At 42.1% G+C, this 70,046-nt stretch overlaps 1 protein-coding gene across 2 annotated transcripts; it reads left to right on the top strand.

The window, feature by feature from the left end:
• Nucleotides 1-24,583: 24,583 nt before the first annotated feature.
• On the top strand, nucleotides 24,584-47,739 carry LGALS9 (galectin 9). Of its 2 annotated transcripts, XM_073664569.1 has the most exons (10): nucleotides 24,584-24,740; nucleotides 29,731-29,819; nucleotides 30,919-31,120; nucleotides 31,230-31,349; nucleotides 32,674-32,718; nucleotides 36,470-36,511; nucleotides 36,842-36,883; nucleotides 37,547-37,638; nucleotides 45,481-45,646; nucleotides 47,222-47,739. In XM_073664569.1, the coding sequence occupies exons 1-10, from the start codon at nucleotides 24,687-24,689 to the stop codon at nucleotides 47,366-47,368; spliced, it is 999 nt and encodes a 332-aa protein (XP_073520670.1). In that variant the 5' UTR covers nucleotides 24,584-24,686; the 3' UTR covers nucleotides 47,369-47,739. The 2 variants fall into 2 exon arrangements, with proteins under 2 accessions (XP_073520670.1, XP_073520671.1); XM_073664570.1 differs by lacking the exon at nucleotides 36,470-36,511.
• The last annotated feature ends 22,307 nt before the right edge of the window (nucleotides 47,740-70,046 follow it).

Here is a 70,046-nt window from a genome sequence, read left to right as displayed (position 1 = left end):
ATTCATCCACAAATACTGAGAGAATTGAGCTCAGTAATTGACAGAACGCTGTATCTCATTTTCTTAGACTCTCTTGTAACAGGGGTAGTGCCACAGGATTGGAGGATAACTGATGTGGTACCGTTATTTAACCCCTTTCTGACATTGTCAGTAATAGTACGTCCCTGTGCCCTGGGCCTTATGAACCAGGTATGTACTACTACGCACAATGTGATCGCGCCCGTACAGAAGCTGTGCAGGGCGAACGCTGCCGAGTGTCAGCTGATTCTCACAGCTGATACCCGGTGCTATGTATCAGGAGCGGTCCCGCACCGCTCCCGGCACATTAACCCCTGAAATGCTGCGATCAAAGTCGATTGAAGAATTCCAGGAGCATGGGGAGGTAAGCGCGCAACTCTTGCCTTGTTTCCGGGGTCCCGCGCTGTGTCTGCTGGATCCCGGTTGTTGCCATGGTGACCCGATGTCGTCCGACATCCGGGTCACCAGGCATCATGAAGTAACTTTGATCATGCGCAGAAAGTGAAAAAAAATTGAAAAAATATTTAAAAAAAAAGAGCAAAAACAATCCAAACAAAATAAAAATATACTGTACTCATAAATAATTATTATGACAAAAAAGCAAAGAAACCAATAAACGTATTTGGTATCGCCGCGTCCAGAATAACCTGACCTATAAAACTGTCCCACTAGTTAACCCATTTAGTGAACACGGTAAAAAAATAAAAAGCAAAGCAAAAAACTATTCTTTATCATCATACCGCCAAACTAAAAATGGAATAAAACACGATCAAAAAGAGGAATGTAAATATAAATGGTACCCCTGAAAAGTCATCTTGTCCCGCAAAAAACTAGCAGCCATACAGCTCCATCAGCCGAAAAATGAAAAAGTTATAGCTCTCAGAATAAAGCGATACAAAAAAATTTTTTTTTTCTATAAAATTGTTTTTATTGTGTAAAAGCACCAAAAACACAAAAAAAGATATGAATGTAGTATCGCTGTAAACGTACTGACCCGAAAAATAAAGCTGCCTTATCAATTTTAGCACATGCGGAATGGCAAAAACAATTCCTGAATTGTTGGTTTTTGTTTATTTTGCCTCCCCAAAATTTTAATAGAAAAAGATCAAAAAATGTAATTTGCTCAAAAATGGTACCAGTAAAAACGTCAACTCATCCCGCAGAAAACAAGCCCTGACATGACTCTGTCGGCCAAAATATGGAAAAATGATTGCAAAACTAGTCTTTGCAAAAAGAAGCATCTTTTAGTGTATGTAGTGCTGCCAAACATAAAAACCCGATATGAATCTGGTATCGATATAATGGCACCAACAGGAGAATAAAGTCGTCTAATCACTTATACCGCACTAGGAATGGCGTAAAAATAAACTCTAGGGTTGGGTTTGTGCTAGGGTTGGGGTTAAGGTTGTGTTCGAGTTGGGATTTTTTCAAAAGTAAAGAAAAAGAAAATGATGACGATATGGCGACTAGTGTTGAGCGCAAGTGCTCGCTACTTGAGTTTGCATCGGGTGCACTGAGTATTGCGGGTGCTCGAGTGACATGCTCGAGTCTCTGCCCCATATGTTTCGTGGCTGTTATACAGCAAAAAAACACTGCGGGGATTGCCTCTAATGCACGAGCGATCCCCACATTTTTTTTTGGGTGTCTAACAACCGTGAAACATGCAGGGCGGGGACTCGAGCATGTCATTCGAGCACCCGCGATACATGGTGCATACACGAGTACCCGATGCAAACTCAAGTAGCGAGCACTTGCGCTCAAAACTAATGACAATTTATTCAATATGATGACCTAATGTTATCAAATTCTGTGTCGTACCTCTGAGTTCAAAATGTTCACTATACCCCTTGATAAAATCCTTGAAGGGTGTAGTTTCCAAAATGGGGTCACTTGTGGGGGGTTTCCATTGTTTAGGCGCATCAGGGGCTCTCCAAACGCGACATGACATGGCCTCCGCTCTCGATCCCAGCCAATTTTGCGTTCAAAAAGTCACACAGTGCTCCTTCCCTTCTGAACCCAGCCCTTCATTGTATTTTCCCCACATATGGGGTATCATCGTACTCAGCAGAAATTGCACAACAGTTTTCTCCTCTTACCCTTGCGAAAATAAAAAATTTGGGGCTCGACGTTATAAACTTCTGTGAAGCACCTGGAGGTTGAGGGTGCTCCCCACACATCTAGAGAAGTTCCTTTAGGGGTCTAGTTTCCAAAATGGGGTCCGTTGTGGGCGGTTTCCACTGTTTAGGCACATCAGGGGCTCTCCAAACATGACATGCGTCCGCTAATTATTCAAGCAAATTTTAGATCCAAACAGTCAAATGGCGCTCCTTTCCCTTCCGAACCGTGTGCCCAAACAGTGGTTTTCCTCCACATATGGGATATTGGCGTGCTCAGGAGAAATTGCTCAACAAATTGTTCTTGTTGCCGTTGTGAAAATAAAAAAAATTGGGTCTAAATTAACATTTTTGTGAAAAAAGTTAAATGTTCATATTGATTTTTCTTCCATATTCCAAAAATTCCTGTGAAAAACCTGAAGGGTTAATAAAGTTCTTGAATGTGGTTTTGAGCACTTTGAGGGGTGCAGTTTTTAGCATGGGGTCCGTTTTGGGTATTTTCTGTCATAACGGCCCCTCAAAGTCGCTTCAAATGTGATGTGGTCCCTAAAAAAAATAGTTTTGTAAATTTTGTTGGAAAAATTAGAAATCGCTGGTCAACTTTTAACTATTATAACTTCCTAACAAAAAAAAATGTTGGTTCCAAAGTTGTGCTGATGTAAAGTAGACATGTGAGAAATGTTATTTATTAACTATTTTGTGTGACATATCTCTCTGATTTAAGGGCATGAAAATTAAAATTTTGAAAATTGCGACATTTTCAAAATTTTCGCCAAATTTCAGATTTTTTCACAAATAAGCGCAAGTCATATTGAAGAAATTTTACCACTATCATAAAGTACAATATGTCATGAAAAAAACAATTTCAGAATTAGTGGGATCCGTTAAAGCGTTCCAGAGTTATTACCTCATAAGGTGACAGTGGTCAGAATTGTAAAATTTGACCTGGTCATTAACGTGCAAACCACCTTCAGGGGTAAAGGGGTTAAGAAAGGTAAGAAGGTGGATCCAGGTAAGTAAGTCTGACATTGGTAGTGTGCAAAGTTTTTGAGGGTATCATAATAGATGACCTGCAAAGAATAATGTAATAAATGATAATCAGCTCAGATACATGAAAATTAGGTAGTGTCTAACCAACATGTTGGGGTTCTATGAGGAGGTAAGTGCAAATATGGATGTTGGTAATGCGGCTGATGTGATTTTTCTGGACTTTGCAAAGGCATTTGATACTGTACCACACACCAGCCTTATACTGAGGCTCCAGAAGCAAGGACTTGGGGGAACTATATGCAGTTGGGTAAGGAATTGGCTAAATGATAGGAAACAAATAGTGTTGAGCGAGCATGCTCGACACTGCTCGGTACTCGCCCGAGCATCACGCTACTCAGGATGTTCGGCGAGAACCAAGCATTTCCGGGTTACTCGGGCGGGAGCTCGGGTCTCCGCCCTGCATGTTTGGCGCTCTTTATACAGCCAATGAACATGCAGGGATTGCCAGCCAGTCACTATAATGCCGCAGCCATGTTGGTTGTGGGCATTACATTGATTGGCTGTCAGCACAGCGTCACCTCGAGTATTTAAAACCGGGCGCCGCCATCTTGGACACAGACGGCCGGGATCAGCTAGTGTAGGGAAAGTGCTGCTGAGCTAGGGAGAGATTTATAGTGCGAAATAGGTAGTGTAGGGTCTCTAAAGCCTGCAAAATCAAACAAACAGTCCTTCTCAAGACTAATATCCATCCCAGATATCAGGCAGGCAGGCTGTATAGGCGACGCAGTGGTTATACCAGCAAACGCTGCACTACAGTCCTGTGTGCTCCTGTTGCTGAAATTGCTGGACTTAGCTCCAGGTCTCGGGGGCCAGGAAAAATCCTTTTTTTTTTCATCTAAATCCTCTTTTTTTTTTTCTTTTTCCTCCTTCACACTGTACAAATACCCATCTTATTAACCTTTTGGTGTCGTCCCCCCCCCCCCAAAAAAAAAAAAAAAAGTGTGTCTGTGACAGTTCAGACACAAATATATCTGTTTAAAAGAGTCTGGTGTAGGCCAGAGAAATAGAAGTGTGGTTTTGCAGTTCCACGGTTCAAACCGTCTGGTATACACCAGTAAATTATAACTGTGGTTTTGCCGTTCCACGGTAAAAAATCTCTATTATCCTGCTTTTGGCATTTTTTCCATAAAGAAAAACAGTAATAGTGTCTCCTGATTGTTCAGACACAAATATATCTGTTTAAAAGAGTCTGGTGTAAGCCCGAGAAATAGAAGTGTGGTTTTGCAGTTCCACGGGTCAAATCTCTGTATTATCCTGCTTTTGGCATTTTTTGCCGTAAAGAAAAACAGTAATAGTGTCTCCTGATTGCTCAGACACAAATATATCTGTTTAAAAGAGTCTGGTATACACCAGTAAATTATAACTGTGGTTTTGCCGTTCCACGGTAAAAAAACTCTATTATCCTGCTTTTGGCATTTTTTGCCGTAAAGAAAAACAGTAATAGTTTCTCCCTGATTGGTCAGATTGTTTAAAAGAGTCGGGTGTAGGCCTTAGAAATAGAACTGTGGTTTTCCTCTTCCACGGTTCTAATCTCCTTTTTATTACCCGTTTTCCATTGATAGTGCGAGTGTAAGCTATTTTACTTCATTTACAATGGGCAAGGCGCGTGGCAAGGGACGTGGAACTGGACGTTCTGGTGATGGTGCGTGCAGATGACGGGGCTATGGCCAAGGTGAAAATGTGCCACAACCAACAGCCACATCTTCTCACTCCCAGTTCTTGACCGAATTACTAGGGAAGCACAGAACAACACCAGTATTGCGAACTGATCAGTGTGAACAGGTTATTAATTGGATAGCAGATAATACTTCCAGTTACCTGGGCACCACCACCTCCAGTCTGTCTTCCACACAGTCAAATCTTAGTAGCCGTGAGTTTCGACCGCATAATCCTCCTCACCCTGATGCTCCTTCCTCCCACCATGCCGAGTGTCGTCAGACAGCAACTGATCCCACACTTGGACACTCTGAAGAGCTGTTCACTGGTCCATTTCCAGATTTGTGCCCCTCGCCTGCTCTGCTTGAAGTGGTGCAAGAGGAGATCCCATGTAGCGATGCCCAAATATTTGAACAGCCACGGCCACAGGAAGTCGACGCTGGCAATTTGTCACAAGAGGTGGACGATGATGAGACACAATTGCCAGGAAGTGAGGAGGAGGATCGTGGTGCACAAGTGGAAGAGGAGGAGGTGGTGGATGATCTAGTAACTGACCCAACGTGGCAGGAGGACATGCAGAGCGAGGCCAGCAGCACACAGGGTGAGGGAGGCAGAGTACCCCAACAGGCAGGAAGAAGCAGTGTGGTGGCCGCACACAGAAGGCAAGCAACAGTTTCCCGTAACACCAACACAAGGGACGTTGCCAGTGCAACCTGTAGGTCTTCCAGAGTCTGGAATTTTTTCAAAGACTGCTGATAACCCCAAAAAGGCCATTTGTACCACCTGCCATGCCAGCATCAGCAGGGGTGACAAAACTACCAGCCTCACCACCAACAGCATGATCAGGCACATGGCAGCAAAGCACCCGACTTTATGGGGTGAACCCCGGGGTCCACGACCAGTGTCAGCGAGTGTCACCACTGCTTCTTCCGCTGTTGTGCGTGCAATACAACCCCCTGTTGTGTGTGCAAGACAATCCCCTGTCCATACTGCATGCAAAGATGCCCCCTCCTCTCAGTCTTCACTTGTTATGGCAGTTTCTCAAGAAACAGCATCAGCGTCCACGTCCCACCGCAGCGTTCAATTGTCCATATCCCAGACCTTTGAAAGAAAGTGGAAATTCGCAGCCAACGCCCCACAGGCCACTGTCCTAAATTCGCACATTTCACAACTGCTTGCGTTGGAAATGCTGCCTTTTAGGCTGGTGGAGACGGAATCCTTCTGCAACCTTATGGCGGTGGCCGTCCCTCGGTACTCGGTCCCCAGCCGACACTATTTTGCCCGGTGTGCCATCCCCCCACTACACAAGCACGTGTCCCAAAACATTGGCCGTGCCCTCACCAACGCAGTTACTGGGAGAGTCCTCCTGACAACGGACACGTGGACAAGTGCTTGTGGCCAGGGACGGTACATCTCCCTGATGGCACACTGGGTAAACATAGTGGAAGCTGGGACCCAGTCGGACCTTGGGACGGAACACATCCTCCCCCCACCGAGGATTGCGGGCCCTATGTCAGTCAGAGTTGCCCCCACAGTGTACAGCTCCTGCACATCATCCTCCTCCTCATGTTCAGCCTCCATCTCAGATATCACCACATCAGTTACAAGCTGGAAGCACTGCAGTACTGCCTCCACCAAGCGGCAACAGGCTGTGCTGAAACTCATAAACTTAGGTGATAAACCTCACACTGCTTGTGAGTTGTGGACAGCTGTGAAAGAGCAGGCAGATCTGAGGCTGAGACCGCTGAACCTACATCCAGGCATGGTCGTGTGTGACAATGGCCGTAACCTGGTGGTGGCTCTGAGGCGACGTGAGATCACACATGTACCATGCCTGGCTCATGTGCTTAACCTCATGGTTCAGCGGTTTCTTAAATCGTAACCCGAGTTGCCAGATCTGCTCGTCAAAGTACGCCACCTGTCAGCTCATTTTCACAAGTAGGCTACAGCTTCTGCCACCCTTGCTGTGTTGCAGCAGCGTTTGCAGCTTCCGTCACACCGACTGGTGTGTGATGTCCCCACACGTTGGAACTCTACCCTCCACATGTTGAAAAGAATTTGTGAGCAGAAGAGAGCAGTTGTGGAGTACCAGCTGCAACAAGGCCATCAATATTCAGGTCAGACTCCACACATAAGACCTCTGGAGTGGACCTGGATTTCTGACATATGTACCATCTTGACAAACTTTGAGGAGTCCACCAAGATGGTGAGTGGCGATGACGCCATCATTAGCGTCAGCATTCCACTTGTCTGTCTTTTGCAACGCTCTCTGCAGAGAATTAAAGAGGAGGCATTGCAGCCAGAGTATGATGAGATGGATCAAGAAGCCGTAGCGGGCGATTACACACAGCCCAGCCTCATCTCATCCCAACGTGCATTGGGGGACAATGAGGTAGAGGAGGAGGAGGAGGAAGAACAGGAGCTGGTATCATGCGCTGTAGACGGTAGTACCTGTACAACTGTCATACCGTCGGTTCAGCGTGGGTGGTCTGAGGACAGGGGGAGGAGGAGGATGAGGAGGAGAGCATGGTCAGTCGTCATCTTGGTGAGGACACGGAAGTCTTGCCCGTTACCAGTCTGGCACGCAAGGCTGACTTTATGTTACGCTGCCTTAACCGTGACCCTCGCGTTGTCAAAATGTTGAGTGACAATCATTACTGGTTGGTGACACTTTTAGACCCCCGCTACAAGGAGAACTTTCACTCTTATTCCTGAGGTGGAGAGGTCTACATAAATGGGGCAGTACCAGAAGGCCCTTGCTGCAGAACTGTTAAAAAAATTCCCATCTGAACACGCTAGCTGCAGAGGTCACAGTTCGTTGCCCAACCAAGGCGTACATGCAAGAGAGACACAACTCCAATCCTGCAGAGGCAGGGGAAGACTGTCAACGTTCTGGGACAGTTTTCTGAGACCCGCCCAGCTAACAGGCCCTGAGGCGCGGGGTACTCTCACAAGGAGTGCAAAGTTTCAAAAGATGGTGAGGGAGTACCTTGCCGACCGTACCAGCGCCCTCCGTGATTCCTCTGTGCCTTTTAATTTTTGGGTATCCAAGCTGGACACTTGGAATGAACTCGCTCTGTACGCCTTGGAGGTCCTGGCCTGCCCAGCCGCTAGCGTGTTATCAGAGCGTGTTTTTAGTGCCGCTGGGGGAATTATAACTGATAAGCGCACTCGCCTGTCAACTGACAATGCTGACAAGCTGACCCTTATCAAAATGAACGAGGGCTGGATAGGGCCAGACTTCTCATCACCACCAAATGACAGCAGAGTAACATAAAGTCAAATCCACTGTGTTATTTCGGGAGGTGTATTCACATGCACTGCTTCACACCCACACATGGGTATACGCTTCCTCATTTCGGCTGTTTTATGCTCTTCTCCTTATCCTCAGCCTCCACCACCACTATACCACCAGGGTGACCATGGTCCGTGTTGCCAGCATTGCAAGTTCCTCCGTCCTTATTTTTGGCAGCTTTTGCTTGGAAGGCATAAGCAAAGACTATGGAAGACCCACTCCCCAATAATGGGAATAATGTTTTTAAGATGCTGAACTGTATGGCTCTTGTAAGGGTCATTAAAACGGTCTTGTTAAGCTACAGTGACCTCCACCACTTTTCCAAGGGGCATTAAAACCGTCTTGTTATGCTACTGCGACCTCTACGTCTCTTCCGAGGGGCATTAAAACCGTCTTGTTAAGCTACTGTGACCTCCACCACTTTTCCAAGGGGCATTAAAACCGTCATGTTAAGCTACTGCGACCTACACCACTTTTCCAAGGGGCATTAAAACCGTCTTGTTAAGATACTGTGACCTCCACCACTTTTGCAAGCGGCATTAAAACCGTCTTGTTAAGCTACTGTGACCTCCACGTCTCTTCCAAGGGGCATTAAAACCGTCTTGTTAAGCTACTGCGACCTCCACGTCTCTTCCGAGGGGCATTAAAACCGTCTTGTTAAGCTACTGTGACCTCCACCACTTTTCCAATAGCATTAAAACCGTCTTTTTAAGCTACTGCGACCTCCACCACTTTTCCAAAGGGCATTAAAACCGTCTTGTTAAGCTACTGCGACTTCCACGTCTCTTCCAAGGGGCATTAAAACCGTCTTTTTAAGCTACTGTGACCTCCACCACTTTTCCAAGGGGCATTAAAACCATCTTGTTAAGCTACTGTGACCTCCACCACTTTTCCAAGGGGCATTAAAATCGTCTTGTTAAGCTACTGTGACCTCCACGTCTCTTCCAAGGGGCATTAAAAACCATCTTGTTAAGCTACTGTGACCTCCACCACTTTTCCAAGGGGCATTAAAACCGTCTTGTTAAGCTACTGTGACCTCCACGTCTCTTCCAAGGGGCATTAAAACCGTCTTGATAAGCTACTGCGACCTCCACGTCTCTTCCAAGGGGCAATAAAACTGTCTTGTTAAGCTACTGTGACCTCCACGTCTCTTCCAAGGGGCATTAAAACCGTCTTGTTAAGCTTCTGTGACCTCCACCACTTTTCCAAGGGGCAATAAAACCATCTTGTTAAGCTACTGTGACCTCCACCACTTTTCCATGGGGCATTAAAACCATCTTGTTAAGCTTCTGCGACCTCCACGTCTCTTCCAAGGGGCATTAAAACCATCTTGTTAAGCTACTATGACCTCCACGTCTCTTCCAAGGGGCATTAAAACAGTCTTGTTAAGCTACTGCGACCTCCACCACTTTTCCAAGGGGCATTAAAACCGTCTTGTTAAGCTATTGTGACCTCCACAACTTTTCCAAGGGGCAATAAAGCCGTCTTGTTAAGCTACTGTGACCTCCACGTCTCTTCCAAGGGGCATTAAAACCGTCTTGTTAAGCTTCTGCGACCTCCACGTCTCTTCCAAGGGGCATTAAAACCGTCTTGTTAAGCTACTGTGACCTTCACGTCTCTTCCAAGGGGCATTAAAACCGTCTTGTTAAGCTACTGTGACCTCCACCACTTTTCGAAGGGGCATTAAAACCGTCTTGTTAAGCTACTGTGACCTCCACGTCTCTTCCGAGGGGCATTAAAACCGTCTTGTTAACCTACTGCGACCTCCACGTCTCTTCCAAGGGGCATTAAAAACGTCTTGTTAAACCACTCTGAACTCCACAGCTCTTCCAAGGGGCATTGAAATGTTGTTTTTAACTAACTCTAACCTCCATGACTCTTCCAACGGGCATTGCATTTCTTCCTAATTTTTGGCAGCTTTTGCTTGGAAGGCATAAGCAAAGACTATGGGAGACCCACTCCCCAATAATGGGAATAATGTTTTTAAGATGCTGTGCTGTATGGCTATTGTAAAGGGCATTGAAACCGTCTTGTTAAGCTACTGTGACCTCCACTACTTTTCCAAGGGGCATTAAAACCATCTTGTTAAGCTACTGCGACCTCCACGTCTCTTCCAAGGGGCATTAAAACCGTCTTGTTAAGCTTCTGTGACCTCCACCACTTTTCCAAGGGGCAATAAAACCATCTTGTTAAGCTACTGTGACCTCCACCACTTTTCCATGGGGCATTAAAACCGTCTTGTTAAGCTACTGTGACCTCCACGTCTCTTCCAAGGGGCATTAAAACCATCTTGTTAAGCTACTGTGACCTCCACGTCTCTTCCAAGGGGCATTAAAACTGTCTTGTTAAGCTACAGTCACCTCCACTACTTTTCCAAGGGGCATTAAAACCATCTTGTTAAGCTACTGTGACCTCCTCGTCTCTTCCAAGGGGCATTAAAAGCGTCTTGTTAAACCAATTTGAACTCCACAGCTCTTCCAAGGGGCATTGAAATGTTGTTTTTAACTAACGCTAACCTGCACGACTCTTCCAACGGGCATTGCATTTCCTCCTAATTTTTGGTAGCTTTTGCTTGGAAGGCATAAGCAAAGACTATGGGAGACCCACTCCCCAATAATGGGAATAATGTTTGTAATATGCTGTACTGCATGGCTCTTGTAAGGGGCATTGCAAGTTCCTCCGTCCTAATTTTTGGCAGCTTTTGCTTGGAAGACATAAACAAAGACTATGGAAGACCCACTCCCCAATAATGGGAATAATGTTTTTAAGATGCTGAACTGTATGGCTCTTGTAAGGGTCATTAAAACGGTCTTGTTAAGCTACAGTGACCTCCACCACTTTTCCAAGGGGCATTAAAACCGTCTTGTTATGCTACTGTGACCTCCACGTCTCTTCCAAAGGGCATTAAAACCATCTTGTTAAGCTACTGTGACCTCCACGTCTCTTCCAAGGGGCATTAAAACCGTCTTGTTAAGCTACTGTGACCTCCACCACTTTTCCAAGGTGCATTAAAACTATCTTGTTAAGCTACTGTGACCTCCACGTCTCTTCCAAGGGGCATTAAAACCATCTTGTTAAGCTACTGCGACCTCCACGTCTCTTCCAAGGGGCATTAAAGCCGTCTTGTTAAGCTACTGTGACCTCCACGTCTCTTCCAAGGGGCATTAAAACCGTCTTGTTAAGCTACTGTGACCTCCACCACTTTTCCAAGGGGCATTAAAACCGTCTTGTTAAGCTACTGTGACCTCCACCTCTTTTCCAAGGGGCATTAAAACCATCTTGTTAAGCTACTGCGACCTCCACGTCTCTTCCAAGGGGCATTAAAACCGTCTTGTTAAGCTACAGTGACCTCCACTACTTTTCCAAGGGGCATTAATACTGTCTTGTTAAGCAACTGCGACCTCCACCACTTTTCCAAGGGGCATTAAAACCGTCTTGTTAAGCTACTGCGACTTCCACGTCTCTTCCAAGGGGCATTAAAACCGTCTTGTTAAGCTACTGTGACCTCCACCACTTTTCCAAGGGGCATTAAAACCATCTTGTTAAGCTACTGTGACATCCACCACTTTTCCAAGGGGCATTAAAACCGTCTTGTTAAGCTACTGTGACCTCCACGTCTCTTCCAACAGGCATTAAAACCGTCTTGTTAAGCTACTGCGACCTCCACGTCTCTTCCAAGGGGCATTAAAACTGTCTTGTTAAGCTACTGTGACCTCCACGTCTCTTCCAAGGGGCATTAAAACCGTCTTGTTAAGCTACTGTGACCTCCACCACTTTTCCAAGGGGCAATAAAACCATCTTGTTAAGCTACTGTGACCTCCACCACTTTTCCAAGGGGCATTAAAACCGTCTTGTTAAGCTACTGTGACCTCCACAACTTTTCCAAGGGGCATTAAAGCCGTCTTGTTAAGCTACTGTGACCTCCACGTCTCTTCCATGGGGCATTAAAACCGTCTTGTTAAGCTACTGCAACCTCCACGTCTCTTCCAAGGGGTGTTTAAACAGTCTTGTTAAGCTACTGTGACCTCCACGTCTCTTCCAAGGGGCATTAAAACCGTCTTGTTAAGCTACTGTGACCTCCACCACTTTTCGAAGGGGCATTAAAACCGTCTTGTTAAGCTACTGTGACCTCCACGTCTCTTCCGAGGGGCATTAAAACCGTCTTGTTAAGCTAGTGCGACCTCCACGTTTCTTCCGAGGGGCATTAAAACCGTCTTGATAAGCTACTGCGACCTCCACGTCTCTTCCAAGGGGCATTAAAAGCGTCTTGTTAAACCACTCTGAACTCCACAGCTCTTCCAAGGGGCATTGAAATGTTGTTTTTAACTAACTCTAACCTCCACGACTCTTCCAACGGGCATTGCATTTCCTCCTAATTTTTGGCAGCTTTTGCTTGGAAGGCATAAGCAAAGACTATGGGAGACCCACTCCCCAATAGTGGGAATAATGTTTGTAATATGCTGTACTGCATGGCTCTTGTAAGGGGCATTGCAAGTTCCTCCGTCCTAATTTTTGGCAGCTTTTGCTTGGAAGGCATAAGCAAAGACTATGGAAGACCCACTCCCCAATAATGGGAATAATGTTTGTAATATGCTGTACTGCATGGCTCTTGTAAGGGGCATTGCAAGTTCCTCCGTCCTAATTTTTGGCAGCTTTTGCTTGGAAGACATAAGCAAAGACTATGGGAGACCCACTCCCCAATAATGGGAATAATGTTTTTAAGATGCTGTACTGTATGGCTCTTGTAAGGGCATTAAAACCGTCTTGTTAAGCTACTGTGACCTCCACCACTTTTCCAAGGGGCACTAAACCATCTTGTTAAGCTACTGTGACCTCCACGTCTCTTCCAAGGGGCATTAAAACCATCTTGTTAACCTACTGCGACCTCCATGTCTCTTCCAAGGGGCATTAAAACCGTCTTGTTAAGCTACTGTGACCTCCACGTCTCTTCCAAGGGGCATTAAAACCATCTTGTTAAGCTACTGTGACCTCCACCACTTCTCCAAGGGGCATTAAAACCGTCTTGTTAAGCTACTGTGACCTCCACGTCTCTTCCAAGGGGCATTAAAACTGTCTTGTTAAGCTACTGTGACCTCCACGTCTCTTCCAAGGGGCATTAAAACCGTCTTGTTAAGCTACTGTGACCTCCACCACTTTTCCAAGGGGCAATAAAACCATCTTGTTAAGCTACTGTGACCTCCACCACTTTTCCATGGGGCATTAAAACAGTCTTGTTAAGCTTCTGCGACCTCCACGTCTCTTCCAAGGGGCATTAAAACCGTCTTGTTAAGCTACGGTGACCTCCACGTCTCTTCCAAGGGGCATTAAAACCGCCTTGTTAAGCTACTGTGACCTCCACCACTTTTCCAAGGGGCATTAAAGCCGTCTTGTTAAGCTACTGTGACCTCCATGTCTCTTGCAAAGGGCATTAAAACCGTCTTGTTAAGCTACTGCGACCTCCACGTCTCTTCCAACGCGTGTTAAAACAGTCTTGTTAAGCTACTGTGACCTCCACGTCTCTTCCAAGGGGCATTAAAACCGTCTTGTTAAGCTACTGTGACCTCCACCACTTTTCGAAGGGGCATTAAAACCGTCTTCTTAAGCTACTGTGACCTCCACGTCTCTTCCGAGGGGCATTAAAACCATCTTGTAAAGCTAGTGCGACCTCCACGTCTCTTCCGAGGGGCATTAAAACCGTCTTGATAAGCTACTGCGACCTCCACGTCTCTTCCAAGGGGCATTAAAAGCGTCTTGTAAACCACTCTGAACTCCACAGCTCTTCCAAGGGGCATTGAAATGTTGTTTTTAACTAACTCTAACCTCCACGACTCTTCCAACGGGCATTGCATTTCCTCCTAATTTTTGGCAGCTTTTGCTTGGAAGGCATAAGCAAAGACTATGGGAGACCCACTCCCCAATAATGGGAATAATGTTTGTAATATGCTGTACTGCATGGCTCTTGTAAGGGGCATTGCAAGTTCCTCCGTCCTAATTTTTGGCAGCTTTTGCTTGGAAGGCATAAGCAAAGACTATGGGAGACCCACTCCCCAATAATGGGAATAATGTTTGTAATATGCTGTACTGCATGGCTCTTGTAAGGGGCATTGCAAGTTCCTCCGTCCTAATTTTTGGCAGCTTTTGCTTGGAAGACATAAGCAAAGACTATGGGAGACCCACTCCCCAATAATGGGAATAATGTTTTTAAGATGCTGTACTGTATGGCTCTTGTAAGGGCATTAAAACCATCTTGTTAAGCTACTGTGACCTCCACTACTTTTCCAAGGGGCATTAAAACCGTCTTGTTAAGGTACTGCGACCTCCACCACTTTTCCAAGGGGTATTAAAACCGTCTTGTTAAGCTACTGTGACCTCCACCACTTTTCCAAGGGGCACTAAAACCATCTTGTTAACCTACTGCGACCTCCACGTCTCTTCCAAGGGGCATTAAAACCGTCTTGTTAAGCTACTGTGACCTCCACGTCTCTTCCAAGGGACATTAAAACCATCTTGTTAAGCTACTGTGACCTCCACCACTTCTCCAAGGGGCATTAAAACCGTCTTGTTAAGCTACTGTGACCTCCACGTCTCTTCCAAGGGGCATTTAAACTGTCTTGTTAAGCTACTGTGACCTCCACGTCTCTTCCAAGGGGCATTAAAACCGTCTTGTTAAGCTACTGTGACCTCCACCACTTTTCCAAGGGGCAATAAAACCATCTTGTTAAGCTACTGTGACTTCCACCACTTTTCTAAGGGGCATTAAAACCGTCTTGTTAAGCTACTGTGACCTCCACAACTTTTCCAAGGGGCATTAAAGCCGTCTTGTTAAGCTACTGTGACCTCCACGTTTCTTTCAAGGGGCATTAAAACCGTCTTGTTAAGCTACTGCGACCTCCACGTCTCTTCCAAGGGGTATTAAAACCGTCTTGTTAAGCTACTGTGACCTCCACGTCTCTTCCAAGGGGCATTAAAACCGTCTTGTTAAGCTACTGTGACCTCCACCACTTTTCGAAGGGGCATTAAAACCGTCTTGTTAAGCTACTGTGATCTCCACGTCTCTTCCGACGGGCATTAAAACCGTCTTGTTAAGCTAGTGCGACCTCCACGTCTCTTCCGAGGGGTATTAAAACCGTCTTGATAAGCTACTGCGACCTCCACGTCTCTTCCAAGGGGCATTAAAAGCGTCTTGTTAAACCTAAATAACCACACAGCACAACATACTCTTGATAAATACCCAAATGTGCAAATTCTAAATTTATGCATCAGTGTATCCTAAAAGGATACACACTACAATCAAGATGTTTCTACCCTATATATTCAAAACTGCAGTGTCTTAACCCCTTCAAGAAGACTGACGTACTTATATGTCATGGTCGAGAAGGCGTTCCTGCCCAATGATGTACAGCTATGTCAAGGCGATCGTACGAAGCACAGGAGCTGTGGGCCGCATGATCGCCGCTGGAAGCTCGGCTTAAGTGCTAGCCAAGCTCCGGCTGTCACCGCCAGGGGCGGTGCTCACACAGCCCGCAGCTGTTTAACTTTCTAAATGCAGCGATCAATAGGGATCCCCCACTGCGTAATCAAGGGCTGCCAATGGTAGTCATGGCCACCGGACGTCAAATGAAGACCACCAGGTTTGCCAGCTATGGTGGCCTATTGGACCATGCCAGCAGAATAGTCTAAAAGGCGTTCTGTCAGTGTAACACTGACAGGTATAATGCATTACAATGCTTGTGAATTGCAATGCATTATACCAGTGATCAAAGTAATAAAAGTTAAAGTCCCATCGGGAAAAAAAAAATAAAAGAATATTTAAAAAAAATAGCACAAAATAAAAAAACGGAAAAAACAAATACCAATAAATATGTATATTTATTAAAAGACAAAAAATCAACAAAATAAGTACACATATTTGGTATTACGGTGTCCGGAATGACCTCATCTATAAAACTCAGTTAACCTTTTCAGTAAACACCATAAAAAATAAATACAAAAATGTGGTAAAAAAGTATGGTTTTCCATTATACCACCAAAAAAAGTGTAATTAGGCTTTGTGCCCATGATGCATTTTTTTAAGCATTTCCGCAGCAGCAATTCCGCTGCAGAAACGCCTAAAAAACGCTTGGTAGAAAGTCTGCCATGTTCCCCAATGATTATCCGCATGTGCTGTGCACATGCTGTGGAAATTTCCGCTGCGGGTTATCATTGCGGAAAAATATGCAGCACTACCAATTATTTTGCGGAAGCACTGCGTTTTCGCCGCCATTGACTTGCATTGGAACGCATGGAATCCGCATCACTGCATCAGTACATGTGGAATCCATGCGTTTCAATGTGCGGATGGTACCCGGGTTTGGAGAAGAGGAGACTCTCTTCCGGACACAGGTACCATAGAACCTGTAAAAAAAAGAATAAAATAAAAAATAAACATTATACTTACCTTCTGATGGCCTCCGGTGTCTTTGTCTTGGCTTGCCGGCAGATCGTGGTGGACTCAAGGACCTGCCATGACATCATTTAGTTATGTGACGGGTCACGCGACCGCTGATGTCGGCAGGTCCTTTAGTGTACCGTGAGCTGCCGGCAAGCCAAGACGCATCAGATAAAGACACCGGGGGCCATCAGAAGGTAAGTATAATATTTATTTTTTAACGTTCTTTCGGTCACACTATATAAATCCATGCCGTTTGCATGGATTTATATACTGTAGTGTGCCCAAGTTGTCAAGCACTTTCCAAGTGATGCTAAAATCGCTTGGAAAGCGCTTGACAACCCGCATGTGGAAATGCATGTGAAGAACGCTTCACTTCCGCTTGTCCCTGGCAGGAAAAACGCATGTACAATCCGCATGCGTTTTTTCTACCACATGTGGAATTATATACTTAACAAAAAAGTGTGAAACAACTGAAAATACGTCTTATATTCTAGGTTCTTCAAAGTAGCCACCTTTTGCTTTGATGACTGCTTTGCACACTCTTGGCATTCTCTTGATGAGCTTCAAGAGGTAGTCAAGAGGTAGTCACCAGAAATGGTCTTCCAACAATCTTGAAGGAGTTCCTAGAGATGCTTAGCACTTTTTGGCCCTTTTGCCTTCACTCTGCGGTCCAGCTCACCCCAAACCATCTCTATTGGGTTCAGGTCTGGTGACTGTGGAGGCCAGGTCATCTGGCATAGCACCCCATCACTCTCCTTCTTGGTCAAATAGCCCTTACACAGCCTGGAGGTGTGTTTGGGTTCATTGTCCTGTTGAAAAATAAATGATGGTCCAACTAAACGCAAACCAGATGGAATAGCATGCCGCTGCAAGATGCTGTGGTAGCCATGCTGGTTCAGTATGCCTTCAATTTTGATTAAATCCCCAACAATGTCACCAGCAAAGCACCCCCACACTATCACACCTCCTCCTCCATGCTTCACGGTTGGAACCAGGCATGTAGAGTCCATCCATTCACCTTTTCTGCGTTGCACAAAGACACGGTGGTTGGAACCAAAGATCTCAAATTTGGACTCATCAGACCAAAGCACAGATTTCCACTGGTCTAATGTCCATTCCTTGTGTTCTTTAGCCCAAACAAGTCTCTTCTGCTTCTTGCCTGTCCTTAGCAGTGGTTTCCTAGCAGCTATTTTACCATGAAGGCCTGCTGCACAAAGTCTCCTCTTAACAGTTGTTGTAGAGATGTGTCTGCTGCTAGAACTCTGTGTGGCATTGACCTGGTCTCTAATCTGAGCTGCTGTTAACCTGCGATTTCTGAGGCTGGTGACTCGGATAAACTTATCCTCAGAAGCAGAGGTGACTCTTGGTCTTCCTTTCCTGGGGCAGTCCTCATGTGAGCCAGTTTCTTTGTAGCGCTTGATGGTTTTTGCAACTGCACTTGGGGACACTTTCAAAGTTTTCCCAATTTTTCACACTGACTGACCTTCATTTCTTAAAGTAATGATGGCCACTCGTTTTTCTTAGCTGCTTTTTTCTTGCCATAATACAAATTCTAACAGTCTATTCAGTAGGACTATCAGCTGTGCATCCACCAGAATTCTGCACAACACAACTGATGGTCCCAACCGCATTTATAAGGCAAGAAATCCCACTTATTAAACCTGACAGGGCACACCTGTGAAGTGAAAACCATTTCCGGTGACTACCTCTTGAAGCTCATCAAGAGAATGCCAAGAGTGTGCAAAGCAGTCATCAAAGCAAAAGGTGGCTACTTTGAAGAACCTAGAATATAAGAAATATTTTCAGTAGTCTCACACTTTTTTGTGAAGTATATAATTCCACATGTGTTAATTCATAGTTTTGATGCCTTCAGTGTGAATCTACAATTTTCATAATCATGAAAATACAGAAAAACCTTTAAATGAGAAGGTGTGTCCAAACTTTTGGTCTGTGCTGTAGTTTTATTTTAACAGTGGGACTTTGCGGGGACTTCTTGCTAAGAGATTAGCTTCACACAGGCGTCTTCTAACTGTCACAGTACTCCCAGGTAACTTGAGACTGTCTTTGATCATCCTGGGGCTGATCATTGGCTGAGCTTTTGCCATTCTGGATATTCTGTGATCCATTCAAATGGTAGTCTCTCGTTTTCTTCCACGTCTCTCTGGTTTTGCTATCCACTTTAAAGCATTGGAGATCATTTTAGCTGAACAGCCTATCATTGTCTGCACTTCTTTATACGTTTTATCCTGTCCAATCACCTTTTTAGTAAAAGTACGCCGTTCTTCTGAACAATGTCTTGAACGACCCATATTTCTCAGGCTTTCACGGAGAAATGCATGTACAACATGTGCTGGCTTCACCCTTAAATAAGGGCCACCTGATTCACACCTGTTTCTTCACAGAATGATTGACCTCACTAATTGAACTCCACACTGCTATTATTTGAGTACACCCCCTTTCAATTAATTATTCAAATACACAGACTCAAAAACATGCAGATCATGAATACTGAGTCTGTTGGTCTTCTTAGAATCTATGGCACCAACTGGTAAATTGTTTGACATGTGGTAATATAACTTATACCAAAAACAGTGATTAATCTGGTTAGTCATATTGGACTGATATTATTTTGAACACTACTGTATATGGTGAAAGTTGGGAGCAGGTAATGTATTGGGCAGGCTATGAGGCTGCAACCGTCTCATTACCCGGCAGATGAAGGCTGTGTTGCCCAGCCATCATGTGCCTCTAACAGTAGCATGTGGAGATGAGCTCCTCTGATAACCACTTAAATGCCACTGTTATTCTTCCACAGCAACATTTACAGTGCGTGGATTGGGGGGAATGCACTGTTCCATACACCTATCAGCCCACGGGCAACCTCAAGATGCTGATCGGTTGCTTTAGCAGCTGGAGGTGTGCTGAATTCTGTGCCTGGGCTTCATATGACATCATTATTTTTACGATGTACTGCAATAGAGTTATATTGCACTATATAATGTAAGCAATCTCATGATTGCAGGCTGAAGCCTTTCAAAGTGAAAAATGTTTAGAAAAAAAAAAAAATCAAAAATTCACACCAACCCTCATTAAACCCATTAAAATGGATAAAAGCAATAAAAAATGCATGTAGTATTACTATGCCCATGAAAACTCTAATCTATCAAAATATAAAATTAATTAACTGATCGATAAAGACTATGAAGACAAAAAAATTCTAAACATAATTGCGCTATTGCGGCTGCCAAAGCCCCGAAAACAAAATGCAATAGAATGCAATCAAAACGTCATATTCCAAGTTGGTATCAATAACAACATCAGCTCGCTCCGTAAAAAAAAAAGCCCTCATAGAGCTCCATCGACATAAAAATAATAGTTACAGGTCTCCGAATTTTTGTTTAATAATAAAATTATTTAATATTTTACAATAGATCTGAAAGGGATTGGCCACTTTGGGCTTGATTCATCAAAGCTTTTAAGCAAGTATTCTGACGCAAAAAACTTTGGAAAGTCACAAAATTTTGACGCAACTTGAGGCTATGCTAAAATTTTGCGACTTTCGGCGTTCTCGCGCCATTTTCGCTCAGCTCCAACAAAGTGGGTAGAGCTAGGGCGGGGGCATTGTGGTCACTGTTTATCAAATTCATAACAAGAGTCGGCAATTGATACCCCACAAATTTTACTTCAGCAGGGACTGGAGTAGGATTTGCGGCGAGGCGGGCACAGAGGTGCATCCCACTCGTCCTGCGCTCCTGATTCATGAAGAGGGCAAACTGAGCAATTGTAAGTACACAGTGCTAATATAACATGAATATTGATATATATTAAGATAAAAATGTTGATTGGAGTGCCTCTTTAAGTGCCATATATATGTAGCTACCTCTATAAGTCAATGCCTTACCCTTTTAAAGTAGCTCTGCGAGTGTAGAAGAACACCCACTTCAGAGCTGCTGAGCTCATTGATTGGTTGCTGTGCTGTCAACATGACTTTAGTGCTGCAGCCAATGCCAGGCACCGAGAGTAGCGGTGGAGACTCACCGGTTTACCCAGGTTAGGTAAATACAGTGTGGTTTGTTGTTTTAAAACAAACTGCAGCTGGGGTAGAAACTTAATTCAAAGATAGGAATGGGTTTGTCTAGGGAGACACCAATCCATGTAACCTATTTTGTAATATGTACTTGAGTCCCCCTTTCTATGAGCTAGAATGGAGATTTTCTTTGTAAGAGCAACACCTATTATGTGTAATACCGCATTTCTCTTAAGGCAGAAATGCCTCAACGTGGCTTTTGGTGCTGGGAGCAATAAGCCCTGGTAGGGAAGTCGTCACTAATGCGTCCATACCTTTAAAAAGCCATGAAATATAACTAGGAATATCAGCAAAATAGGAGACACTTATCTGTAGATAGCAGTATTTCTGAGTTTTTGAGTCTCATACATATACAGTGGAGAAAATAAGTATTTGATACACTGCTGATTTTGCAAGTTTTCCCACCTACAAAGAATGGAGAGGTCTATAATTTTTATCGTAGGTACACTTCAACTGTGAGAGACAGAATCTTAAAAAAAATCAATAAAATCACATTGTATGATTTACATATTTCATGCAATAAAATGTAAATTAAGTATTTGATCACCAACCAATCAGCAAAAATTCTGGCTTTCACAAACCTGTTGGTTTTTAAGAAGCCCTCCTACTCTGCACTCATTACCTGTATTAATTGCACCTGTTTGAACTCTTTACTTGTATAAAAAATACCTGTCCACACAATCAATCAATCACTCTCCAACCTCTCCACCATGGCCAAGACCTAAGAGCTGTCTAAGGACACCAGGGACAAAATTGTAGACGTGCTCAAGTCTGGGATGGGCTACAGGACAATAGGAAAGCAGCTTGGTGAGAAGGCAATAACTGTTGGCGCAATTATTAGAAAATGGAAGAAACACAAGATAACTGTCAATCTTCCTCGGTCTGAGGCTCCATGCAAGATTTTGCCTTATGGGATAAGGATGATCCTAAGCAAGGTCAGGAATAAGCCCAGAACTACAGGGGAGGACCTGGTCAATGACCTGAAGAGAGCTGGGACCACAGTCTCAAACATTATCCTTAGTAACACACTACGCCGTCATGAATTAAAATCCTGCAGGGCGTGCAATGTCCCTCTGCTCCCGCCAGCACATGTCCAGACCCATTTAAAGTTTGCCAATGACCATCTGGATGATTCATAGGAGGCATGGGTGAAGGTCATGTGGTCAGATAAGACCAAAATAGATATTTTTGGTATCAACTCCATTCGCCGTGTTTGAAGGAAGAAGAAGGATGAATACAACCCCAAGACCACCATCCCAACCATGAATCATGGTGGAGGCAACATCATACTTTGGAAGTGCATTTCTGCAAAGGGGTCAGGATGACTTCACCGTATTGAAGGAAGGATGGATGGGGTCATGTATCGTAAGATTTTGGCCAATAACCTCCTTCACTCAGTAAGAGCATTGAAGATGGGTCGTTACTGGGTCTTCCAGCATGACAATGACCAGAAACACACAACCAGGGCAACTAAGGAGTGGGTCCATAAGAAGCATTTCAAGGACCTGGAGTGGCCCAGCCAGTCTCCAGACCTGAACCCAATAGAAAATCTTTGGAGGGAGCTGAAACTCAATGTTGCCCATCAACAGCCTCGAAACATAAAATATCTGGAGAAGATCTGTATGGAGGAGTGGGCCAAAATCCATGCTGCAGTCAGTGCAAACTTGGGCAAGAACTACAGTAAAACGTCTGACCTCTATAATTGCAAACAAAGGTTCATGTATCAAATATTAAGTTCTGTTTTCTATTGTATCAAATACTTATTTAATTCAATAAAATGCAAATTAATTATGTAAAAATCATACAATGTGATTTCTGGATTTTTGTTTTTTTAGATCCTGTCTCTCACAGGTGAAGTGTACCTATGATAAAAATTACAGTCCTCTCCATTCTTTGTAGGTGGGAAAACTTGCAAAATCGGCAGTGTATGAAATACTTATTTTCCCCACTGTAGAGTAGATTTCTGGTCAGTTTGGTGAGATGTCTTTAATGCAGCTATTGAAAAGCACTAGTTCTTTTGCCAAATCCATGGAGTCTTGAGGTCAGCACTTCCATTTTTCCCATATATAAAGGGAGGCAACGTTTACCCTATGTTGAGTTCCTTCGCTACACTAATGCACACAGTGATGTCACAGTAGAAGTATGGCATGCACAGTGATGGATATATCACAATACAGGGATAATGCTCATGGAAATACCACAATTCCAAAATAACATGTTTGGTGATGTCACAATACAGTGATACCACACACGTTGCGGTATCACAGTACAGGGATAATGCACAGGGCAATGTCATAGTACATGGATAAATCATGGTGATAGCACAGTAAAAGGATAATGCACACTATAATGTCACAAAAGGATAATGCTAATGGTGATATCACATTACAAATATAATTTACAAGGTGATTTCACCATACAGTGACATTGCACATGGTGATGTCATAGCATAATCCAGGGATAACTCTCAAGACAATATCACATTACAGGAATAACATAGTGAAGTCACAGTATAAGGATAATGCTCAGGATGATATGACAGTACAGGGATAACGCACACAGTGACGTCACAGTACAGGGATAACGCACACCATGATGTCACAGTACAGGGATAACGCACACAGTGACATCACAGTAGAGTGATAATGCACACGGTGATGTCCCAGTAGAAGGAAAACTCAAACGGTGATGTAACAATTCAGGGATAACACTCACGTTGATATCACATCACGCATCATCACATCAGGGAATAAGGTACACATTGATGTCAATGTACAGGGATAATGCACACGGTGATACAACAATAGTGGGATAACACTCATATTGATATCACATTACAAGGATAATTCACACAATGATGTCACAGTACAGCGATAACTCATACGCTAATATCACATAACAGGAATAACAGTGATGTCAAAGTACAAGGATAACTTACACAGAGTTACCAAAGTACAGTAATAATGCACATGGTGATATCACAGTAAAATGATAAGTTGACAACACATTACAGGCATAACGCACACAGTGATATCATAGTTCAGGCATAACTTACAAAGTGATATGACATTATAATGATATTGCAAGGATAACTTACACAGCGATATCACAGTATAGTGATAATGCACATGGTGGTGTCACAGTACAAGTATAACACTCACATTAACATCACATTACAGGGATAACGCACACAGTGATGTAATAATACAGGGATAGCACTCATGCTGAAATCACATTCCAGGGATACATTATCGGCATAACACGTTGCAGGGTAACGCACATAGTGATGTCATAGTACAGGGATAACTTACACAGCGATATCACATTATAGCCTGTAGAATGTAAGCCCGCAAGGGCAGGGTCCTCTTCCCTCTGTGCCAGTCTATCATTGTTAGTGATATTTTTACTTGGTATGTAACCCCTTGTTATGTACAGCACCATGGAATTAATGGCGCTATATAAATAATAATAATAATAGTGATAATACACACGATGATGTAACAATACAGGGATGAAACGTTAATATCATATTACAGGGATAATGCACACAGTAATGTCACAGTACATGGATGACTTACACGATAATATCACAGTACAGTAGTAATGCACATGGTGATGCCACAGAACAAGGATAATGCAAACAGTGATGTTAATATCACATTACAAGGATAACACATGAGAATGTGTCTTTAGCATATGCCCTGTACATAATTAGGGCTATTTATCAGTTAATGAACTCTAGGTGTGGCTCATGGCCTCTGGCTGCCAGTCAGTGCCAACCACAAACCAGCCAAAGGTCACTCAGGTGAAGCGTGACCGAATGGCCCATTACATGAATGTGGCTGAAGTAAACGCCCCCTAGCTGACACCTGCGTGACTAGCAATCGGGTCTTGTGACAGTGGATTTTCTCAGCTCTCCTACTAAACCACTTCCTGGTCTGCCCACTAGGCGGAGGTGTGGGCGGCATCCTGCTGCAGACCGTTAATAAATAGTGTTCTCCTCAAACCCTGCTCGGAGCATCTCAGCGACATTGCATGTATCCGTCCGCTGTAGGAGCCACCATGTCGCACGGACCCATCTACAACCCGGTGAGTGCAGCAGGCATGGTGCTGGCTGGGGCAGGGCAATGCAGTCGTGTTCTTTATAACAATACATGTATTGTCCTATGGTCTCCCCGTGTGGCTTATATAACAGTAGTGATGGTGGAGGGAGCGCAGTTAGACACAATCTGGATTTAGTTAAGGTCACGTGATCTTGGAACTTTTTCCAGCTGACTGAACGTAATAATGCACTTTCCCTATTCCCACACATTATTGCTGTGTGTATCTCCAGGCTCTGACTACACAGCTAGGTCTATATCAAAGGAGATATCGATATATATATATATATATATATATATCTATCTATCTATCTATCTATCTATCTCACCACTTCCTATTGGGCAAAACATTAGCCATTGTAAATCTCCAGTAATTGACACTTACAATGTCAGGGTATAGATTTGACATCTATACGCCACACTGTGTTGTGGTGGTCTTGTATACTGTCTGGCATCTGCAGTACCCCTCACTTCTATATTCTACTAAGGCTTGTCTGTGCTGTGTTTAAAACCTTAATGCAGAGACCTGGACATGTTTCGCTGCTAGCGAGCATCCTCAGGGGTCACTATGGTGGTTTTCTATATGACATTGGCTCCTACTCACTCAACAGAGACCAAAGAGTAACTTCTGCCTTGGTCAGGAGGGTTTGTATAGAGTAAACTATTATTTTTGCTGTATAGAAGAGAAAAGCGGACTGCTCTACCCTACAGAGGCAATCTGTAAAAAAAACGTGTACTGCACAGAGGCAATAGGTGACTGTACAGTCCGATCTGTCAGTGGTGTGTATTGGCAGGTCCAACATATACTGTTTATGTTTAGATCCATCCCATAAATATTTACCTCTGTTCACAATGAGGCAAGGAGTCAGTGAACACGCTTGACATGTGTGCTGGATGTAAGGTTACTGTATGGTTGTGCAGCCGTCTGTTACCTGCATTTATGAGCATAGTTGATGTATGCCAAAGGGACCCAATTAGATAGTTAAAGGGAACCTGTTGTGTGAAAAAAAACACTTATCCTGCAGATATGGGGTTAATCTGCAGGCTAATAATATTCTGATGACTTGTGGCCACCGCACCAGAAGGAAATGAGACTGGCTACCAGAAGGAAATGAACTTTATTCCTCCCGGCAGCCTTGGGCTTTCAGTCATAGAGGCTTGGCTTCGGCACGCTATTAACCTGCAGATCGGCCCTATATTTGCAGGTTAGCATTTTTTCACATGACAGGTTTCCTTTAATTTCATCGTACATTGGAGTACATAGTAATGGACCAAGTGTTATGTGTGCAGCGTTATTCTTATATCCTTTAATAGGTAAAAGCAACTTAACTCCTCATTCAAGAATCACTTGAATCTGTAGGTACATAACTGTTTCACCTGCAGAACCGTTACGATCGGCCATGCAACTTTGCGGGTGAAACATTGGGTGAACAGCGGATTCTGCATCAAGTAGTTAAAGGGAATCCGTCACTCCCTGGGACTTTTCATACCGCTAATATAGGCATACAGGTGCTAGAAATGTGAATCTATACCTACCTGTGTGGCCCATATTAGAGGTCTGGTTTCTGTGTAATATTTTTTTTTACTAAATTATTTCTGCTAAGCTTCGCATCCCCCGGACGCCAAGAAATCCCCTCCTACTAGCCCTATTTCCATACTTACCCCACCTCCCCTGCTCAGGGCCCTGTGACTTGCAGTTCCCGGCCGGATCCCGCGCCTGTGCTGTTTCCTCTGTACGGACAGCGCTCTTCTCCCTGCCATCAGTGTAGTGTTCTGCAGCAGGGAACTTGTGCGCAGGCGCTGGGAAGGCAGAGTGACTCACCGGCGCCTGTGCACAAGTTCCATGCTACACAGATGGCAGGAAGAAGAGCGCCGTCCGTACAGGGGAAACCGTACAGGCGCGGGATCCGGCTGGGAACTGCACGTCACAGGGCCCTGTGCTGGAGAGGTGAGGTAAGTATGGAAATAGGGCTAGTAGGAGGGAATTTCTTGGCGTCCGGTGGATGCGAAGCTTAGCAGAAATAATTTAATAAAGCTATTAAACAGAAATCAGACCTCTAATATGGGCCATACAGGTACCGTAAGTACAGATTCACATTTCTATCACCTATATGCCCATATTAGTGGTCTGAAAAGTCCCAGGGGGTGACAGATTCCCTTTAAAAATACGCAGCAGCTTTGTCGTACTAATGTTTTCAATCAAGAACGTCCACTGCGTGCCTTAAAGCTATCCTTTTTTCTGGGACTGAAAAATCACTATATATTTGTATGGTCATGCTACCTGGTAACCTCCATTTTTGCATCCTGCTGACTCCTTTTTCGAGACCGGTGTGCTGGCTCCGCTGCATTGGCATGGGAAGCTTGGCAATAAGTATGACATGCTTTCAGTACCTCCTCTGTAACTACCCCTGATCCCTGTACCAGTGCACCAGCCATCTTGGATAGAGGAAGTCCAAATGCCAGGCTCTGTGAAAGAGGCAGCAGGAGTCAAACTGAGGGCCCCAGGTAGGGTGACTGTACATGATAGATATATAGTCGCTTTTCAGTGCCAGGGTGGAGGGTCAGTACAACGGTGTCCTGCAGGGCTCCATTAGCCAAATACATGCATTGTTCTTACAGTGTAGGGGTATATTTTTGGTATCTGTTTCTGTGTCTGGAAGTATTCAGTGAAACACTTACTTTGGTAAAATAATTTTGCAATTGTTACAAAATTTCCTATAAGCTTTTTTTACCAATTGTGCAAAATGTTCAGATTTTTCTTAAAAGTCTAGAGCGAAAATTCTTTAAATTTTTTTGACTGCCAGAACATGGTGATGCCTCCACCTCCACACCCGTGATCAAAGCACATGCCAAAATCTTACAGATTGATAAGTTTACCTTTCATTTGTCTCCTGATCCCAGTAGAACATTAACAAGCGAGTCAGTTATGTTACTAAACCAGAGATCGCTGTTGTCAGATAAAGAACATTATATCTTGTGATCACTTCTGTGAAAGCCGCTTCCCCTCAGTTTGGTGTCATTGGGGGCACCTCACTGCTGAGGCCCACCATAACAGTTTGAAAAAACACTGACTTAAAGAGGACCGGTCATCAGATTAGTGGCCACTTTTTGCTTTATTATATTTCTTCTGCTGCCAAGTATGCATTTTTATTTATTAAAATCCACCATGCGGTTCCAGAGATATACGCCTTTTTGATTTCTGCTATTTTAGGATCTTTTCAAGGGGACCTTGCTCACGGAATTTTCTGGGTGTGTGCCATTAGGTAGTGCTGCATTATTACCTTGTGAGCACCGCCCCATTGTAAAGACCATAAAAAGCAGTACTAAATGAAAAGGCCCGTATCTCTGAAACCGATCGGCGAATTTAAAATGACAAAGTGCATACTCATGGGAGCCACGGGAATAAAACAAGCGCAAAAAGTTAACAATGCTTTTTCCATCATGATGGAGCATCACATCACAAAGCAAAGTGATAACTAAGTGGCTCGGTGAACAAACTATTGAAATGTTGGGTCCCTGGCTGGGAAACCCTCTAGATGTGCATCCTATTGAGAACCTGTGGTCAATCTTCAAAAAGCTGGTGACAAACAAAAAACACAAATTGTTATAAACTCCCAGTACTGATTAGACAAGAATGGGTTGTCGTCAGTAGGATTTGGCTCAGAAGCTGATATCTGACTAAAAGATCTAAAAACACTGAAACTTTGTAAAACCCAAATTTGTGTCAGTCTCATAACTTTTGGTCATGATTGTACACTACACCCAAGTATATTAGGGTTTCCCCAATCATTATACAGAATGCTACACATGGGAGACTCCAGTGTGCCCATACTATACAGCACTGTCTGACATGTGGGCCTATATCAGATGGTGACAGGGTGTGGGGTGTTACAACATATTTCTACTACTAGGGGTACGCTGAGTGCCTTGAATGGGCAACAGTATTTGGTATCCAGCACAGTGAGACAGATGGCAGTCAGGGCATGTGATGTTTGTGCTGTATTTGAGGCGGCAGTGAGGGGTATGTGATGCCGTATACTCTATGACGCAGCCATCTGTGGGGAGATTTGGGGCACATTACATTACATGAGGCAGCACCAAGGAGTAGAAGCAGTGGGGAGTATGGGCAGGAGTGATGGGCACTGAGGCTTTCAGTGGGGAGTATGGGCAGGAGTGATGGGCACTGAGGCTTTCAGTGGGGAGTATGGGCAGGAGTGATGGGCACTGAGGCTTTCAGTGGGGAGTAAGGGCAGGAGTGATGGGCACTGAGGCTTTCAGTGGGGAGTAAGGGCAGGAGTGATGGGCACTGGGGCTTGCAGTGGGGAGTATGGGCAGGAGTGATGGGCACTGGGGCTTGCAGTGGGGAGTATGGGCAGGAGTGATGGGCACTGGGGCTTGCAGTGGGGAGTATGGGCAGGAGTGATGGGCACTGGGGCTTGCAGTGAGGAGTAAGTGCAGGAGTGATGGGCACTGGGGAGTATGGCAGGAGTGATGGGCGCTGGGGCTTGTAGGATATTGACATTGGGGCACTGCACTGTATATGGAGCACAAAGAAGTGGGAGGATGTTGTGGGTACACTATAGTATAGTAGTATAGGCAGCAATGGGGAGAATGAGTTGGATAAGTGTCAGGCACTGCAGTTGTAGGACTTTGATGCTAATGGCAATCAGGTTATGGGCTCCTGTAAAGTTTAGGAGGTGACAAACGGTGGGGAGCCGTTAGTGGTTCACTACACTGACTCCCATTTACAGAAGTCTCTATGACATTATTGTCCTGTATAGAAGACCTTTTCATTATACATTGTGCACAGCAAACTACAGTGTTCAGTGCTGATTTTGTGTGATTTCATTATTTTTATTCTAATATTTATATTATTATTCTACTATACCTTACCTTTTCTGAGATCTTTGTGGCTCATTAGACTCCGTGTACATAAGAGTACTTAGATGTGTTTCATAATTGTGCGCTTTCCTTTCCAGTCTGTTCCTTTCACCACGAGTTTTCACAGTGGCATCCACGATGGCACCATGGTTATTGTCAGTGGCTCTGTCCCACCTTCAGCTGACAGGTTTGTAGCTGTTTTAGTATATTGCCTTCACAACAGAGAACTGTAGCAGTACTTCAATGATCAATGAAAAAATCACTTGCATAATTAGCTTCAAGTCTCTGTGGCCTTGGTTTCACCATCTGGATCTGGCCTAGAGGCGAGAACACTTGCTACCTGCCACTACCAAGCCGCAGTGTCTGTGTATACATATTCAGGCTGCAATGGTGACACGACAAACTGGCTACTTGTTCTGTAGAATAAATATGCTGCAAGAATGGACTAGCAACAAACAAACAATATGTTTGGGTGTTTTGTTTTTTTTTAAGCGTCAATAGTATTTAGAAGGCAAACCCACCACTAATACACCAAAAAGGTGCAAATCTTATCATGATAGTCTTTTCTGTTTATCATCCACTCCTAAATACAGAAGTGAAAAACCCTTATATATCTAATACAGGGGTGGACCTTTTCTGCGGCCCCCGGTCAGATTCCCAGGGACCACAGTGCTCAGACCAGCAGCCGCGTTTTGCTGGCTGCCGGCCCTTTAAACTCCCACTTACACTGCAAGCATGCAGCGTTCACTACTGAACACTGTGTCCGCATACAGTGAAGGATTACGTCCTCATGCTGGCCAGTCCCAGCCTGAGGACGTACTTTGTGGGTGGAGTTATCGCGCAATGCGCTCCTGTCCCACAGATGAAGAGAGCAGCGGCAGCCTCCCCAGCCTTCCTCGGTGAGGTCTATGCTTTAGAAAACGTATTGTCACAAAGAATTGACTGCGCTCAAGCCCGATGCAAACCTGGGAAAGGAGCTGTGAGAAGCAACATGCTCAATATCACCTAACATCACAGCCGCACCAAAGATAGCCAGCTCCAGCGTCACATTAGGGGGGAGTTAATTGCTTTCAAGTTGATAATTTTGTGCGGCCCCTGAATGATGGTAGAAATTTCCAGATGGTCCTTGGCAGAAAAAAAAGTTCTCCTCCCCTGGTCTAACAAATGCCCTGACGGACCTGTTGAGCAGCCATCATGCATTGGACACCATGTTAAAAAAAAAAAAGTATGCATTCAACATAGTCACTTTTTTATTTTCTGAACAGTCAATATATTTCTCCTTTTAGGTTTGCCGTCAACTTTCAATGTGGTCATGGCGACAACGATGATAATGCCTTCCATTTCAATCCACGTTTTGATCAAAAGACTGTTGTTTGCAACACAATGGAACGTAAAAATTGGGGGCAGGAAGAACGCAAGTGCGAGGTGCCATTTCATCGGGGTCAACCATTTGAAATCCGAATCCTTGTTACAAGCTGTCACTACAAAGTATGTTTGCTTAAAGCAATATTAGAGGCAGGCAGGAAATGGTTTTCCTGATCATATTGGGTTTCTCCAATTTTGTTTCTATTCTATAAAATATGTTTCTCTGTTTCAGGTTTCTGTGAATAGAAATCACTTTTTGGAGTATAAGCACCGAATTTCTTTGCACAGAGTCAATACTTTGACTGTAAAGGGCTCTGTATGTCTAACAAGTGTTGAGATACAACCACAAGGGGTATGTGACATTTTACCATTTTACTATCATGTGTCACAATCACAACTTGCAGGATAAGTTGCTTATTGCTGGTCTCCCACCATTGGGACCAGCACTGATCATGACAATGGGAATCCTGAGTATTCCATTGTAATCCCATTCATAGCCTCTGGGCCGCACTTATCTCCATTAGGCATGTAGACTTTTAATGGAGTGTCAGTGCACATGATCACTCCTCAGCTCAAATGGGAGACTCCGGATTCTCAATTCTTGTTATTGGTGGGGGTCAAAATGGTGAGATAATTTGTGATTGTGGCACAACCACTTTTAATTTAATATAATATAATTTATATTTAATGCTTTCTTAGTAGTCAGAATTGTATATTAATGGGGTATTCTTAGAATTGTAAGTTAGCTCATATGGATCAGGGTCTGATCATTCTGACCCCCAACAATCCCAAGAAAGGGGCTATATGATATGTGAAGAAAGTGGGGTACAGCGTTCACCTACAGTATTTCTGGCAGTCCCAGAGAAAATAAATGAAGCGCAGGTTGAGCACTTCCATTCCATTGGGATACCTAGATGGGGTTCTGCAGATCCCTGTTCTTGGGATCGCTGGGGGGCCCGGCAGCAGACCCACAACTATAAACAAGTTATCCCCTTTGCAAAGGATTACTTTCAATTTTGGGAATACCCTTTTAAGGATGCTGGCAGTTTTTGGATACCAAAGCCAGGAATAGGTTTAAAAATACAGAAGGTGTGCAAATCTTTCCATTAGGCCACGGTCCCATTATCAGTATTCGGTCAGTATTTTTTTCTCAGGAGTGGGAGCCAAAACCAGGAGTGGGTGACAAATGCAGAATTGGTGACTTGTTTCTGTTATACTTTTTCTCTCATTGTTCGTCACCTGGTTTTGGCTCCCACTCCTGAGAAAAAATACTGGCCAAATATGGATAGTGGGGCCGTGGCCTTAGACTTTTTCTGTTAATGTTCCGGTCCTGACTTTGGCTTACGACTGCTGATAAAAGGTACTATATAATGTATGCTCTTTTTGCTGCAGTTTAGCCTTTTTTGAGTTTGAATTTCTGTGTTTTTTACGCCTGGTTTTGCTTGCCCACAGTTCTCTACATTGCTAAAAGTACATGTAGATTATTTAATCTAGCATACCCTAAACATTTGCAATTTTCATTTGAATAGAATATATTTTTAATTAATTTATTATTTTTAATTAAAAACCCAAATCACATTATATTGTGCTTCAAAAATTGTTTGTAATATCCCGATAGATGGCATAGTTTTAATGTACAGGGATTTGTTAATGAATAATATATGTTCCTTTTCTAGGGTGGATTTGCCCATCAACCCTTTCCCGGTGGTCAAATGCAAAATGTAAGTAATCACCATTAACAAAGTGGTTATTGGCAATACAGATCAAGTATTGTACTATATTTTCTGCAAATGTAGCTTGTGTCGAATGTATAATTCTGTGTACCCATCCTCAGATCCAACAGATGTCCAATTTAAGGCCACGACCCCACTATCAGTATTTGGTCAGTATTTTTCTCAGGAGTGGGAGCCAAAACCAGGAGTGGGTGATAAATGCAGAATTGGTGACTTGTTTCTATTCTACCTTTTCTCTGATTGTTCCTCACCTAGTTTTGGCTCCCACTCCTGAGAAAAAAAATACTGGCCAAATACTGATAGTGGGATAGTTGTAGATTGTCCAGAATTGCTATAAATCTGTGGTGTTTTTTTCTTGCTGATCACTAAAGGCAGAGATTGGCACAGACTGGGAAAGGCTGCTGACATATAAATCCCTACCTGGAATTAATGTGTTACAAGAACATAACGATGTGCACTTAGACAATCCAGAATTGCATGTTATTTATTCAAAACCTCTTTACTTGTTGTAATTAGCCTTTACCACAACCCAACAAAATAATAGGTCAGAAATATAAGACCGTTAAAACAACTTAAAGAGTAACTGTCATTTTTAACTTTTTTTTTTTTTTTTTTTCATAAATCAATAGTACATATTAAATTCAGAAACTAAATCTGTCTTCTGTGAATACAGGTTTTCCCATCACTGGGGGGAGATGGCAGCAGGTGCCTTTATAGTTCTATATAGAACTGTAAATGTAATTTCAGGAGAACCTACAGCAGAAAGTCTGTATCTAACTTTAGCTCCTCTCTCCTTTTCCCCTCTTCATAGAACTTTAGAAGCACCAATTTTCATCTCTTATCTCAGTAATTGAAAATCTGTTTTATTTGAGTACAGATTTTTACCCATGATTTGAGTGTGAAAGATCAATGCAGGAGGAGAAAAAAGCCGATTTTCTTGATCAGATATATTACAAAGTTGCTTATCTTCATGTGTACTATTGATTCATGAAACAAAAATTAAAACGACAGTTACTTTTTAAAGAGCAAACTCTGCAAATCTCTTTATTATGGGATTTGTCTTCATTCCTGATATAAGAAAAATAGTATGTAATTGGCTTCCAAAACCTATTTTTCCCAGACTAGTTGCCTGCCTCTTAGATGCATTGGTAACAGAACATAGTCATTTGGAGTACTGATGATGACAGTGAAAGGTTCACCTCCTCTCCTCCTCTGAGTATTTTCCTCATCACACCAATCTCCTGTAGCAGGCATATCCCCAGCTTGTAGTGAACTCTAGTCACTCCTATCACATTGATGTAGGGATGGTCTAACCCTCAGCACTATATGTTAATCAATAGACTCTCACTGACCCCTGTAAACTGTAATGGAAGACTTGGATTGGCAGTCTGAATGTATCACTATTGGAGGGGAGGGGATATAATGAGAACAGGTTGCATCTGGAAATATATCCAATGCTTACATTTTAGTACACTATACAGGGGGCAGTGAGGGTCTGTTGAGCATGTTGCTGGAGACTATTCTACACAGAATACTCAGAGGAGAACACATGCTGACCCTTTCACTGCCATCATCAGTACTCCAAATGGGTATGTTTTGACAATACCTGAAGGCAGGTAAATGTACTGGGGGAAAAACATATATATATTTTTTTTTATAGGAATGAATATAAATCTCCTATTACAGTGATTTGCCGAGATTCATAACTTTCCATGCTGGACAAAATTATTGAAAGAAATTGAAAGTTTAGTTGCTCTTTAACGTACTTTTAGTACCCAATGTGATCATCTAAATCTGTGCAATCCCTAGCAGGAAAATCAGTATAATATACAACTACGCTCTCGGGATAGGAGAGAACTCCGATTCAGGGATTTAAACCTGATTGTGGTACACTACAAAGGAGGATTACCTTGTTCCCCTAATTATGGGCTGTTATTACTTTCACAAAGTGACAGATTCCCCAAGCTGCGCCTATGGCACAAGCCAGTGGGCTAGCTAATGGTATGCTCTTAACAGGTGTTGGCATATATTACCATGTAGAGGCACAATATCCTGGCTTATTTGTAATATTCCCCCACATATCTGTATGTCCATGACACTGACATTATATAGTACAGTACCATGACAATATTGCCTTGTTTTAGGTTATTGATGGACAATGAAAAAATATAATTAGTAGATAATGAAAGGCTAACTAACTTATGTATCCCAAATGATACATGGACAAACCTATGTCTACAAAAACCTAGACCATCAACTGCTGGTGCAAAAATAAATGTATCCATTCTAGAATGCTGCGAAAAATGGGAATATTTGTGTGGTCTTGAAGCCCAAAACCGCTTCTTATGAATACTAAAAAACATTTTTTTTAATGCAAATTACAAGCTTTCAAAAATCACATGCACACACTTGTTATGTTTTTTTCCTGACTGAATATGAGAACTGCAGCATTTTGGAAATCTACAGCCTTTCAATTCTTTCAAGTGTTTTTTGCAGTGTTTTTTTTTCCCATAGAAAACAATGAGAAAGTGAAAAAACGTAAAAACACTTGTGTAGCATTTTTGATGAACAAAACTTTATTAAACATGTACTGTAGCCAGGGCTGTGGAGTCGGTAAGCCAAACCTCTGACTCATCAATTTCCATGTCACCGACTCCACAGCACGGCCTCACTACTGAGCATGTACATAAAGTGCAGCACAGATTCATCTCAACTAAAAGCCGAGATCCTTAGATCAGGAACAGAACAGACATTTATAGGACATTTCATAACTTTCTCAAATTCTTATGGAAACAATTTACAGCACAAACTGCATAGTAGTACTGTACCCAATTTATTATATACACTACTCACAAAAACTTAGATATATTTGGCTTTCGGGCAAAATTTCAGGATGATCCTAAAATGCACTCTAACCTTTTCAGGTGAACTTAATGTGACCTTCTCTAAACTTTTGAGTGCACATGTCCAACTGTTCAATCTTTCAGTACTTTTTGCACAACTTTGGCCACATCCCACACTGATGACCGCTTCCTTGTGAGCCGGACGATAAATGTGCCTGAGGTTGTGTGGCATTTAAGGGAGGTAAAAGGTACCCAAGTGTCACGTCAGACCGTTCGAAACCATTTACATCAGGGTGGTCTGCATGCTAGACTACCTGCAAGGGTACCTGACCACACCACCAGGCACAGGCGTCCTCTTCTCTCATGGGCCAGGGATCATCTATGCTGGACGATAGGCCAATGGAGTCCGTGCTGTTCACTGATGAAAGTCGATTTGTGCTGAGCAGAAATGATGGCCGCCAACGATGTTGGAGATGTTAAGGAGAGCGCAATGAATCAGTCACTGCTGTCACCAGATGAGCCTTTGGTGGTGGTACTGTGTTCAGTCGATGCATGCTTTTACTTAAATGCCCTACTTTCATGATAAAATATCACTGCACCGTGAACTTTTTACATTTCTTCATTAATTTAGCACGAAAGCCAAATATCCCTAACTTTTTTTTTTGAGTAGTGTATTTTTGGAGTCGGTTCATTTTATACCAATTCCACCGCACTGCTGTAAACAAATGGCATGGAAAAAAATGTCACAAAAAAACGTGCATTTTGAACGCATCGTTTTTAATGCCAAGAGAGCAGGTTTTGGCTACAGAAAAAAACCACCGCAAAATCGCTGCGTGTGAATATAGCCTAATAATTATTCAAGCCGGTATACTTACTTTTATCTTCTTTGCTTTCAGCCTGCTTATCCTCCGCAGATGTTTCCTGGTGCTGGAGGCAATGTAAGCTTTGCGCAGAGGACTTTTTTTAATTTAAACAATATAAAATTAATGCCTACCTTTTCTGTAGTTTATTTATTAAATATAGCAAGGGATGTACATTATGCCATATGTTTACTGGAGATCAAGAAAATGCAATTATTAAAGGGGTTTATTTCTTACGCCACTTTCTATGATGGAATACGTCTTTAATTATTTATCGTTTTTTTTGCTTGTTTTTTTTTGTGTAGCTAACATATTGACTAGTATATTTCTCAGAGTCAGGGCAAATAACTGATTTTTGTATTTCCTTAATTTATTTCCTAGAATTTATAATTTATGTTTCCTTTACAGCCAAATCCATTTAATCCTGGCCAGTGTCCACCAGCAAATTATGTAAGTACTCAAAGTAGAGCTTTTCTGTGCTGTATATTCATAGCTGCAAGTAAAGAGGGCCTGCCCAGTTTTATAGACATTTGTACTCTACATGAAATAACAATTCTGTACATAGAGTGGTCAGTCAGCTGGAGGGGAGAATCCAGCAAGGGACATCATTGGACTAGTCGGGTCTCTCTCGTTAGTCCCCTCTCATCTTTTCATGTTGTAGCATTTCAGAGTAAAATATTCCTGGCTGTAATCACACGCCCAGGATCTGATTCATGCTGCCTGTGGTTCAAGCAGCATGAATTTAATGACAGATTCCCTTTCAGAATAGTCGTCTTAATGGGTTTAATACGTAGCAGCCGCCGCTGCCGCTGGCTACTAACTGTCACTATATGTGTGGTTGTAACCATGGATACTTAAGCTATTGCAATGCCTTGCACATGGGTGGGGTAAGCGACATAGCTAATCAGAAGAACTATACTACATTTCTAATTGGAGGAAATTATTATTACACCTACTACATAATAGGATCTTGGAGATAGGAATACCACTTTAATGATCTACACTGTTAATTCAGCATGTCTTTTTATTGAAACAAAACTGGTGACCTAATACAATAATGGGGCATTGGAGGATGTGCCAGGTTAACCACTGCCTTGTTTTCTGTTCATACAGACCATCCCATTCCAAACTAACATCTATGGAGGCCTGTTTCCTTCCAAGGTGATTGTCATCAGAGGAGCTGTTCCTCCACACCACCCGCAAAGGTATTTAAATCTTCCTATTTAATCCAGCACCAACATATTTTACAGCATAGTCATCACAGACGTCGGTCCTTATTCCTTTATTTATTATCACTATTAGGGCTCGTTCTCATCTGCGTTTAAAACAGACGAGTACAATCTGATAAAAAATCATATTGCACTCTGACTAATGTTAGTCAACGAATCTGTTTTCATCTGCGATATTTTTTTCCTTCCTTCCCTTCCCTGCCCCTGGGAAAGGGGTTAATGGCCTGGGAAGATCCATGTTTATCAGCTCACAGCTTTACAGCTTTGTACTTAGGCTTTACGTGGGGTCCCTCCTATTTTTAATAACCAGGAAAGGCTAGGCTGACAGCTGCGAGCTGCTATTAATAGGCGCGGAAGCGGCCATGGATATTGGCCCTCTCCTAGACTAAGAACATCATCCTTCAGCTGCCGCAGGAATGGCGCATCCATCACATGTGCCAATTCTGGCGCTTAGCCTCCGCTCTTCCCATTTGTCCTGGTGCGGTGGCAAGTGGGGTAATAGTTGTGGGGTTGATGTCAGCTGTTTTGTGGCCGCTGACATCAAGCCCAGGGGTTAGTAATTGTAAAATAATACTCTTCTCTGTATTATTTTTCCTACTGAGGACTTCTCAAAGTATCAATATCACGATATTCTTATAAAAAAATGTATCTATTTATTCTTGGATTGTCCATTAAAAAGAATCAGATTGCAGCAGGTACATACAATAATTAGTTATAAAGTAATTGTCCAATTGTCCATAATTAGCTTAATTGTTGAGATTCACCCATCTTTCCTTGGATCCTGGCTGGTAAATCATGTCTTTGTCCAGCACGTGTCCAGGCCTACATGTCAGATATGTCTCAGCATGAAGATTCTTCTGTCTTGTGGGGTGGGAAGAGCAAGAGAGCCCCCCCTTTCTGTACCATGGGCTTTTATAGCCAGTCGTATGGACACCTGTTCTACATATGGTAGTGAACCAAAAATACACACACAAATAGCACATGTCAACTAGACACGATGGCTGATGCAATCCTTGTATAGAACTCAAATTTAAGAAAAATTATTATCGATTATTAATTATTTAACATTTCCCCCTTTTTTGAGAATAAAAGGACTTTAACTGAAAATTCTCAAAAGAAGATACATTCATTAATCATTTTTTCCTTTCCTTCTTCCTTGGCAATATCATTAAATTTCCATAATAATAGTAATAGTAATAATAATATGAATATCTGATTATTGTTATATAATGATGTGAATTCATGTTATGGTAATTCGTGACTAATATTCATTTAACATGTATAATTATACTTCCCTAAATCTAAATTGAAGCAATCACGGGTTCAATCGTCATCATCTGATGTCATCGGGTCGTCGTCTCGTCTTCTTCTTGGTTCTTTTATAACACAGTCTTTAGATGAAAACTCCTTTGGAATAAATGATAGCGTGTAGATATTGTACAGTCCATAATTGTGTTCATTATTGTGCAGTCCATAAACTGTACTCTTTATTAGAAAGATCATGTGTGTCAATGGATAAGAAAACAAAGTCCATGGATGAAATGTAGCTTTAATATCTGTGCAGTGTCACCTGGACTGACGTTGTCTTTGGATAGTTCTGGAATCTTCAGTGTGTCCGCACTGGTCTCGTGTCACTTTTGGAACAGATGTGACGTCTTTGGTCAGTAAAGCAAGGGTTAACTTGACACTTCCCTGCTTTATATAGCACCATAACCAGTACTCAGTCCTTTATATACAGGACACATATGCCAGGTATTACCTGTTCACCAGCTTTCATTGAAGCGTTGCAGGTGATAAGAAACCACTGGAACGTGATGAAACTTGAACACAACACAGCACATATAGGATCATCGTCCTCTGCCGTCCTGGTGATCAGTGGTGTGAATTGTATTGTATGTAATGGACACAGTCTATTATCACTCAGCATTCACACCTGTTACCTTCTGAGACTTCCGGGTATCGGTTGCTTCTTCTTGTAACTTTTGAGAATCTCTTTGATTTATAAAAATTAAAAGTCTTTATTAAGATAGAATTCATAATTGCGATGTCTTGATTGAAGTCTTCATTCCCTAATCTGGTACCAAATCTGGCAATTTTTCCTAACCTATAATATCATAGCATACCATAGCAATCAATAATATCCATCTAATTATTATCAAAACGTTAAAATAAATTATGTTTGGAATAATAAACAATAATAGATAATAATTCAATGAAGTTCTCCATGTGATAAAACATTTTTATGTCATAGGTGTAATTACCTTTTCCAACCCATAGGTGTCAGTGTGTTTTGAAACAACAAGTGTTTATATCTTTATGAAACCAATAATACCAAAGAATGTATACTCATGAACTAAAATGAATAAATATATGAATGTATGAATGAATGAATTGTGTTTACTCAAAAAAATTGAAACATTTTTCTTATATTAATTCATATCATCATTATATTTGATGAAGCAATATTCTTGTACTTGACATTACCCCATTAAATATTAATGTGTTTTCTCAATTGAAATATTGAACTGAATTAAAATCAAAAATTGAGAATTAAAAATGAAAAATGGAAAAATAAGAAAATAAGTAAGAATAAAATTTTAAAAATGAAAAATAAAATTAAGAAGAAAAATAAGAATAAAAATAAGGCCTTTAAATTTTAATGACAAATGCAGAGTAATTATATTCTCCATAAAAAATACCCTTATATCTCCATTATCTGGATGATTTCATATTTGTCATAACCTTGTATCACCAAAAAAAATTATTAAACTATGCAACTTTGCATGTAATACCCTTCTTAATTATATCATTGTACCTTATTATTGTTTCTTCTTTATTAAAATGTGTGGAAAATAAGTATTGATCAAAAGTGATTATGTAATCAGGATCAAAAACACATTTTCCCCCTTAATATCAAAAATATTATTTTATAAAATTTATGTATATATCAGAACCAAATTAAAAATAATTATTCTTCTAGAAATATTGTGCATAAATTTCATATCGATGAGTAGCATAGATTTGTCTAAAGAGAGGTGTGTACCTATTTAGGTAACCATTAAAAATAATATCATAGTTATTCAAGAATATTATCATGTGGAAAATTATTCTAAATGTAAATTTGCTTTGTAAACCATTTTGATATGTGGTTGCTCTTATCCACTATTAGTTAAATCAAGAAATAATAATTATGAAATAAATATAGAAATATATATATTATGTAGATAATACCTAATAATGTATTATAATTTTTCTCAGAATTAAATATATTTGTGTACCTTCACATAAAGAAACATTTTTCCAAACATACGAGGCCTCTGTCACATCAATCACACTTAGCAGCTGCTGATTTACTCATCTGTCACCTTCACTCTGACATTCACAGATCTGTTCAACTCAAACATTCCACATATGAGGTTTTATATATATATTTAACCCAAAATTGTTGTATCCCAATTTATTAATGCGCATTTAATATCTTAATATTTCTTTGAATATTCCCCAAATACATATTGTATAATATGAGAGTAAGTATTTGAAATTTCAAACACTTGAAAAAAACTCTTGACTTAGATTCTTTTTTCACTGGCTGCCAGGTCTTAAGTTACATCAGCTGGAAATAGAATGAATGGGATCCTATACTATTAGCTCAAAGTTCAAAGGCCGCAGCTGTCACACGTCATGCTGTAAAGCTACAGGTTAAAACGAACACTTCATGCACAGAAAATATTAATTCATAAGTGCTACACATAATAATTAATAAGTATTACATATATATTATAGTCCAACTAGATATATTGCTATTATTTTAAAATGTTATACACATAAAATCATGCAATTTTTCCACTTCCTGTGTGAATAAAGAAATAAATCCATTTTAGAGTTGTTTGATCAAATCCTGCTTTGGAATGAAACCTCTAAGGAAATATAAGAAAGTAAAATTAAATATCAAATTCATACAGAGACAGAATTATTTAAATATCTTATACATATATTGGTTGGTTCTAATGTAATTCAAAATATTGCTACTTAAATTTATATATGAAGTTCTAATTTATTAATTAATATATATATATTTTTTATAAATATATATATATAAATACAATTATACACAATCTCTACTTAGACAAGTGTATATATATATATATATATATGAACTATTAGAAACTATGTAGCTACAATTTTACTGTATAAGATTATAAATAAATATTGAGACATTGTATAACATTTTGATACATCATAATTACAGTTTTTCCTTAGCCACTCCCTAAACCAAATCTTCTGTCTCTCTCAAATATCTCCAGGAACGCCCTATTTAGGAAAGACATTTTTCTATCCTTCAAAACCTCAGAGAACTGCCTGTCCTTCTGTCCACATTCCATGACGTCACTGTGAGCTGGTCGTCTCACCTGTCTCTGTCCATCAGTTTCGGCCATTTTCCTTTCTAGGGAAAAGTCACAGCTTTGCATTTTTAACTCTTTGTGTGGAGATATGGAGTTTTGAATTATCTGATATGGCTTATAACAGATATGAAATCTCCTGCGTATTTGATAGAGTTCACTATGGGGATGACTCAGTCTAGGAGAGTTTGATATTGGCTTTTGATAAGATTTTACCTTTTCTGGTTTTATAAAATTAACTTGATTTATTTTCTTTGCACGATTCTCATGTTTTCTAACAGAATCCAGCAACTGCACACATTTGAATAGGGATTCTTTTTGTGACGCTATAACTCTAGATACTGGATCTAAGAATTTGAATTTTTGTACAAAAGTTTTTATCATTTGTTGTACTTTTCCATTTTTGATGAGAGCTTTGTACAACCGTTCAAATATGGACATGAATGTATATGTACATTCCTTCCTACCAATCCTTAGTTTCTGCAGATCTTCTATGTTGGGAAAATCCTTTGTGACACAATAAATCAAATATCTTAATCTGTCCGAATCATTTTCCCATCCATTAGGAGAGTCATTTTCACAGGGCATTAAATGTAAACGTCTGGACAACGTCACAGGAATCCATATTTTAAATAATTGATTCCTCTCCTCATTGGATAAATCAAACTTATCAGAGAAGCTCTCAAATGTCTCTGAATTTCTACAGGCATGGATTTTGACATCATATTTTGGCATGATTTTGTATAATTTCAGTAAATTTTTCCTCATTTTAATTTGGAGTTGAGCCTGGGTAATTCCTGAATTCTCTGATATTTTTAGTGGCTCTTGTACGTCCGTTCCTCCTACGTCACTCACGTCTCCTCCCACATCACCTAATATGTCGGTTTCTCGTATGTCAGTCATGTCTCCTCCCATGTCAGGTTTCTGTATGTCCGTCTCTTGGTCAGACCCAAGGTCACCTTCAGTTACAGACACGTGTCTCAAATCTTGTTCATTTTCCACATTACAGTCAGAATCATTGTCACTATCTGACACTTCTACACTATTGTCCTGCTTAGAACTGTCAAGTACAAAATTATGAAATACTTGTACAAGATGTAGAATATTCCGCAATTTGTGTTTGTCTCTATTTACCAATTTAGAAGTTAACTGTAAATTCTGCAATTCACATTCTTTGTATAAACTGAGCCACAAAACTTCTATGTCATCTCCTACATTAACTTTGAAATTAATATTACTTTGTTTAGCAAAAGAAGAAATTATATCCATATTTTGCTTACCTTAAGATTCCTTAGCTTTTCTTTATCAGCACGTCCTGTCTTCAGTTCGTCTGATTCTTTTCCTTGTTAGTACCTCTGCTTCCCGTTAGTCCTCAGTCTGTAGGCTTCTTTCTGCTTCTCGTGACAAATTAGTGAATTTACTGACACGTGAACAACAGCTGTTCAGCTCGTCAGGACTTCCCCCCTTGTTCACGGGAAGAAATTCACTTACTTAATTTAAAAAACGAAAAAATAGGATTGGCTGGCTCACCATTGTAAAATAATACTCTTCCTGTATTATTTTTCCTACTGAGGACTTCTCAAAGTATCAATATCACGATATTCTTATAAAAAAATGTATCTATTTATTCTTGGATTGTCCATTAAAAAGAATCAGATTGCAGCAGGTACATACAATAATTAGTTATAAAGTAATTGTCCAATTGTCCATAATTAGCTTAATTGTTGAGATTCACCCATCTTTCCTTGGATCCTGGCTGGTAAATCATGTCTTTGTCCAGCACGTGTCCAGGCCTACATGTCAGATATGTCTCAGCATGAAGATTCTTCTGTCTTGTGGGGTGGGAAGAGCAAGAGAGCCCCCCCTTTCTGTACCATGGGCTTTTATAGCCAGTCGTATGGACACCTGTTCTACATATGGTAGTGAACCAAAAATACACACACAAATAGCACATGTCAACTAGACACGATGGCTGATGCAATCCTTGTATAGAACTCAAATTTAAGAAAAATGATTATCGATTATTAATTATTTAACAGTAATGGAGAGGCGTCTATAAGACTCCCTCATTACTAACCCCATAGTCAAATTTAATAAAACACGATTACCCCAAAATGCAGAATAATAAAACATGTTCCTCACCTGTCCAGCGATAATACTTTTGACTAGTTCAACTCTTCTACATCTAGATGCCTTGTTGAACAGTGACATGATGTGACTGTTCAGCCTGGCATCCAGAAGAGACACAGAGCTGTGCGTGATGGCGCAGCATTTGTGCCTCCCCTTGACATGAATAAGGTGAGCGGAGTTCATAGCCAATGAACTTGGTTCACCTCACTGACATCAGTGTGAGTTATCAACCGCAACACTATTACCCCACTTGCTACTGCACCAGGGCAAGTGGGAAAAGTGAAACAAAGTGCCAGAATTGGCGCATCTAATGGATGTGCCATTTCTGGGGTGATTGAGGGCTGATGTTCTTAGTCTGGAAGGGGGGCAATATCCTTGGCTCCTTCCTAGCCTATTAATACAAGCCTGCAGCTGTCTGCCTAGCCTATGCTGGTTGTTAAAAATGGGGGGACCCCATGTAATGTTTTTTTTTTTGTGGGGATCACCTTTATTAACCAGTAAAAGCTAAGTATACAGCTATGAGCTGATATTAATAGCCTTGGAAGATCCATTTTTATTACCCCCTTCCCACACTATAAACATCAGCCCCCAGCTGGTATCATCAATGAAATCAATATATATCTATCTTCTATGGCCACAACTGTAGCAGTTACCGTATTTTTCGGACTATAAGATGCACCCCAAATTTAGAGTAGGAAAAAACCCAGTGGAGCGGGATCACAGGCGGCTGGGAGGAGGGGACGGTGCAAGGCAGGAGCCATTGATCTCCCGACAGTGGGCTTCAGGAAAATGGTGCTGGAGGCGGCGCATGCGCAGATTGAGATCTTGGCTCGTCATTGAGCCAAGATCTCAATGTGCGCATGCACCGGCACCATTTTCCTGAAGCCCACAGCTGGGAGATCAATGTCCTCAATGGGGATAAATCAGCTCCTGCCTCGCACCGCTGACCTTTTCCTGCAGCCAACCGCCAGAAGATCAATGGCTCCTGCCTCGCACCGCCAGACACCCCCTCCTCACAGTCCAGGGCTCGCAGCATCGCCCCACTCCTGCAATGGCGACCCTGCCTCCTGTGAACTCCCACTGCGCCCCCCCACCCCCTACCCCAGTAAGCTATATTCGGACTATAAGACGCACCCCCGTTTTCCTCCCAATTTGGGGGTAAAAAGTGAAACTTATAGTCCATAAAATACGGTAAGTATATGACTATTATACATCTCCCTTCTGAAGTAACTTGTATACAAAGTGCTGTGTGGAATAATTGTATTCACATAATTTTTCTAATCAACAGATTTCATATCAACCTGAATTTTTGTGGAGGAATTGCTTTTCATTTTAATCCAAGATTTAATGAAAACACTATAGTCCGAAACAGTAAGCTGAATAACTCTTGGGGAAAAGAAGAACGTGAAATACATTGCGGAGGATTGTGTTTTGCACCCGGACAGAACTTTGTGGTAAGTGTAGGCAGAGATGGATAAATGTGCAGAAATGTTATTACATGATTCTCATATTATTGAAATAGATGGCTGCTTTAATATGGATATACATTCATGAAAAGAACATGCATGGGAGCCTATAGATTGTTGGAGATGTACTTAGTGGCTTACTCTTCACATATTCCTCTGAAGTAAAAAAAAAATGAGATGTGATCATAGCCTAAGAGAAATTCCTTTAGTAGTGAAGATCAATTAGATATTTTGGTATAATCGTTTTTCCTGATGTCAGTAGAGCTTAAGAGGAGCTGTCATAACTCCTGACTTGTCTGATAGTTAGGATAGGGTGATTTTTGCCTAAAACTAAAATCTAAATTTAAAAATAAATAAATAAATTAAAGATGATTTTCAATTTTTTCACATAAGGGAATTTACATACCAAAGATGTGAGTGTGGAAACTGAAGTCTTTACTAAGTAAACACATGCATACCACTCCGATATTGATCACAAAGTATTTTCTTCCCCACCTAATGTAAGTCTATGGGGAAAATCTGCACAGAAAACTCAGTGAACCCTCAAGAGAAATTCACGTGCTGCAGATATGAAAAATGCACCGCAGGCGAGTTTACGCAGCATATAAAAACACAGTGGGCATGACATTTCTTTAAATCCCATCCACTTTGCTGAAAGTGTAAGACGCTGCGTTTTTGATGCAGGGAAATCACACAGAGTCAAAAAACGTGATAAAAGCTGATCGTGGGAACGTAGCCTTAATGACAAGATCCCTTCCTACCACTGACCTGACAGATCTCACAGGTCCCAGCCTCAGAATGAGGATATATTCACACAGCGTCTTTTTCCGTCTGTCAAAAACATTCTTTTTTTTTTTTTTTTTTTTTTTTTTTTTTTTTAGCAGAAGATGCTTCAGGAATCTCTCCTTTTATGCGGGAATTTTGTAAACCTGAAGCATTTTTTATCATGGTGTTTAGATAATCTCTCAAGTGCTTTTTCAACATTTTTGTCTGCCTGCTTTTTTCCTTTGCATAGTATAGTGGTTTTGGGTGTCTTTTTGCTTGGGTTTTTTTGGACCTTTTTTTTTAAATTACATTAGACAAATAATAAAGCGCTGGCATTTAAAAAAAAACAAACAAAAAAAAACTCTGACAAGGCGCTCAAAAAGACACTTGGGCATCTTTTTAGCCTTCCCTTTGATGTCTATTGTAAAGTGAGTTTGTCTCGCATGCAAAAGAACTCCTCTTCTTAGCTAACAGGGGGGAAAAAAGAGCACTAGGATGACGTGTACGGTCTTGGTTCTTCACAGACCCATTGACCTGAATTGCTAAGTTTGTTTTATCAAAAAAAATAATTTTCTCATTTTTGTGTTTGTTTGTTTTTTTTCTTTTTCTGGGGATATATGAGCAGCCCAATAGACGGAGTATGTGCATTCAAGAAAACCATAGGCTGAATTTGAGTTGGAATGCTGGTGCTAAGAACATTGTTTCTATACTGACAAATATACAGGGCCTCTAAAAATTGGAAATTATTTAATTTACATATTTGAAGTGTCCATTATTTTATTTATATTTCTTTTACAGATTGAAATTATTTGTGAACACCATAATTTTAGAGTGAACGTGAATGGGAGCCATGTGTGCAACTTCAATCATCGTGTGCCGAATCTCCAACAAATTGACTCCCTGCAAATTGAAGGCGATGTTGTACTGCAGCATGTTCAGATTTAGATTTGTTCACCATTTTGCCCATTGAGAACCTAATGCAGTTACTGCTTTCCTTTCTTATTTTTATATACTTGCCATATTTTGAGTAACAAAGAAAAAAACATTGGGGCATATTTATCAATAATTTTTATACTGTCACACGTTAGACCACGTTACTTCTCAGCACAGTCATGTCCCTTTGTCAGACAAGATGCGGAAAGTGTCTCAAGTACATGCCATAATAAATATGGTGCAAGTCGTGAGAGATGCTTAGCTTGATAAATGTGCCCCAATATGTATACTATATAATGCTTTTATATGACAAAATACATGCATAATAAAAAGATAAATATCATGGCTTGAACCTAACATGTGAATTAAATTGGAAAGTTTAATTTCCATTGTGTTTTTTGCTTTTTTATGTAAAATAGTTTCTCAGAAATCATGAAAGACTGTTGTAGTCCTCTCAGGTTCTTATGCAAATGAGCGGACTTTCCTCATTGATCCAAGTCTATAGGAAAAGTCCACATGCAAGAGAAATTGACATGCTGCGGATCTGAAAGACGAGCCCAATGTCAGTTTCTGCGGGTGATCCGCAGGAGCACAGAGACGCATAGTGGGCGTGGGATTTCTAGAAATCTCATCCATCATGCTGTAACTTTTGGCCGCTGCGGGTCCATAAATACGCACCGTGAAAACTGCAGCATTTCCTGATCGTGGGCACATACCCTTTAATGTCATTTTTTTTAAATTAAACTGTAATACATTGTGTTGCAATATGGCTCAGCTACATACTGACTACTGAGGAGATAGGAGTTCTAGTAGATGCTGAGCAGAGTTTGTAAACAAGAATAGCAAAGATGAGTTTGTAGTGAAAATTGTCCTGATTCCTTTAAGACTGGCGGTGTGTACCAAGAAGGTAATTGAGCACTAGAGTACGCACATGCCACTTAGTGAATTAGGGTTCGCTCACACTTGCGTATAAATCAGCTGAGTGCAATAAGATAAAAAATTGGATTGTACTTGGACCAATGTTATTCAATGAGGCAGTGCAGATCTGCATTTTTTTTTTTTTTTCCTCCGCTATGTTCGGCATGAGAAAAAAATCGCAGCATGCTGCAATTTCACTCTGAAATCGGTACAGTGCGAGAAAACTTTGCATGTCATACGGACAATCAGAAACTAAATGGTCCTATAAAAGATTAATGGCTGCTGAGTAAAAAAAACAGATTGCACGTAGATGATAAGTGAGAAAAAAAAATTAGATTTTACATCTACCAACAAAAACAAAAGTACTAGACAAGAGGTTCTTGAAACATGTGTACCCTTAAAATTTGGTTAACCCCCTTAGTGATGGAGCCTATTTTGTACTTAATGACCAAGCCCATTTTTTAAATCTGAATATTGTCACTTTATGTGTTTTTAACTCTGGAATGCTTCTACATATCCCTGTGACTCTTGAGAGACTCTTTTGGTGACGCATTATAGTTTATTTGTAAATTTAGGTCGATGTACTTCATGATGGTGGTAAATTTTGGTCGATATGATTTGCGTATATTTCTGAAAATTTCGCAAATTTTAAATATTAAATTCTTATACCCTTAAATCAGATGGTTAAATCCCACAAAATAATTAATACATAACATTTCCCATATTTCTACTTTACATTTGCATCTTTTTTTTTAAACATAACTTTTTTTTTCTCTAATAACCCCCCACGACAGCACCAAAGGAGGATGTCACCCCACTGTAATAGGGACAGGAAACACAGAGGTCAAATAGCCCCTCCCTCCAGTGTTTTTTCCTGTCCCTATTAGGATGAAGAGGTCATCCTGTGGTGCTCTGTTCCAGCGGCAGACACTACATCTTGCCTAAATAGCCGGGATCGATTGCGTGCTCTTCTCCTTATGGCTGCTCCTGTCTCCTCAGGAACTCAGGACTCCCCACCCAGTCCGTGCCCGAGGGTAAGGTCTAGTGGGTACTAGGCTGGAGACCTCCTGGAGCTCTCCAGCCTGCCTCCTCCCCCCTCCTCATGCGGCTTCTGGCGTAGCGCGGGAAGCTGCAGTAGTCTCCACTTCCGGTCTCCTCAGCATGTGGGTCGTGCTCCCCGGGCACTCATCCCGGTGACGTCACTTCCGGCTTGCGTTCCACGCTGGAACGCATACCTAGAAACAAAGGCCGGGAGGCACCGGGGCTCAAATCGATGACGTCATTCCGGCCTGCTTTCCACACTGGAACGCATAATCAAAGGAAAGGCAGGGAAATTAAAGTATTGGCGGGGATATGACCGCCAGTGATCGCAAGAGTTTTCCCTGCCTCACACCTGGACAAAGGGGGAGGAGCTTCCTTCAGAAAGAGGAAGGCACTGGGTCCAGTCGCCTATATAAGGCCCTGGACAGAAGACACCCTAAGGTAGGACCAAACTTTTGTGATCTACACATGGAGGGGTTAAGTTATTCCCACTCCGTGTCTGCAGAGCCCAGCGCTGTTTCAGTCCCAGTAAGTTTCTGGCATTGGGGTCCCTTTTCCTGCGTGCAGGTAACTTATATACTATCATATTCCTTCTCCCTCTTTTTTAGGGGGACAAGGATCCTGCACCAAGGACCAGGACTGTGGAGTCGGTAAGCCAAACCTCCGACTCCTCAATTTCCAAGACACCGACTCCATAACTCCGACTCCCTCATAGATGGCTCATGTTTAAGTGATAAATTTAGTGTAGCACCCTAAAAGTCTAGACCCTTAGATCAGGAATAGGACAGACATTTATAGGACATTTCATAACTTTCCCAAATTCTTATGAAAAAAATATTCCCCACAAACTGCATTGAACTATTGTACCCAATTTATTATATATTTTAGGAGTTGGAGTCGGTCCATTTTATACCGACTCCGACTCCACAGCCCTGCCAAGGACTAAAGTTAACCGCAAATGCGCTATTTGCGAGAAAAAGCTATCAACATCAAATAAAAAAACCTCTGTGCCAGGTAGCCTCCATCAGGAGAGAAAATATATGCATTATCCCGTACCTAGACGAGTTCCTGCTAGTGCGTCCCTAGAGATCATCTCTGCTGGAAGACCTACTAAAAACAATCCAGATCGTGACATCTCTGGGATCGTTGGTAAAGCATCAAAAATCAGACCTGATCCCCTCTACAGAAAAGACGTTCCTAGGCGTCCTATTAAACTCCTACAAACAAATCTCCTTCTTGCCAGAAGAAAAACAAATCCTGTTAATATCCAAAATAGCTGTTCTACGATCACTGGAAAAGGTATCACTAATATTCGCAATGTCTGTTCTCGGCTCCATGACAGCCTGCATACAATCAGTAGCTTGGGCCCAAACACACACCAGAGTTCTGCAGACATATATCCTCGCACACTGGGATGGATCCTCAGAATCCTTAAACTAGAAGATTCTAATACCCCCTCACATAAAAACATCTTTAACCTGGTGGCTCAAGCCAGAGAACCTAAATACGGGAGTTCCTTGGATCCAAAATCCTCTGGTGATAGTAACTGTGGATGCCAGCAAGAGGATGGGGAGCTATGGTCTCTCAGACTTCCTTCCAGGGGCTCTGGATGAAGGAAATCAGCCAACAATCCTCCAATTTCAGGAAACTAAAAGCAGTGGAGGAAGCACTCAGAGCATCATCATCAATGATCGGAGGCACACCCGTAAAAGTCTACTCAGACAATATGACTACGGTTGCCCACCTCTACCATCAGGGAAGCACAAGGTATGAGAATTTAAAAGGTATCTTGGCGACCATATTCTCCTGGGCAGAAGAACATCTCTCCTTGTCAGCTCTACATATAAGAGGCTCAGTCAACATCCAGGCCGATTTCCTGAGCAGGAGAGATATTCATCCAGGAGAATGGGAACTGAACTCAGACATCTTTCAGATGCTAGTCAGACGGTGCGGTTATCCAGAAGTAGATCTCTTTGCTAGACCCCAAAATACCAAAGTGGATCAATACTTCTCCCTGAATCCAGACGATGCCTGCTTAGGTGTAGATGCGCTCGCCCATTCTTGGAGGTTCAAACTAGTGCATGCCTTTCCCCCCATTCCTGTTCTACCCAGAACACTACAAAAGATAACCGAGAGAGTCAAAATTATCCTGATTGCGCCACTATGGCCGAAGAGCTGGTTCGGCACATTAAAGAGCCTAAGCATAGAGAGTCCTCTGATTCTACCAACATTCAGAAACCATCTCTACCAAGGTCCAATACTCCATCCGGATCCTGGAAGTCTATATCTAGCGGCCTGGCTTCTGAGTTCACGATCTTAAAAGCAAAAGGCCTCTTGGACCGAGTCATCCAAATCATTCAAAAAAGTAGGAAACAGGTGACAAATTCCATATACTGCAAAATATGGAAGACCTTTCTAACATGATGTAAGCCGAATTCTCCCAACCTCCATTATCCCGATGTGGCTCAGATTTTAGACTTTCTACAAGAAGGTCTGGAAAAAGGTCTCAGACTTACTACACTCAAGGTACAGATTGCGGCCCTAAGTTCATACTTTGAGCAGAGCCAGGCTGAACATTGGTGGATAAAGAGATTCATGACGGCAGCTACCCGTCTTCGTTGCAGACTGATCAATCATGTTCCCACCTGGGACATTAATATCGTTCTTAAAGGCCTAACATTACCACCATTTGAACCATTGGCTTCGATAGATCTGGACAAATTGTCTTGGAAAACAGCCTTTCTGATAGCAATCACTACGGCCAGGAGAGTGGGAGAAATCCAAACCATTTCAATAAATAAACCATATTTGAAAATTCTAGATGACAGAATTGTTCTTCAACTGGACCCACCTTTTTCAAAGGTAGTATCCGAATTCCACAGGTCCCAAGAAATAATTCTACCTTCATTCTGCCAAAATCCTAAAAATAGAGAGGAAGAGTTCCATTCCCTGGATGTAAGACGAGTGGTCCTTCAATACCTCCAGAAAACAAAAGCATGGAGAAAGGATCAGAACTTGTTTATACAACTGTATGGCCAAAATAAAGCCAAGAAAATCTCAAAGTGTACCATTGCTAATTGGATCAAGAAAGCAATTATAAAAACATATCAGATCCAAGGTCTCTCTCCTCCAGTAAAACTTATAGCACACTCTATTAGGGACGTATCCGTCTCCTGGGCAGAGAAAGCCAGTGCTTCCATCGAGCAGATCTGCAAAGCAGCCACCTGGTCCTCAGTTCATACTTTCACCAAACATTATAAGCTGAACCTAATAGCCGTTAAAGACTTAGGGAGGGACAATAGCATGGAGAACTTTTCTCCCAAATGCTAACATTAGTCTTTGGTACTCCTCCTGTGGTGCTGTCATGGGGGGTTATTAGAGAAAATAGAATTAGACTTACCGGTAATTAGGTTTCTAATAACCCACCACGACAGCACAGGTAATTCTCTCCCTGGCCTGACTTGCCTAAAATGACTTAAGTTGAATATTAATAAATATAATTGGAAGCATCCATACTTATGTGATCCTTGTGTGGCCCTTCCCTGGAGGGAGGATGCGGGAGGGGCTATTTGACCTCTTTGTGTTTCCTGTCCCTATTAGGATGGGGTGACATCCTCCTGTGGTGCTGTCGTAGTGGGATATTAGAAACCAAATTACTGGTAAGTAGTTAGGAAGTTATAAGGGTTAAAAATTTCTCCAAATTTTTCATTTTTTCAACAACAACATTTTTTTAGGGACAACATCACATTTGAAGTGACTTTGGGGGGGGGCTATATGACAGAAAATACCTAAAAGTGACATTATTCTAAAAACTGCAACCCTCAAAGTCATCAAAACCACAAGAAGTTTATTAACCTTTCAGCTGCTTAACAGGAACTGAAGCAATGTGGAAAGAAAAAAATTAATATTTAAGTTTTTCACAAAAATTTTACTTTAGCCCCAATTTTTTTCACTTCACAATGAGAAATTAACCCCAAAATTTGTTGTAAGTACGCTGATACCCCATATGTGGTGGAAAACTACTATTTAGGCACACGGCAGGGCTAGGAAGGGAAGAAGCACAGTTTGACTTTTTGAACACAAAAATGGCTGAAATCGAGAGCAGATGCCATGTCACATTTGGAGAGCTTCTGATGTGCCTAAAACGGTGGAAATCCCGCACAAGTGACCCCATTTTGGAAACTAGACCACCCAAGGAATGAATCTAGATATGTGCTGAGCACCTTGATTCCTAAGATGCTTCACAGAAGTTTATAACGTAGAGCGTTAATAAATATAAAATAAATATAAAAATCACATTTTTCCCACAAAAAAATTTATTTTAGCCCCAAATTTTGCATTTTCACAAGTGTAATTGGAGAAAATGGACTATACAATTTGCTGGGCAATTTCTCCTGAGAACACCGATACCCCAAATATGGGGGGAAAACTACTGTTTGGGCGCACGCAGCGCTCGGAAGGGAAGGAGCGCCATTTGACTTCTTGAACGCAAAATTTGCTGGAAACATTAGCGGACGCCATGTCGCATTTGGAGAGCCCCTGATGTGCCTAAACAGTGGAAACCCCCCAAAAGTGACCCCCATTTTGGAAACTAGATCCCTCAATTAAAGTACCTAGATGTGTGGTGAGCACCTTGAACCTACAGGTGCTTCACAGAAGTTTATAACGTTGAACTGTGAAAATGAAAAAATAGATTTTTCCCACACAAATGTTGTTTTTGCCCCAAAGTTTTCATTTTCTCAAGAGTAAATGAGCAAAATGGACCATACAATTTGTCGTGCAATTTCTCCAGAGTACACTGATACCCCATATGTGATTGAAAACTACTTTTGAGGCACAATGCAAAGCTCAGAAGGGGAGAAGCCATATTAGAGTTTAGATTTTGCTGGAATGGTTTGCGGGTGCCATGTCACATTGGAAGAGCCCCTGAGGTGGCAGGACAGCAGAAACTCCCACATAAGTGCCATAATAGTCAATGAATTCATCTAGGGGTGCAGTGAGCATGTTGACACCACATATGCCTCTCAGAAATGTATACCATTGGGCAGTGAAGAAAGAATAATTCTATTTTTACTTCTAAAATGTTATTTTAGCCCCAATTTTTTTTTGTAAGGGCTAATAGGAAAAAATGTACCTCTCAGTTTGTTGTGCAATTTCTCCTGAGTACAACAATACCCTACATGTGATTGGGAATTACTTTTGAGGCACAGTGCAAAACTCAGAAGGGAAGGAGCGTCATAATTTAGTGCAGATTTTACTGTTATGGTTGGCGGGTGCCATGACCCACTGGGAGAGTAGATTTTGAGGGGCCTATATATTGGAAAATCCACAGTGATACCATTTTAAAAACCGCACCCCTCAAATACTTTAAAACTGTTGTCTGGAAAAAAAAAATCACCCTTCAGTTGCTACACAGGAATTAATGCAAAGTGAATTGCATGTTTTGCAGCTGTTAGACACCCAAAAATAAAAAAGTGGGGATTGCCTGTGTATGGGCAGGCAATCCCCGCATGTTTTTTGACTAATAGCAGCGAAACATGAGGGGCCGAGACTCGAGCATGTCACTCGAGCACCAGCGATAATTGGTACATACCCGAGCACCCTAGGCAAACTCGAATAGCGATCATTTGCGCTCAACACTAGTCGTCATATCATCATCATTTTTTTTTTTTTTTTTTTTTACTTTTGAAAACCCTAACCACAACCGTTAGCCCAACCCCAACCGTAACCCAATCCTTACCCTAAGATTGAAAGAAATAAAAATGTATAAAATAAAAAAAAAATTAAGGGGATGACACAGGTGGGGTGACATACTAATTATTTACTTTTGCTCACTGTGATAAGAACCTATCACAGTGATCAAAAGGTACCAATAAGAAAAATCCCTGCTGTTGTCAGGTGCCGGCCAGCAGATGTCGGCGGACGCATGTCAGAAGAGAGAGAAATTATTTTGATAGTGGGCAAAATCCAGCCCTGGTCGTGTTCTCCAGGGTCTCAGCTACCCCCGGTGGCACATTATGAGTTCACTACACCCTTTGGTGATTATTTGAGCAGTATAGTTTCCAAAGTGGGGTCATGTGTGTGTATGTGTGGAGGAGGGAGCGATTGTTTAGCTGTGCTGGCACTTCAGTTGTTCTGCTTACAGCATCTACAACATGCACAATCACAATCTGAGTTCCAAAAGCCAAATAGCGCTCCTTCCCTTCAGAACCCTGCCATGTGTTCAAATAGTAGTGTTCAACCCCATATTGTGTATTTCTGTGTTCAGTAGAAATTACACAACAAATTGTGGGATCCATTTTCTTCTATTACCATGCAGTGGGTACAGAAAGTATTCAGACCCCTTTAAATTTTTCACTCTTTGTTTCATGGCAGCCATTTGGTAAATTCTAAAAAGTTCATTTTTTTCTCATTAAAGTACACTTTGCACCGCATCTTGACTAAAAAAACAGAAATGTAGAAATTTTCGCAAATTTATTAAAAAAGAAAAACTGAAATATCACATGGTCATAAGTATTCAGAGCCTTTGCTCAGCATTGAATAGAATCACCCTTTTAAGCTAGTACAGCCATGAGTCTTCTTGGGAATGATGCAACAAGTTTTTCACACCTGGATTTGGGGATCCTCTGCCATTCTTCCTTGCAGATCCTCTCCAGTTCCGTCAGGTTGGATGGTGAACGTTGGTGGACAGCCATTTTCAGGTCTCTCCAGAGATGCTCAATTGGGTTTAGGTCAGGGCTCTAGTTGGGCCAGTCAAGAATGGTCACAGAGTTGTTCTGAAGCCACTCTTTTTTTATTTTAGCTGTGGGTCATTGTCTTGGTAGAAGGTGGACCTTCAGCCAAGTCTGAGGTCCAGAGCACTCTGGAAGAGGTTTTTATCCAGGATATCTCTGTACTTGGCCACATTCTTGTTTCCTTCAATTGCAACCTGTCGTCCTGTCCCTGCAGCTGAAAAACACCCCCATAGCATGATGCTGCCACCACCATGTTTCATTGTTGGGATTGTATTGGGCAGGTGATGAGCAGTGCCTGGTTTTCTCCACACATACCGCTTTGAATTATCACCAAAAAGTTCTATCTTCGTCTCATCAGACCAGAGACTCTTATTTCTCATAGCCTGGGAGTCCTTCATTTGTTTTTGCGCAAACTCTATGCGGGCTTTCATATGTCTTGCACTGAGGAGAGGCTTCCGTCGGGCCACTCTGCCATAAAGGCCGGACTGGTGGAGGGCTGCAGTGATAGTTGACTTTGTAGAATTTTCTCCCATCTCCCTACTGCATCTCTGGAGCTTAGCCACAGTGATATTGGGGTTCTTCTTTACCTCTCTCACGGAGGCTCTTCTCCCACGATTGCTCAGTTTGGCTGGACGGCCAGGTCTAGGAAGACTTTTGGTGGTCCCAAACTTCTTCCATTTAAGGATTATGGAGGTCACTTTGCTCTTAGGAACCTTGAGTAATGCAGAAATTCTTTTGTAACCTTGCCACAATTCTGTCTCTGAGCTCTTTTGGTAGTTCTTTGAGCTCATGATTCTCATTTGATCTGACATGCACTGTGAGCTGTGAGGTCTTATATACACAGGTGTGTGCCTTTCCAAATCAAGTCCTATCAGTTTAGTTAAACACAGCTGGACTCCAATGAAGGAGTAGAACCATCTCAATGAGGATCACAAGAAAATGAGCAGCATGTGACTTAAATATAAGTGTCTGAGCAAAGGGTCTGAATACTTATGACCATGTGATATTTCAATTTTTCTTTTTTAATAAATTTGCAAAAATGTCTACATTTCTGTTTTTTTTTCAGTCAAGATGGGGTGCAGAGTGTACTTTAATGAGAAAAAAAATGAAATTTTTAGAATTTACCAAATGGCTGCAATGAAACAAAGAGTGAAAAATTTAAAGGGGTCTGAATACTTTCCGAACCCACTGTAGACTTAACAAAGAGTCGAGCGGCCTCATTTTTTGGGGGTGCTGCTCCTCTAAGAAAAGAGCAGTCCTCCTCAAATTTTAAAGCTTTGTAGGGGACATCTAGTGCTACCAGAAACTTTTTTTGATTTTTGATAGGACCCCCTAATTTGAGAGCAATCAGTACTGGCATTTCAGGATGACCTGGTTCCTGGACCCCTGGGGCCACAAATAAGTGCTACCCCTTTATATGCAGTACTAGATGTGCTCAATGCACCCTGAAAGTTTGGTGATGATCGGACCTTCTTCGGCGGAGAAACTGGCACCGGAAGGGAGGCACCCTGAACCATCCATAGATTTAACATGTGGCAGAGTTGCCTTACTTCTCGTGGGTGCTACTTCTCAAGGAAAAGAGCAATCTTTTCCAATTTTTGATTTTTGATCGGATCTCTGGAAACAAAAGCAATTATTACCTGCATTTTGGAAAGATCTGGTTCCCGGACCCTTGGGGTCACACACAAGTGACTCCTTTTTATACTTAGGTCTAGATGTGCTCTATGCACCCAGAAAGTTTGGTGAAGATCAAACTTTCTACAGCAGAGAAACTGGCACCGGATGGGAGCACCCTGAACCTTCCATAGAAAAGTAGAATCCTCCCCAAAGTAGAATCCTTGTAAAAGACATCAATTTTTTTTAATTATTTTCAATCGGACCCCCGGCAGTGGAAGCAATAATTACTGGAATTTCAGGAAGACCCCTGGAGCCAAAAACAAGTGACACCACTATATGTGTAGGCATAGTTGTGCTCTATGCACATTGAAAATTTAGTTACAATAGGACCTTTTGTAGCGGAGAAAGCGTCACCGTAATGGGGGCTCCCTGAACCATCCATAGACTTAACATGGGGCCAAGTTACCTCACTTCCTGGGGTTAAGAGAAATCCTCTCCAAACTTTCAGCATTTTTAGAGGACATCTAGAGCTACAAGAAGCATTTTTTGATTTTCAATCGGACCCCGAAAACCAGGAGCAATTGGTACCAGCATTTCAGGAAGGCCAGGTTCCCGGGCCCTTAGGGCCACAAATAATTGCCTCGGACTGACTGGCGTGAGCGTGATCCCACTAGACCATGAACCGAGGAGTGCCTGGAGGGGCGTGACTAAGTATCAACTCTGTCCGACCAAGGTCGCACGGCGGCTCAGTCGAATCCGTGAACCAGGGAGGAACCGAGCAGAGGGACCAGGTGCTACTCCAGGTCAGACCCTGGTCACAGCTGTTGACCCACACCGGGGAATGCAGGAACAGGCAGGTTAGTAAGTAGAAAATTAGCGTGCACACTGTCTAATTTAGTTGAGGTGCAGATGTAATGGACTGGTAGTGTCCGTAGATTGCATAGAAATTAATTCATCGCACACTCTTTGAAATTTGCTATTTGGTGTAAGTTTATTCACACAGGAAAAAACCAAGAAACAATACAATGGTGAAGGCGACAATAAGTAGATGTTTCGGCCACACAGGCCTTATTCATTACGTCGCTACTGCAAGAAAGACAATAACAAGATAAGGATATAGAATTGAAAAAAAAAGCCATACATAAAAAATACAATTCAAATGGACAAAAGATTCCAAATAATGGGAAAGTTGGTATCGGAATGGGTGGTATAGGTGAAAAAAGGGGAAGGAGGGATAGTAGGGGAGGGAGGGAAGGGAAGAGGGGGGAGGAGGAGGAGGGGGAGCGGAATTACAGATATACACACAAATAGTTAAAACATTTATAGGCAGTCATGGAGTACCAGTGGGAGCCCAGATGTTATCTACAGGGGTAGGGGGTTTCCTTACTTGTATCTGATTTAGACCATAGGTCAAAGGAAGACACCAGAGTATACGGATAGATGATCCAGTTAGAAGCTGTAATGATGAGGGGATACGTGTCAGTGTCATTAAGCACTTGGTTGGGCACATAAGTTCATGGATATGAATACCTTCACAGTGGTACCAGAATTCATCAGCCTGTTTAGAGCTGGAATAGAGGTAGTATCTGTTATACATAATGCCAATAGTGGAAAAAACTGAAAGCGTTGGCTGAGAAGAGTATATATCTGTAGATCCTGCGTCATAGACGTCTCTCTGGTGGAGGTCCCACGTGTGGTGGCTGCGGAGGGTGCAAGAGCGGCGTTCCCACGCTGTGCTATAGGCAGTGTATGCAGCGCCGCGCGCTGCCAGAAGTGCATCACAAGGAGGCGTGTCCCAGAAATGATGCACCGTGGCTTGGTAGCCATGGTGATGGTACACAGAGCGCTGTGTGGTGGGCCGTTCTATGAGTGGGGAGGTGAGATGCTGACATAGCGTTGGGCGTGTACTTGGCAGTGACGCATCTGCACCTCAACTAAATTAGACAGTGTGCACGCTAATTTTCTACTTACTGGACTATAATTCTTAAGCGTCAGCACCAGTCTTCCTAATGTCAACCGACACTTTTGCATATGATGACACGACGAGTCACAATATCTTGTCACTAGTCACAACGTCCAATGAATTTCTCAAGACCCCCTCGGAGGAAATAAGGAGCAGGGACTATGAGAGAGAGAGATGGCGACTCGTCTCCTAGGACCTGCATGTAGTCACTTTGGCTGAGTACCATAAACAGGGGAAAATCCCCAGGGGCTTAAGGAGTCACCTCCGCCCCACACTGTTCTCTGATAACCCGGAATACTGTGAAAAATTCAAAAAAATACTTAATAAGTGTTCCTTAGACATCATCATACTTACAGTTGAATTCTTGCAAGCTATTAAAGAAAGTGAAAAGTCTGTTGCCGCCATCGAAGCACAACTGACTGCAAACCTATCATCAACTGAATGGACTACTCTAAAGAACAGAATCGATAAAATTCTCTTGGAACATCAGAGGTTCTCAGAGGTTACCAGAGACTGACATCTCCTCCTCTGAGACTGACATCTCGGATTTAGATATCCGGCCTAGACACCCGAGAGGTAGAGGAAGAGGTAGAGGAGGTAATCGTGGAAACAGAGGAAGTGGAAGGAGGTCTCCCCCAAGGGACGTTTTTTTAGAGTACAACTATCCTCTGCACAACCGTCTAAATTCCAGCAGCGGCCGCTGAATGTGGGTACCCCCTCTGGCACAGGATATAGGAAGTATTGGTCCCCTCCTCCCTCTGCCAGTCAATCTCACAGGAGTCCTACTGCGCAGACCCAATCACAGGTCATTAATCTATCCTCCAGGCCTATCAATAACTCAGAGATGTGTGTCTTGAGTAAGGGCCTGTCGTTTGTTCCCACTACTGGCTTAGACCATTTTGAAACTATCAAGGACCTTAATCTCTTTATTAGGAAATTGAGGTGGAAAAAACATTTCAATCGGGAAGATAGGAGGACTTGTTCTGAATTGGGTATTGCAGAAGATTTACGTCAATATGTTAGATCCCTGTATCATTTGGGAGACAGGGATTGTAATTTTGATGGGAATGGTCCTTTTACCCCCCTTAAAAATAGAAGTAGAAATATGCCTCCGGTGTCTGGTGATCCTGGATCCATTGAAGTTTTTCTTGATCTCGTTACTAAGGACATTACGGATTTACCTCGTAAAAAACCTTCTTGTAGAAACAATTTGACTAAGCTTGAAATGTAGAGTCTTTGCAATCTTGAGAGTGACACCAGTATAACCATCAAGCAGTCTGACAAAGGTGGGAATATAGTGGTAATGAATACTTGTGAATATAAGGACCTATGTTTGACATTATTGAATGACCACACTAGTTACGAGGTTGTAACCACTAATCCCACCAATGGTCTTTTAAGGGAGCTGAAGCTTCTTGTTGATGAAGGGGTTGCTGCTGGGGTCCTGGATAGTAAAGAAAAAGAATTTCTCTATCCACAATTTCCGATCATGGCCACTTTTTAGTGTTTACCCAAAATTCATAAAGGGTGTAATCCCTTAAAGGGTAGACCTATAGTGGCAGGGACCAACAGTTTAACACAAAAATTGGGTGTTTACCTTGATTGTATACTTAAGCCATTTGTGGGGTCACTGAGTTCGTATGTCCGCGACACATTGGACCTTTTGAGTAAATTAGATGGTATTTGTTTGGAACCTGATATGTTGTTGTGCAGCATTGATGTGGAAGCACTTTATACCTCGATTCCTCATGCATTGGGATTACAAGCAGTTGACCACTATTTGAGCACTAGAGGTCGTCAGTTTCATAGACACAATACCTTTGTCTTGCGTGCTCTGGAATTTTGTCTCAAAAACAATTTTTTTCTTTTTGACAGGAAGTACTTCCACCAGCTCAGGGGTACCGCGATGGGGAGCCTTTGTGCCCCCTCGTATGCTAACCTTTTCCTGGGCTGGTGGGAGGAAACTATGGTCTTTTGTGAACCAGCCATCCCTCTGAGTGACAACGTCATTGTTTGGCTACGCTACATTGACGACATTTTTGTTATCTGGAGGGGTTCGGTATCTTCGTTTGGTGATTTTGTTACACAACTTAATGTGAACAACATTGGTCTAAGATTCACACATGAGTGTAATTATAACAAACTACCGTTTCTTGATGTCTGTGTTCAGAGAAATAACACTGGTGAATTGAGCACTAGTAACTATAGGAAACCAATGGCTACAAACTCTCTCTTGAGATGGGAGAGTAGTCATTCTGGCCCTCCTAAGAGAGGAATTCCGAAAGGACAATATTTAAGGATACGCAGGAATTGCTCTGATCTCGGTACCTTTAAGAAACAGGCCCATGACTTACGTGGACGTTTTGTTGAGAGAGGCTATCCTGAATACATACTTGCTGAGGCCTATAATGACTCACTATCTAGAGATTGAAAGACTTTGTTGACCCCAAAGGTTATGAAAGAAAAGGAGGGGATCTCAAGGTTCATTACTACCTTCTCCAGTGGGGCCAAGGGAGTCAGAGAGATTCTGAAACGCCACTGGCCGATCTTACTTATGGATGCAGACATCGAAGCGGTAGGTCCCTTTCCTCAGATTACCTATCGTAAAGGCAGATCGCTCAAGGATAGGTTGGTTCATAGTATTTTCAAAGAGACATCAGATCCATCATGGTTGGGTAACCAGACAAAGGGTTGCTTCAGTTGTGGCAATTGCTGCGCATGTAAATCCGTGATAAAGGGCAGATCCTTTGTAGGTAATGTGACTGGGAACGAGTATGTTATATGTCATTTTATCAACTGTCGCACAACAGGAGTGATTTATAAAGCTACATGCCGTTGTGGAATGGAATATGTGGGCAAGACTAGATGGGAATTTAGAAGAAGAATAAGAGAACATGTCCGGGATATTGTAAACAAACGTGACACCCCGATATCTAATCACATTAATGTCAATCATGGGGGTGATGTTAATTTCATTCAGTTTATGGGAATTGACAGGATTGCACCCTCAGTCAGAGGTGGTAATTGGGACCAGAAAATCCTACAAAAAGAATGCAAGTGGATTTTCTGGCTCAGGACAACACAACCCTCAGGTCTGAATGAACAACTATCCTTCAACTCTTTTTTATAGTGAGAGGGCCAATCAGGGTTATCCTAGAGAGGGTCAGCCGTCGACGAGTGGGGGCGCTATTCTCGTTTTCCTTAGGGTGCCAACCTCCGCGGTAGGTAGGGCTAGTATAGTCTAGCTACCATAGGGACATGCTAGATCCTCTCCTTTCTCCCCCTTTTTCCCACCTTGCCATACACATGTTTGTGTTGGTATGTGAGCTCAGTGACCCCTGGCTATTTTTTCCATTTTTGTTTACCTCCATACTACCATATTCTTCCCTTATCGCTATTGGCCTTGGTGATTTGTGTACGCTTATGTAGATCTGTGACTAGGTACTGTACATACTTTGTGGTATGTGGTCTGTTGTGGCTCTTATTCCTTATATTTGGGCTTATTTGATCACATTTTGACGCTTTTATATTAGCTTATAACTTAGCGTCTGGCACTAGATCATTGTGAGCATGTTTGTTAGATACACGCCTTCTATTAGCATATTGTATCTAGTAAGCGATTTTGAGATCGCTACTGCTATTCATTTGAGATCGCTACTGCGCATGCGCGACTCTAGTGCGTTCCATATGCGTTCCACAGACCAGAAGTTGTCATTTTTTATCGTCCTGTATGGTTTGCACACAGGATATGACGTCATACCTGGAAGTAAATGCTGTTTTCAGCATGCAGCACATGTATAAGAGGCACTGCAGCAATGGGTACTACTAACCAGCCACTAAAGCATATCCAACGAATGGGGGCATGATTATAGGCACTTTACTCCCCTGATGATCAAAGGGAAACGTGTTGGTAGCATGCCTGCGTTGAGACTGCATACCCATCATTAATGGAGGATCAGATAAGTTGAAAAATTTCCTCTATGATTATATAATAATGTTTAATGCCACAAAATAGTTTATTCAGTTGTGGATATAATGAATACATTCTTGCTGTTGTTGTTGTTCTATATGATTGGCTGAGTTGCTTTATATACTTACTAGCATATACCTTTCCCATACGCTGAGTATTGTATTTATATCAATACCTTATCTTATTTGGCTGAATTATGGATGGGAAATAGCTAGAGAGGACACGGTTGTTTGGTGAACTACACCAGTGAGATTATTTTTGTTAGTATTCATCATTTACCTGAGAAATTATTTCCTCAAAGGTCTTGTGTGACCTATTTCTTATATAGGAACACCATCAGGATAAGGATAAGTTTCCTATTGTGTCTTAATATTTTTGTACTGTGGTACTTCTTGTACTTATGCTGTTAGAACCTTGCTGTTAGGTTTTTTTTCCTTTGCTGGTCACATGACCTTGTTGGCCTATTTAATCCTGCTCCGCCCTTCTGGCTTTGCTGGACTTCATTGTATATCTACTTTCTAGCTAGCCTGTGCTCTGTATCTATCTCTGTTAGTTTGCTTGGTCTACGGACCTCTATGTTCTATCTATTTTGTTTGTTCGTCTGTCTGCTACTATTTCTGTTAGGAGGTGTCCCATATTCCTTCCAGTCCTTAGTACTTGTAGGGATTCCCTCCCCACATCTATAGGTCTTCGTACAGACTAGATTAGGACTTTAGCAGGTCTGATCGCAGGATCAGGTTCCCTGTTACATCGTAGGGATTCAGCTGAGTCCTATAGTAGGGACAGATCTCCTCTCTTTCCTTAGCTTTGGTAGCAGAACATAACAGTAAGTCCAGCCTGCAAATTCTCTAAGGAAAGATTTTTTTTTGTTCCATCATGGTGTCGGTTCAGGATTTGGCTAAACACCTGCAGGGACTCTCTCTGGAAGTGGCCGAGCTCCGTCAGCACGTGAGTAACTGTCCTGGAGCATATTTCTTGGAGCCTAAGGTATGTTTGCCGGATTTATTTTTTGGTGAACATCGAGAATTTTTTTGATTTAAAAATGCTTGCTTATTGTATTTTCGTTTGAGACCCAAGTCCTCTGGGGATGAATCCCAGCGCGTAGGGTTCATAATGTCACTTTTGCGCAAAGAGCCTCAGGAGTGGGCCTTTTCTTTGCAACCTAGTGATACATGCTTCAGATCAGTGGATAGTTTTTTTTCTGCTTTAGGACTATTATATGATGATCCTGACCGTGTGGCATCAGCTGAGACTGAGTTGAGACGTTTAAAGCAAGGATCAGGTAATGTGGAAAAATATTGTACTCATTTTCGTCGTTGGTCCACTCAAACAGGGTGGAACGATTCTGCTCTGAAAAGTCTATTTCTTGCTGGGCTCAGTGAAAGGGTTAAAGACCTGCTAATTGCTTATCCTACACCTGAGGATTTGCAACAGGCTATGCAATTAGCTATATGGGTGGATAGAAGACTGCGTGCTAGGGTTAATGAGAGCAAATCCTCTGCTATGTCAGTTTCTGGTTATGATAATGTGTGTACTAACAGTGGTGAACCGATGGAGATTGGATCGGTGGCACCTCGCTCTCAAGAAAAAGACCGTCGTTTTTCGGAAGGCTTGTGTTTCTATTGCGGAAAATCTGGTCATTTGATTAAAGGCTGTGAGCTTCGTATGAAGAAAGAAAAAAAAATGGTCAGTCACGCCCGTATTGCCTGTTTAAATTCCAAGGGTATATTTTTAGCTGCTTCCACGATTGCTCAGGAAAAATTAATGGAATTTCGGGTGTTTGTTGATTGCGGGTCTACACTAAATGTAATTGATGGGGGATTCGTGGAAAAACTCAATTTAAAACCTGAACCTTTATCATCCCCCATTGCTGTGGTTTCTGTGGATGGCTCCCCTTTGAAGAATATTACTCTCAAGGTCAGTGAATTTCCTCTCACTATTAATGGTGTTCACCATGAGAAATTGGATTTGGTAGTGTTGAATAACTTGCCTTCTCCAGTAATATTGGGTTTGCCCTGGTTAAAATTTCACAATCCTGTACTGGATTGGTCTACCAGTGAAATTAAATCCTGGAGCCATAAATGTTATGACAAGTGTTGTAACGGGCGTATTGCAGCTTTGGATAGGGGAGAATTGCCTGTTCCTATTCAGGATTTTTGGAGAGTTTTTTCTGAGAAGGAATCGCAGGTTTTGCCTCCCCATAGAGACTATGATTGTTCTATTGAATTTGTCCCTGGAGCGACTCTTCCTAAAAGTCGTTTATTTAACCTTACTATTCCTGAGAGGAAGGCTTTGGAGGAATACATACAGACAAGTTTGGCCGCCGGTCACATTAGGCCCTCTAAGTCTCCTGTGGCGGTTGGATTTTTTTTTGTAAAAAAAAAGGACGGCGGTTTACGTCCTTGTCTGGATTTTCGTGAGATTAACAAAATTACGGTACGCAATCCTTACCCACTGCCATTGATTCCTGATCTGTTTAACCAGTTATTGGGGGCCAAGTGGTTCTCTAAAATTGACCTTAAGGGGGCATACAATCTGTTGCGCATGAAGGAGGGTGATGAATGGAAGACTGCTTTTAACACTCCTGTGGGTCATTTTGAGAATCTGGTTATGCCTTTTGGTCTTACTAATGCTCCTGCATTTTTTCAGAATCTGATTAATGACATCCTTAGACCTTTGATCGGTAAAAATGTGGTTGTGTATTTGGATGACATTTTGATTTATTCGCCAGATCTGGAGTCTCATTTGCGGAGCGTGCGTGAGGTATTACAGTTATTAATGGACAATTCGCTTTTTGCTAAGCTGGAGAAATGTGAGTTCGCTGTACAGAGAATTAGTTTTTTGGGCTACATTATCTCCAGCAAAGGTTTTGAGATGGATCCGGTTAAGGTTCAGGCTGTGCAGGAATGGCCTAGGCCTATTGGTTTGAAATCGATACAGAGGTTTTTGGGTTTCGCCAATTACTATAGAAAATTCATAAAAAATTTTTCTAGTATTGTCAAACCTCTGACTGATCTCACCAGGAAAGGTGCTGATGCGGTTCAGTGGTCTTCTGAGGCCATTGAAGCTTTTGTGTATCTCAAGGAGAGGTTCACCTCTGCTCCCATCCTTATGCAGCCTGATGTTACTAGGCCGTTTTTGGTTGAGGTTGATGCTTCCTCTGTGGGGGTTGGCGCAGTATTGTCTCAGGATAACGGGGATGGATTACATCCCTGTGCCTTTTTTTCAAAAAATTTTTCGGAGACTGAATTGAATTACGATGTTGGTAATCGGGAATTATTGGCTATTAAACTCGCATTTGAACACTGGCGCCACTTCTTGGAAGGTGCGGAATTTCCCGTTCAGGTTCTTACGGATCATAAAAATCTGATATATCTTGATGCTGCCAAGCGCCTGAATGCCCGTCAGGCTAGGTGGGCACTGTTTTTCTCGCGGTTTAATTTCTCCGTTACTTACAACCCTGGTACTAAGAATGTTAAGGCGGATGCCTTGTCTCGCAGTTTTTCTCCCATAGTCGGTGCTGAGAAAGAGGAAAACATTTTACAAGAAGGTGTTGTGATAGCTGCTTTAGACTCTGTTTTGGAAGATGAGATTCTTAAAGCTCAGGAGAATGCCCCATCTAACACTCCTCATGGGAGGTTGTTTGTGCCTGGGACCTTTAGGAGAGATTTGTTTGTTGAGTGTCACGAATCTCGGTTGGCAGGTCATCCCGGAATCTCTGAGACCAAGAGACTGGTGGGTCGCAGTTTTTGGTGGCCTGGATGGCAGAAGGAAGTCATTAAGTGGGTGCGCCAATGTACTATATGTGCTAGATCTAAGTCCTCACATACTCCTGCTGCGGGGTTGCTTTGTCCTTTGGAGGTCCCCAGTGCTCCTTGGACACATTTGGCTATGGACTTTATAACTGACCTTCCCCCCTCTGAGGGTTTTACTGTCATCTGGGTGGTCGTTGACCGTTTTAGCAAGATGTGTCACTTGGTTCCCTTCGTCAAACTGCCCTGCGCTAAAACTCTCGCTAAGACCTTTGTCAAAGAAATTGTCAGACTTCATGGCGTTCCTACTGACATTGTTTCTGATAGGGGTCCTCAGTTCGTGGCTCGTTTTTGGCGTGCCTTTTGTGACAGGTTGGGAATTCATTTGTCGTTTTCGTCCGGATATCATCCTGAATCTAATGGCCAGACAGAAAGGAAAAACCAGGATGTTGAGCAGTTCTTGCGTTGTTTTGTGGCAGACAATCAAGAGGGGTGGTCTGAGTTTCTGCCACTTGCCGAATTTGCTCTGAACAATCATACATCTTCTTCTGCTGGTTGTTCGCCTTTTTTTTGTTGTTCTGGGAGACATCCGTCGTTTGGGTCGTTCTCCAAGTTGGGATCTGCCGTGCCTGAGGAGGAGAATTTTTCCGGTGATTTGGAAAGAGTTTGGACGGATGTGCGTGGTAATCTTCAGGAGGCCAACAGAAAATCTAAAGACTACTTTGATAGGAAACGACAGGAGGTTTTGTTCGCTGTTGCTGACATGGTTTGGTTGTCCTCTAGGAATCTGCGGTTGAGGATTCCTTCTAAGAAATTGGGTCCCAAGTTTGTAGGGCCCTTTAAGGTGCTTCAGGTTGTCAACCAATCTGCTGTTAGGTTGGAGGTTCCTACCTCCTGGAGAATTAATCCGGTCTTTCATGTCTCTCTGTTAAAAAAAGCTGTTGTGTCGGATGGTGACGCCTCTGCCTCTGTTCCTCCGGTGGTGGAGGACGGGGAATATGAAATTTCTCGCATCCTTGACTCTAGACGGTATAGAGGTAGTTTGCAGTATCTTGTGGCCTGGAAAGGTTTCGGACCCGAGGATAACTCTTGGGTGAGGTCAGATGATGTTTCCGCGTCCAGACTTATCAGAGCGTTTCACAGGAGATTTCCTGATAAGCCTGGTCCTAGGGGATCCGGAGGATCCTCTTAGAAGGGGGGGTACTGTTAGAACCTTGCTGTTAGGTTTTTTTTCCTTTGCTGGTCACATGACCTTGTTGGCCTATTTAATCCTGCTCCGCCCTTCTGGCTTTGCTGGACTTCATTGTATATCTACTTTCTAGCTAGCCTGTGCTCTGTATCTATCTCTGTTAGTTTGCTTGGTCTACGGACCTCTATGTTCTATCTATTTTGTTTGTTCGTCTGTCTGCTACTATTTCTGTTAGGAGGTGTCCCATATTCCTCCCAGTCCTTAGTACTTGTAGGGATTCCCTCCCCACATCTATAGGTCTTCGTACAGACTAGATTAGGACTTTAGCAGGTCTGATCGCAGGATCAGGTTCCCTGTTACATCGTAGGGATTCAGCTGAGTCCTATAGTAGGGACAGATCTCCTCTCTTTCCTTAGCTTTGGTAGCAGAACATAACATATGCATGCACTTTGCACCTTTTTTTGAACCTTTTTTAAAATAATACTGAATAAAGGTTATGTTTTACCCTTTTGCTATTTATTATTGTAACTAACTCGGTACCACTTATTGCTATTTTTGAACATCAGAAGACCCTACAAGAATGGAAAAGACAGAAGTTCCATAGAGACAACGAGGACTACATTAATAACCGTGTATACCGATGGAACGTCTCTGCAGGCTCCCAACTTCATGGCCACTTTCCGGGAAACCGCAACCCAAACTCATACAGCTCTGGCAGCGACTCCTCTACTGGACCAAACGAACAGCATTTTTTATGGAGAAATCGGAGAGGCGGACGCCAAAACGCAGACCAACAAGGAGATCGAGGAGGCGAAAGGATGACAACGCGCTCCCAGGTAAGACGCCCAACCTGGTGAGGAACATTTCGGGCTATACCCTGGCCCCTGCAGAACTCTCGGTCTTACAGAAAGGCTTGTCCTTCTGTCCGACACCCAACTGGGACTCTTTCCAGTTGGAAAAGGACTTACAACGTTACTACCGCTCTATACGTCTGAAGACCCATTTTGGTCTACTCAATGAGACCACCGTGAGCAGGTGACCCTGTCCCGGAGCTCTCCATCACCACCCTTGGTTTACGCAACCCGAGCTCCTTTAACCCCCCCACATACCAACCATGCAACAAAAACCACCATAGCCCTCATTGACAAAGACATTAAAAGCCTACTACACCAACAACGTCTGAGATTTTTCCCAACTCACCAAAACCTCACTACAGATGAGAAACAGGCCCTCAAAAATCTGCAAAATAACAAACATATTGTTATCAAACCAGCCGACAAATGGGGGTGCCACGGTCATCATGGACCAGTCAGCCTACTTTGACGAAATCCATCGCCAATTAGCTGATACAACCACATACAGACACATAAACCATGATCCCACTAGTACCATTCATTCCAAAATCCAAACTATCCTTACCAAATACCTCCACAAGAAAACTATTGACTCCAAAACTGTTACCTTTTTGACCAATACTCACCCCATCACTCCCGTATTCTATATTCT

The sequence above is a fragment of the Phyllobates terribilis genome, unplaced genomic scaffold, assembly GCF_046119375.1.
Source record: "Phyllobates terribilis strain yellow unplaced genomic scaffold, ASM4611937v1 Scaffold_2__4_contigs__length_985480577, whole genome shotgun sequence".
Classification (NCBI taxonomy): Eukaryota; Metazoa; Chordata; class Amphibia; order Anura; family Dendrobatidae; genus Phyllobates; species Phyllobates terribilis.
This window is presented reverse-complemented; position numbering and strand designations above follow the sequence as displayed.

What these genes read in the sequence shown, in the direction of transcription:
- LGALS9 (XM_073664569.1), top strand. Translation starts at nt 24,687, where the DNA reads ATGTATCCGTCCGCTGTAGGAGCCACCATGTCGCACGGACCCATCTAC. An exon ending in TTCCTGGTGCTGGAGGCAAT is followed by an intron (nt 36,512 to 36,841) that starts GTAAGCTTTGCG and finishes TTTCCTTTACAG; the next exon opens with CCAAATCCATTTAATCCTGG. An exon ending in AGTGTCCACCAGCAAATTAT is followed by an intron (nt 36,884 to 37,546) that starts GTAAGTACTCAA and finishes CTGTTCATACAG; the next exon opens with ACCATCCCATTCCAAACTAA.